Below are 72,089 nucleotides of genomic sequence, written 5' to 3'. Positions count from 1 at the left end.
GATGGGCCAAACTGCACCCACAAGGTTGTAAAAGATTAAATGTTTTAAACACAAACAAAGTGACGTCTTAAGGTTTGGATTTAGGAATGGATTGTGGATTTTGGGGCAACCAGAGCCTTTATTTTAGATTCAGAGATGAAACAAGGAAACAGAGGGGATGACATGCAGCAAATGATCCCAGGCCAATGTACTAGGCCCCTTCTGACCCACATTTATGAGGCTAATAACCACTGATAACGCCCATTCAATCGGTCATCATTCAACCGGTTGAGATGTGTCACTATATAAACATAGATCCCTCTCTGCGTAGGTGTCTCACAGGCACAGCACACACTAGAAAGCAACCATCAATATAAAACTACAGAATGACAATAACATGTCACGCACAACTATGAATCACCTAATGAATGTTAAGTGTATTTGTGGAACACTGAACGCAGAGTGATTAAATTATAATAGGTTCTAGTTTCATTATTCAGATTACATTAAACAGGGCATATCACGATTATTTTCCGGTTCATTTTGTATTTTGAGAAACTCCTTCTGGCGTGGAGTTTGGGATTTTAGAGCGATTGCAGACCATTTTTTACATGCACAAAAACCTCAATAAAAAAAACTACAGAAAAAAGGGAAAACCCAAAAAGCATAATAGGGCCTCTTTAAATAAGATAAATCATCTCCCTCCAACATCCAATCATGGCCATCCTGATGTGACCTTATTTGTTGCTGAGCAGAAGTAGTCCTGCATTGCTACTTAGATTCAATTTGTATGCAAATGAAGAGCTAGCTATGCTCTTGCTGCATACATAAAAGGTGCAAGATAATGTACACTAAATTAGATTTAAAAAGAAAGTGCAATTTAAGACTGGATCAATTCGTTCCAGCAGTTAACAGATGTTTTTTTTACATGCAGTGGTTATGTTTCCCTTGGTAATATCAAAGCCTTTAAATAACATAATGATTGTCATGATGGCAACTTGAGATATACCATGTTTGTTTCTATGAAACACCGGTGTTGGGTATGGATATCCAGACACGTCTATGTCAGCTGATTCCCGAATCCGAACAATCTGAGACAGCTGCACTCGCCCACTTAGAGGTTTTGTGTCTTTACTACCCTAGTTGTCTTGCTTTACACGTACATGTAGATTTACAGCTTGAGGCACAACACTCTGCCAGCAGATGGACCAGATAACCCCGTATCAGTCTTTACAGCTCCACAGTTATCGCATCACACCCTGCAGAAAACAAAGCTTTTGTTTGTGCAGTGAAAACATGCCACATAGAATAAAAGAAGAGGATGATGCAATAAATGAATGGATAATATTCCAATCTGTTTTTAAAAAAAACGTACTGCTTCCTTTTTGTTTCCTCTTACAAATAGATGATTTCTCTCATAAATGAGTAGAAACCTTGAACAGTTCTTCTAAAAAGCAATAAACGCTGGAAATGACCTTTAAATGGTTTTCTGCTTTGATATCAACACAGCTTATCTAAGCCGATGTCCCATTTATTATTATTGGATAGATTTCTGTTGTTTTCCTCGTCTGGTCTCATAGGCTAATCAGATATAAGATCGACATCCGTTTTGTAACATCCTGGATAGACATCTTTAGTATCGCCCAGTGCCAGAAAGTCGGGTTTTACTATCCTCAATAAAAACATTAAAAAGGACGATGAGTCCACTGATTTAACTAACAGACAAATTCCCTCTCATTATTCTGACATTATTTGACGCAACTCAGAAGTAGAGATCAGCAGAATAACACACGGCATCTATTGCATGTCTGTCCGTCCTGGGAGAGGGATCCCTCCTCTGTTGCTCTCCCTGAGGGTTTCTCCCATTTTCCCTTTAAACTGTGGGGTTTTCTCCGGAAGTGTTTCCTTGTACGATGTGAGGGTCTAAGGACAGAGGGTGTCGTATTGTCATACTGATATTCTGTACACACTGTGAAGACCACTGAGACAAGTGTAACATTTGTGATATTGGGCTATATAAATAAACATTGATTGATTGATTGAATAAAAGAGATGACAAGAAAACTAAAGGACTTGAAATTGCCAGATTCATATCAGATCCATTTCACTGCATGACCTGCAGTTGAGAGTTGAGGCAAAAAGCAACACCACAGTATCGATTCATCTGGGCCAAAGATCAGACCACGTTAAAAGGCAAGGTGTTTTCTTTATCACCAGAAGCTTCTTGAGTAGAAAATGATGAGGGAGCAGAATAGCAAAGGTATGGGTTTCTGTTAAAAATACATGAAAGAGTATTTTTGTGCCAACTTTTCAGGCCGTGCAGTCAGAAACATGAAATTGAAGAAAATCCAAGAAACACCAGATGTATTAGTGTCTGAAGCCATGCATAGAATTAAAAAGTTTGATGACATTCACGCTTAGAAAGGGAACGAACACAGAAGGGGGAAATAATCAGATTAGCAGTGTTTATTTCTAAGGTAGGAAATTGAAACACTGAAGCAGCAATACTGTCACGATCTGTCTGTGTTGTGTTTTGTCTTTTTCTGTCTTTGGTTTCCTGTTTTATTTTTGAAAAGTGTTCACCTTCTGTCTTGCCTGTTGCCTTTCTGTCTGTTTCCCTCCTACCTAATTACCCGATTAGGCGCGTTCACAACCGCAGTACTTTTCCCACTTTAGTTTCCGAAATGTTGCGTTCACACCAAAAAGAGCCGGAACTAAAATTAGTTCATGAGAACCTTTTCACCCCCTTTGCCGTCCCTGCTAGAGAGCAGGGACTTTCGTGGGAGAAAAAGGTTCCTATGTCTGATTGCAAACCACGCCATTCTCTGCATCCGGTTTCGCTATGAGTGGTCGCATTTTCGAGAGCTCCCGCTTTGGAGGTTATTCCTCACGATTTTTTACATATTTCATCCTCCTGACAATATGGATTATGGACTCCTACCTCAACTCATCAATGAGGCAACATCACTTAGAGAAGGAGAGTAATGAAAGTGGGGATAAAATTAACCACAATGACTTTTACCTTCTCAACGGCTGGGAAAGGAAACACCTCGCTTTTGGAAGTGCAAGCATTCATGCATTATTAACTGCAAATCCGACGCAAAAGTACTTACCCCCGTCAGGCAAACTAGACCGAAGAAGTATGATCGTCTTGGTCTTATTGTTAGCGGGAGACATCCATCTGAATCCGGGCCCGGTGCAGACAAGAAGCCAGTCCTGCAGGCTCGAGGAGCTAGCATCACAACTAGCATCTCTTCCGCTGCAGCAACAACTACGCGACGACAACAGAGACCGTGGAGACAGCGGAGACCGAGGAATAAACGGAGACTTCGACATTCCCCCAGGGACGCCTCGGCAGACAGACACGCATGAGGCAGTGACGAGAGGAAGAGAACCGAGATCCGAGGGAACAAATATCCGCCATGTTGTTAGCCACCCTGCTAGCATATCAACGGCTAAAGCTACAACGGAGCCTCCCTCCTCCCCCCACCACCCCACCGCTCCAAACACCACGGCAGGCCGCAAGCCGGTTGCTGTAACGGACAAAGACAAATATCTGCAAGCTGACGACATTGTGCATTTAAGCAACAAAAATGGACTACATATTTTTCATCTGAACACTAACAGCCTGAGACACAAACTGGCTGAACTCAGGCAGCTATTCATGAACGGTAAGGCAAGCATATTATGCTTTTCTGAGACCAAATTGGACAATTCCATTACAGATTCAGAGATTGAAATTAAAGATTATCTTGTAGTGAGAAGGGACAGGAACGTGAATGGAGGTGGTGTCTGCATGTACATACATAAAGACACCAATTTCAAAAACCGTACCGACCTGCATCATGAAAATATTGAATCTGTTTGGGTTGAAATGATTTTTGACAATGCTAAATCTGTAATAGTCGGGACAATCTATAGACCACCGGAACAGAGTGACTTTTATGATACATTAGATGGGTGTTTGGCTGATGTGGGGGATGTAGAGACAATTATTATTGGAGACTGGAACACGGATATGCAACGTAAAGACACGTCCGTCTTCAAGTCCTTCAGTAGGATTTGTGATCTGCACGGCTTCAGCCAGCTAATCACCCAACCCACCCGGGTATGTGAAACAACACAAACTACCATTGATCTCATTCTGACCTCTGACAAGTCCAGGATTTCCAGTAAAGGGGTTATAGCATGCGGTTTAAGTGATCATTATATGATATTCTGTACCCGCAAAAAGCTAAAACAAAGGGCCGGCTGTCACAAAACAGTCATATCTAGAGACCTCAAAAACTACTCTAGCGAGGCCTTTAACCTAGAACTGGAGAGCCTGGACTGGTCATATGAGCTCAGTGGTACACAAGTTGAAGAAACATGGCTTGGTTTCAAAAACAAATTCACTGCAATACTCAATGATTTGGCCCCCCTAAGAACAACCAGGGTAAAAAAAAAATCACGCTGAGCCGTGGATGCACTCCGGCATACTGACCGCCATGAAAACCAGAGACAAAACATGCTCTGAGTTTCATAAAAGTCAGTCAATGCTTTCCAAAAGCACGAGCAGTGAACTCCAGGCCCACGTGACTGAACTAAAAATGGAAAGAAACAGACTAAGAAATGGCGTAAGCTCCATGATCAAAACTGCCAAAAAGAATTTCATCAATGTCAAAACTGAGGAAAACAAAAATAAACCCCGTGAACTTTGGAAATTACTCAATAACCAGCTTGGCTGCAGTAAAAAAACTCAAAACGAGATTTTCGAAGACAGATAACAGATAACAGATAACAGGCTCATCACAGACAAACTGGATGTGGCCAAGTACTTGACATTTATTTTCACAAACATAGCCACAACTCTTGTAAATAAATTACCCTCCCACTCAGGGCTTTTTGGAGTAGATCACATCATGACCTACTACAAAAACCTAGGGGTACGCAAAGATGATTTCAGTCTAGCAAGGGTATCAACAGCAGAGGTACTCATTAAACTGAGCGCCCTCCAACCTAACAAGGCCACTGGCCACGACAATATCCCCTCCAAATTCCTCAGAGACACAGCAACCGCCATCTCACCCCAGTCATAGCTCACATAATTAACCTCTCCATAAAACAGGGAAAAGTACCCGAAGACTTCAAAATTGCAAGAGTAACCCCCCTGCACAAAAAGGGCAGCAAATTGGACCCAGGCAACTACCGCCCTGTTTCTATTCTTACCTCCATCTCGAAAGTCATGGAAAAAATAGTATATGAACAGGTCGAAAAGTACCTCGCGGAAAATAAACTAATCTATGAATTTCAATCTGGCTTTAGAACATCCCACTCCACTGACACATGCCTTCTTTATTTGAGCGACCACATCAAACAAGAGGTGGATGAGGGCAAGTACTGCGGCATGGTGATGCTGGACCTACAAAAGGCTTTCGACACTGTCAATCACCCCATTCTGATTGACAAGCTAAAAGCAATTGGTTTTGATAAACTATCGGTGAGCTGGATGCGGTCCTACCTGGAGGGGAGAGAACAGATGGTGGAGGTAAATGGTACTCTGCCCCCCCCCCCCCCCCTCCCAGTGAGCTGTGGTGTTCCACAAGGAAGCATATTAGGTCCGTTACTGTTCCTAATTTATGCAAATGACATGTCATCAGCATGTGACTGCAACTTGTTCCTGTTCGCGGACGACTCAGCCCTGCTGGTCTCTGACAGGAGCAGATTGCAGGTTGAAAAAACCCTCAGGTCCGAGCTCGGCAGAATCTGCACCTGGCTCGCCGATAATAAATTATCATTACACCTGGGTAAAACAGAGTCCATTCTCTTCGGTTCGAAACATAATCTCAGCAAATCCGACGACTTCTCAGTTGCAGTGGGCGACATTATTGTCACAAGTAAGAAGGAAATTACATACCTAGGATCTATTCTTGAGGCAAACCTCTCCTGTGACAAAATGGCATCCAATGTAATAAAAAAAGTCAATCAAAGAACTAGATTCCTATACCGGATCTCCTCTCTGGTAAACAAAAACACCCTGAAAACTCTGGCAGGAGCCCTCATTCAAGGGTACTATGACTATGCTTGCACGTCATGGTACCATAGCACCTCCAAGGCGCTAAAAATAAAAATTCAAACATCGCAAAATAAACTGGTCAGACTACTGCTTGACCTTTCATCTAGAACCCACCTCACCTCTGCCCACTTTGACAACCTAGGATGGCTTAGAGTAGACGACAGAGTACAGCTACTTGCAATGGGCCTGGTCTACAAGATCCACTACACCTCTATGGTACCCATGTACATGTCAAAATTCTTCCCAAAGGTCAAGGAATACCATGATCATAACACCAGAGGGAGCTCCACAAATCATGTGAAACCCAGATTTGGCACAAAAAAGGGGGAATACACGTTTCGCAATTATGCCACATCAAGGTGGAACGCTCTTCCCACAACTGTAAAGGAAAGTAAAACTATACTTACCTTAAAAATCTCTCTTAATAAACTTTTCAATCAATCAATCAATCAACGCCCCGTAAAACTCCCAAAAAGTTTTGTGAAGCCGCCATTTTATTATCCTACATTAGCATTATTAGCATTAGCATTAGCCCAGCGCAGAAACGCAGAGAGACTAACTTATGGCAACACAAAATAAAACATGGGAGCGAGCAGTGGAGATGAGGAGGTGTCGGTGTTCTGGCGATTTACTCGGAAGGCTTCAACTCCGGGGACTTCCGGCCGGGGACTTTGGGCGGCAGTATACGCCGTGAAGTGGTTTGCGGCCTGCCAGTAAACCCAAAGCAGAAGAAGAACAAGTGACGTCAGCGGCTTCATTTGCCTAATCCTCCCCCAGAGATTTATTCCGGTGTGAACACGATCTGTACTTAGTTCATGAGAACTAAAGAGTTCTCATGAACCTTTGTGGGAAAAGTACTGCGGTGTGAACGCGCCTATTGTGTTCACCTGGTGCCCCTGTGTTTTCTCCTCCCTCCTCACCTGTCTCTTGTTTGTTTGATTAGTCCTGTGTGCATTTAGGTTCTGTGTTTTCTGTTAGTCTTTGTGAGTTCCTTGTTGTAGTTTGACGTTCTTCACGGGGAAGAGTTCTGTTTGGTTTCATTTTGCCTTGGAATAAAGGTGTTTTTTCTGTGAAATCTGCATTTAGGTCCTGCCTGCTTCGCTCATCCCTGACAAACACAGTGCACACTCAATCATTCTGGGGCTGAGAATGAGAATAGATATGACAAAATTCATGAAAGACAAACTTATTTGATAAAGGAGACACTTAAGGTAAACAGACTATAATTGTTATTCCCAATAATACTCTGATTAATCATGATGGATCACAAGTTTGAAATGGTAGGAGATAAAACAATAGACGTTTGATGTTGTAATAAAGAAATGCATGACAAACTGATGAGAGAAATCAGAAGGTTTTTTAACATCTCAGCTTAGTTTTGATGATTTCTGAAGTATCAGTATGAAGCAATTTTCCGACAACAAGACATAGACAAAGCCAATGTAACATATTCATATTGTGATGACCCTCCAAACCTTGTAATGTGAGTAATTGCCTACGTTTTTTAAAAGTTTCCAGAGAAGCTTTAACGCTTAACACTGACAGGCCTTATATTTCGTAAGGATTGCTACATGAATGCTTAACCCATTTTTCTTCATGCCTAACACCAAATGTGAAGCATCTATCTGCTTAAGAGCCACAAAGACTTCCATTACTTCTGACTTTAATGGCAACTTGCTTTTGAGGCTCTAGATTTTGATGAGTGGAAGCTGAATAAACAAATGCAGCTTGTATGACTCAGCATATATTATGTAGTGGGGTCAGCACTGTGTCAGTCTTAAAGATGCAAAGTAACAGTAATTTCTCTAATACACTGTTTTTGTTCAAAAATAAAAAAGCTGATTTCAGGTGCTTGCACAAACGATAAAAAATATCTACAAAAATTCAGCAACCGGCACATTGTTACGAATAATAACATGGTCAACTGCTTTAACAGTTTGTTTACAGAAAAAATACCTAAATATATCTCGAGCTGTGGTCCTGAGGGGGAAATACAAGGTGCTAATAGACAGCAACTCACATATGCTGCAGAAAAATACTCATAACAACTCATTAGACAATGGAGGAAATTCATAGGACACTTTAAGCCAGATGTATTACACTAATAAGCTGTCTATTGTACATTAACTACAGCTATAAGTCGCATAATGATAGTCTAATGACTATGCAAATTAAACCGATTCTCTATGTAATGTTAATTGCATTATATAATTGAAGTGCAATAAACTGTGCTTTATATAAGCATGTTTAAACAAGCAGGAGCATTTTTGTTGTCGTAGTATTATTGTTTGGTGTAGTTGGATTTTCATTTTGCATCTGGGTATTGGAAGTGTCACACTGAGGCTAACTGAATTGTCGTGCTGAATATTTTAAAATTAGATGTTTTCAAGAAGTTGCACAAAAATGGAAACCTTTGCTCACCCCCGAGAGCGGAGTTACCATGGTGACGAGGACTCTGTGCAGAGATAACTCGGTTGACACACAAAAGCTCCCCACTGTATGAATGAAGAAGACTAATAATAAGTTGCACGAAATAAAAAAGGCACTTTTAGTCTTCGGTAAATAAAGTCTGGTACATTGATGTCATGTCTAAGTCAAAGAAGTGGGAACTCATTTCCACTGGGGTTCAAGGTTTCAAAAGATAAAACGGACTATATAAAAAAGAAACCAAACATAACAACCAATTCACACATAAGATCCTTAATAACATACGGTACCATTCATTGTAAGATTTGTAGCTTCACATGCAGTTTTCCTTACTGCACTGCCTGTAACAGGGTTTTCCATACTGTACTTTTTACATAAGATCAGATCCCGATTTGTCTGAATCTTACTTTTGGCGTAAGCCCTCATACCAAAATGCTGATTTTCCCTGTAACATTTTAAAGTGATACCAGAGAACAATATTTCTGTCCGTCAAAAACAGTATAGTTACTCCACAAATATGAAAATGGTTTCAAATAGACCATCAGACGGCTTTGTTTTTACGCAGCTCCGATGCAACATTGTTGTTTACGTGTGCCACGCCATCTTGTTTAGGGGCGTGATGTTCTCGAGACGATTGATATATCAGGAGGCGTGTGATGCAGTGGGTTGTGCGTTGGTGTTCGGATCAGGGGGTTCAAACCCCACTGCAGTCAGCATGTCGTTGTGTCCCTGGGCAAGACACTTCACCCCAAATTGCTCCTGTTGGGATTGCCCACAGTATTGAGTATGTACGTCGCTTTGGATAAAAGCGTCTAACAAGTGACATGCAATGTAATGTAATCTTATAAAGATCAGCTGACTCCTTTTTTTTTGATCAAATGTTTTTATTCACATATATTTAGTAAATTACAATTTACAATCACAACACAAATGACAAAAAATACAGAAAAAACAAACAACAAAAATCAGACAAGAGGACAAAACAAAGGAAAAAATATATAAAATTAAAATAAATAAACCCTCCCACCCCAATCCCAGGACCTCTCAGGACCAATGACTGCAAACAAATATATCAGTTAAGATTGCTATATCCGCTCCTTCAATTTTTCAGCGGTCGACACCCATAAACCGATATTGGACTCCTTAACTCCAATCACGCGTGCAATGGACAGTTCCATGTAGACTACGTCAAGAAACGTTAGTAACCAGCAGGTCACTGAGAGTTTGTCGGGTTGTTTCCTCCTCATAGCAACCAATTTCTTGGCAGCCGTAAGGCCAGCATAGAGAGGTTTTTTCTGGTACCCAGTAGCCGGCAGCTGAGAGAAGTCATTTAAAAGAAAAACAGACACAGGTTCAGTCAAATAAAATATGTCGGACAACTTAGAGGAGACCCCGTTCCAAAAGCGAGCAACAGGCGGGCATTCCCAGAACATATGGAGAAATGTACCAGGAGCCCCCATGGAGCACAGGGTACACCGAGCATCTGCCAGAAGACCCATCATATGCAGCCGTCTGGGTGTCAGGTAAGTTCTATGCGCATAGTCCAGGGGGGTATACTACGAATCTAGTTCAACCTATCCTGGATATGTTTTGAGTTATCCGGTTGACTTAATCCAAAACGAAGCCGCTCTCGCTAAACTGTCCTACAACGCTGGCTATCAACTCGTTCGCTCAAGCCAGCCGTGTCCTATCTAGTTAGGTGCGCGTTCACATGAAAGGGGTGGTATCTGGAGCATTCGACTAATCACAAACATGGAGAAGCGTACTGACAGCGCAGCGTCATACTTCCTGAATGAAAAGTGAAATGAAACTATAATATTAGACATAATGAAGAAGTTAAACTTTAAACATCCATGACTTAAACACTTTATCCAGGATCAAAGCCACATAGTCTGCACCTGCAAGGTGAATACAGCTGGTAAAAGAAAAAGTGTTTGAATGCGTACATTAACAGGTTTATGATATCACTGCCCCGTCCAAGACACGAGTGGATCTGACTTTAAATTACATTTGACTCGAGTGTTTCGTCAACTTAATGTGTTGCTTAAAATAATACTTATGCATACAGTAGCCTTTGTGACACTGTGAGTGTTGCACAGCCAGATACGGCTCAGCTGACTCAGATAAGGAAATATATGATACATTATGATGTGATATGAATGATAATGGGACATATCGACGTCTGCACTCACAGTGCCGCGGACTGTACGTAATGTTACTTTGATCCGGTTACTTATGTTGTGGCAGATATTTAATTAAGCTTTCTTAACATAATAGTATAATAGTTATAATAGTCAGACTGCTCTGAAGATGGGAGGTGATGTTCTATTCATTTTCACGTTCACACAGTCAGTGATTTTGGCCGGCCGTTTTTCCTGCAACGGCAGTTACACTGAGCTCTGATTGGTCAGCAGGCGTGGTGCTTTCGCTGACTTGATCTCTCATCCTGGAACCTATCCGGCTTCGGAGCACAGGCTAGGTTCCAGGATAAGTCACCATGGAGATCTAGCCCGCTAAAAAGTGAACCAGCTTCGTAGTACCGGAAATCCCAGAAGTTATCTTGCTAAACGAAAATCCTGCTTCGTAGTATACCCCCCTGGTGGATTTGTTGGTGGTCGGGATCGCGAGACGCCTGCCGAATGTTAGCCCAGACTAAATCCCAGTTAAAATCAGGTCTCAATTCTGGGACATCCTTCCTCCACAATCTATCTAAGTGAAGGTCAAAGATCAGCTGACTCCTATAACCTTTCACCAGCCAGCGCAGGAGCTTTGACAGTTGATTTTGTTGGAATGTTTTACTATCTACATTTGCTGTCTCACCTTTTAAGAACAATACAAAAAGAAACAATTCATTTCCCCCTCAGCCTCAGAAAGCCTCCATTTACATCAAATAATTCCCCTTTTCGCCCCATACTGTTACTATTTCCCTCATACTATATTTTTCTAGAATAACCCCTGTATAGCGCTTAATTTATAAAGATGAACATGAAAGGAGCATAAAGCCCCTTGAAATCTTCTTTACGTGGCATCATATAGGCACACAGATCTATCTTCATCCCTCATTATGTCAGATATTACATCTAAACTGTTCCAATCCAAAGTGTTAGACTTTGTATCTGGCGTATACAGAGAGGTTGAAACAAGGTTTATTCGATCGCACATCCAATTGATTAGCATTTCCCAGACTAATACGCAAACCAAGGAGCAAATATGTGTTGTCTTATGCATAAATCAACAAGGATAATCACATTATGAAAATCAGGTTGATGAGGTGCTTCTCCCTCACTGCTTCAGTCAGGAGAATATGCTCCGTGACAAAATAAAAAAAGCTCTGCTAATATGCTATTTCAGGTGCCAGGGAACGTCGCCGGCGGAATATAATGAAGCGAATCATAAGTCTCTGCTGTCACGTTGCCTCATTCACTCAGTCATGAGATGTTAACCACATCCAACCAGCGCTCCTCTCAGCCAGTCAATGAGTCGCTATGACAACGGCTCTTGGCAAGGAAAATCAGGTTTGATGTCTTGAAAAAAAAAACACATCGTGGATCAAAAGAGAAGCTGGAAAAGACGCCCGTCCACTCGAATGACGGAGCTTGTAGATGTGATTCGGATCATCTGCTTCCGTTTTGTCAAGAGCTGATGAATAACTTGTGTATTCAGAGACGATGAGCATCAGTGTCAATGTGGGACGAGTTTCCCTTCATCTATTAACCTCTGGACGGGTGGCCGTGAACTCTGACCCCCGCAAGTCATTATCGATGCTTTCTAATTAGTCTTGTGCTTCCCTTTGATGCCTTATCTTGTTATTCACCTCTGTGGCTTGCGTGCCCTTTGGAAATAGCAAAATCATTTCTTCCCATGCCGTGATTTACAGTTATTGCGAGCCGAGGCCAGTCTAGGTAATTTGGAGATGAAAATGAGCTGGGACAGGAGGAGAGTTCAAGTCTGTAACTCATTTCCACCTGCACTTCCTCCTCCTCCCACCAATGAGAGCAATAACTCAAGTCTCTGTGTCCTCAGCTGACTACGCAGCCCTTCGTTAGAGCCTCACATCTCCGGGCATGTTGGTCTCAAGGTTGTCCCTCTACAGAAAGAATATGAACCTCTGGAAATAAATTGATCCGCGCATATCTCAGCCGAAGACAGTAGAGCTCTCGAGGATGCCGAGCGGAGAAATGTACACATCAAAAATACATGCTCAGGTGGAATTACACAGCGCTGTGTTCGCAAGTACATTTCAGTCGCACTGCAGGCGCCTCTCAGAAGCTTTGAAAATGTCTAGGAAAGATATGGAAAGTAACCCCCAGTGAAGATCAAACAGAATTGAGCCAGGTAATGTGCCCGTTTCCCAGCATGCCAGCAAATCGTGCAGAATGTCCAAACGGATATTTTTGTTTAATTCAGCAGAATCACTGTGATTAAAGAAGGTGTAGGAGGTGTTTTTCTAGGCATTTCTTTGCACCATAAATATTCAGTGTATAGTAGCACATCCACGTCCTATCCTATAATGCACGGCTTCTCCTTCTCTTATAATGATCTTGAAAAATAAATCTACAGCTACCTCCCGGTGGTGGACATCAGGCTGTAAGTAAAGCCTCACACCTGGCGCAGGGGGCCAGTAAACATCGATGATTTGTTCCCAAACGCCTTGAAACCACCAACCTTTTCCCCGAGGCTACAGAGGAGTGAGTGTGAGTGTGTGTGTTGCCAGGGAAGTGGTCTTAATCAAATAGTGAAGAGAGAAAAACACCTGATCCTCTGCAATTGCATTAACTTCCAACTGGGCTCCACACACACACTAATATACACCAGGTGAGCAATCAAATCTCCGTCATTCTATCCACTTTATCTAACTATTGCCTTTTTTGTTACTTTCCAAACACACTCGCAGCACAGATGAATTCATCACTCTTCTTTTCTCCTCAACATACCCAAAAACAATTTTTTTAAATGTCCCTCTGCAGCCAACAACTATCTCTACCCTGTTTTGCTCACCTCTTCTTCTATCTACTAGTCCATGTACTGCTTTCTATGAGGGGCCGTACAGGCCATAATTCATACTGGTCCTCTCACGCACATACATTCTCCTTTTACATACATATATTTTCACTCTTACATACATACATTCTCCTTTTACATACATATATTTTCACTCTTACATACATACATTCTCCTTTTACATACATATATTTTCACTCTTACATACATACATTCTCCTTTTACATACATATATTTTATAATATGCATGTCTGAAGGGAATATATGTATGCAAGAGAAGAATGTATGTATGTGTGAAGACAATATATGTATGCAAGTGAAGAATGTATGTATGTGTGAAGACAATATATGTATGTGAGAGAAGAATGTATGTATGTATGTGAGAGAGAAAGTATAGTGGAAACGGAAGGAGTATGGTTGAAACGGAAGGCAGGTCATTCTTGCGCTGTGATTGGCTCAGAAGGTCGAGCGGGGCGGGCTCATGTTCAGAACTTCTGATTTCAAATCAACATAACATGATGGAGGGAGATGAATCGCGTAGATTGCAGCAAGCATTAGGGGTTTTAAGGAACATTTAGTCAACCCCTGAAACTGTCCTTGCGGGTGCGTTCGCTTTACTTATCAGAGCGTGCCGTAAGGGCGGTTACTCTTTGGTTTATAAACTCCCTCCTGGGACGGACTGATGCATTAGATTATGTGCTATATGGAGGGGACTTTGACAGAGTATTTCTCACAAAGTACACAGTAAAAGTACTTCAATGTATTGTTAGTAGCAGTCAAACTAGTACCGAGTCCAACAGTGTCAGTTTTATGAAGAACTTGTGGTAAAATATATTTGTAAAAAGAAAATGAAGAGCTACTGATTTGAAAAAACGGCTCTCTGTATAGTTTAAATCTCCTAACAATGTTGTCCATGTATTCTTCTCCCCTCGAGTCCAACAGTGTCAGTTTTATTAAGAACTTTCAGTAAAAAATATTTGTAAAAAGAAAATGAAGAGCTACTGATTTGAAAAAACGGCTCTCTGTATAGTTTAAATCTCCTAACAATGTTGTCCATTTATTCTTCTCCCCTCGAGTCCAACAGTGTCAGTTTTATTAAGAACTTTCAGTAAAAAATATTTGTAAAATATAAAGAGCAGCTGATTTGAAAAGACAAACGCGAGAGACGGCTGAGTGACCGCAGTGCAGAATCGCTGTATAGTTTAAATCTCCTAACAACGTTGTCCATTTTAGACACATGCTTATTATATTTACAGCCTTAATAACATTCATTTTCTGGGCTCAATGTGTGTCTTGGCCGTTTTCGTTGTGATCGCTAAATTCACCTTGTTTCCCCTTGTTTATAATTATGTTCAACGTTCCAAGCAAACGAGTGCTTTTGTTTTGAAATCACTTCCGCGAGTATCGCGCCCCCCCCCCTCGCTACAATGACCATTAGACCATTTAGTAAGGTAAAAAGCAAAAACGCCTCGCAGACACTCTTCAGTTTACTTGTTTAATAAAGAAAAACAAGTGGTCCGTAGATACACGGAGTCATCTAACCCTAACCCTCTCCCTCCATTATGTTGATTTGAATCAGAAGTTCTGAACATGAGCCCGCCCCGCTCGACCTTCTGAGCCAATCACAGCGCAAGAATGACCTGCCTTCCGTTTCAACCATACTCCTTCCGTTTCCACTATACTTTCTCTCTCACATACATACATTCTTCTCTCACATACATATATTGTCTTCACACATACATACATTCTTCTCTTGCATACATATATTCTCTTCAGACATGCATATATTATAAAATATATGTATGTAAAAGGAGAATATATGTATGTAAGAGTGAAAATATATGTATGTAAAAGGAGAATGTATGTATGTAAGAGTGAAAATGTATGTATGTAAAAGGAGAATGTATGTATGTAAGAATGAAAATATATGTATGTAAAAGGAGAATGTATGTATTTAAGAGTGAAAATATATGTATGTAAAAGGAGAATGTATGTATGTAAGAATGAAAATATATGTATGTAAAAGGAGAATGTATGTGCTTGAGAGGACCAGTATGAATTATGGCCTGTACGGCCCCTCATATTTAGCTCAACATTTTCCAGGTACGTGTTCACTTCTCTGCTCGTTCCTTCCCATGCACTCATTTGCAACACGTCGTGTTCAAGTGTTACAGCAGACCAAGTGGTTATAAAAACACAAATGAGTTGTGCTTCTCTACAATCTGTACAAGTACCTAATGGAAAGTGCAGAAGTGCATTCAGGATATTGCGTACCATGCTGCGAATGGATCTGGCCCTTCCATCCAGGACATGGTTAAACTGTACACCCCAGCACGTGCACTCCGCACTTACTAACACAGCACTTATATACTAACAAAGGGCTGGCTTATCTAAAGCCAGTTGAGTAGCACTTGAAATGCTTTGGCTCTATGAAACCTGATGTACTTATATGATTCTGTTTTCTTCAAGTTTGTATCTTGTTGGTCGAATGCACTTATTGTAAGTCGCTTTGGAAAAAAGCGTCAGCTAAATGTAATATTAGTACCCCTGATTGGGTATTACAGATCTACGTGTCCATGTAACGACTAAAAAGGCTCATATATTATAATAAATTAGGGCTCAAAGGAAAGAGAAGTCCAATGAGGGATGGAAGAAGCCTTTTATGAGCCAGCAATAATCTGAGAATAATCTAAGAGACAGCCTTCTCTGCACCTGGCAGGGTCCAGGACAGTGGTAATGTCCTTATAAAAACACTGATCCATCTACGGTGGAATTACAGCCTTTGCTGTCAAACCAGATCTGGCCAGTGTGTGTGTGTGTGTGTGTGTGTATTGGAGAGGAGCAGTCTGCCAATACTGCCATCAATATATGTTCATCTAATAAATGCACAATCTTGCAAAAATAAAAATTGAGTTTCATTCAGTCGCCAGCGGGGCCATATTGAAACATATTGATTGCCTGTGCTTACGTTTGCCTGCGGCGGCCAAGGACCCGTTGGTTTGAGATGAGATGTGATCAGTGCCGCTGCCAAATGAGAGCGGGCGACAGCGGCGACACCGGGCGCAACTCAGCAGAGTTTTCGGTAGCACACTCGCTGGCACTTAACCTTGAAGCTGTGTTCAACTCACTATGAATTACGCCCTTGGGAGGGGGGCGAAGGGGAAGTGTGGGAGTGTAGGATGAGAGGTGTGGTGGAAGGGGAGGCAAGGTGAGATAGAAATACGAGAGAGGCACTGGCAGGGCGTGCATTTAAAGAGCTGCAGAGGAAGGTTGTATAGGAGGAGAGTGTGTGTATGGAGGAGGAGGAGGAGGAGGAGGAGGAGGAGGAGGAGGAGGAGGAGGAGGAGGAGGAGGAGGAGGAGGAGGAGGGGATGCCAGAAAGGTCACTAGGCAAAAATGATGAAGTCATCTGTATTAGATTTTCTGTGGCTGCGGTCTGGATGAAAGTTGGCTGCTGGCCAGAGAGGCGAGCTGCTGTACCTGCCGCCAGAACGCGATTCGACTCCACCTTGGCTAATAAAACAAGAAAAACAATTATAATCGTTTTAAACATAGCACTTAGAAAGTTCCGTCTTATTTGTTACCGATGCATTCGTACCTTCAATGGTATTGTAGTAATTTATTTGAAGGATTTCTTTCTGTTCTGAACTTGTATCTCCAGTTGATTGCACTTATTGTAAATCAATTTGGCGAAAATGTCAGCTAAATTAAATATATGGTATGGTACTGTACTTGAATGAGATTTGGGAACTTTCTGTATGGACCGAAACAAAATCACACAATTTGAAGGAGCGGCAAGAGAATCTGTTGATTATGTTTACGAACAAGTTATGCTTCATGTACCGCCACCAGCAGCTCTGACACAATTTCCTGTGTGGACACCAGATATTATACATTAAAAATTAGTAATGATCTTTTCTGCCTATCTATTGTGATTAGTGGAAGAGCCTTTCTTAAGCTAGACTCAGGTTGCTAAATCTCAGCACAAGGGATTCACAGAAACCCCCCTTCCGCCTGGCTGTCTGTTTGTCTCCATGTCTGCCTCACATGTCCTCAGAGCCACTTTGTAAAAATCCAATAATGGTTCCCAAAAAGTTTGGAGACTGTAGCACTTCTCCAGGGCCCTGCATCCACTCCCCGTTCCATACTCAGCCACTGCTAAACCACTGATGCAACAAATAGGCAATCCACTCCCCGTGGCCCAGGACAGCTCAGAGTCTGTGCAGTGAAGTCCTCCCCCTGCTAACAGAGGCTTCTTCTGTCATAGGAGATATAAACAGGACTCAAACATGCAACAGCATCTGGTTTCCTTTTTAAAATCATGTTTATGTTCATTTTGAGGGTAACTGTTGAGTTCAGGGTTAACACAATGGATCGGGACTATTTCCTTAAGGAACAATGCTAGGCTTTGAAGCCATTTTGACAAGGTGAAACCATGGAATTCCGGTCCTTCGTTTCCTTTAAAAAATACTTTAACCCGCTGACTGACATTAGGGGTTGAGGGTAATCAACTACCATTGAACACTTAAAATAACCCTTTTTTTATGATTAGGTCCTCAAACTTTCAAAATGTACTAATAGTCGAACCCAGAGTTATCCCAAGTTCTAGGAGAGTGGGAAAGACCCAAAACTTTATAAAATACTACTGTCCTGTATTTTTTTGTATTTCTGAGTTTAGGTTAAAAGATGTGTGTATTTATTTCCTACAAAAAAGAACAGTACAAGAGTTGTACCATACTGCATGTTCCAATTCTAAGTCTAAGTGCTTATTGTTGATCTTAAATGTCAACGAGTGGAAATTAGGACTTGTTTCAAAGAGTACAAAATGTTCTGGTGCAGAATACAACAGGGTTTCTGTAAGATCCTCTTTGGGTAAAATAATACATTGTCTGCTGTGTTGTGCTGGTTTGCCCTTATTGGTAAAGGCATAACATAATAATTTAACCGGTTTGTATTGATAGCCGTATTTGGTCAATTTTGTAATGATTGATAAAAAGAACATTTTCATTTGAAATCACATTTAGTTTGAAGAAAATCTAAGCTGTTGTTGCACATTTTCATGTTTTGTGAATTGTAAGAGCATTTTGGAAAAATGTGTTATTATTAGCAGTTATTTGCAGAAAATTGAAAATGTCATCTGTGAACGAAAAATTGCAGTCAAGCAAATGAGAATAACTAGTGTTTTGAATTCTGTATAAAATACCTTTAAAGTCATGAGCCTAGTTTGTTCGGTTGAGTAATTTCTTATTTCACAAGCCAAATGGGGAGAAAATAACAAAGTCAAAGTAACTCCTGTTGAAATGCAATGAGGGTTTTAAAGGTAGAAACTTCCTCCAAGACCTCAAATGGCAATCTTAGATTTGGTCTTGAACAATTGAAATGAAATGCAACAATCAGACGGGGGGTAATTCATTTTTTAAAAGGAACAAATGTCCTCTCCATCTAACAAACGCTTCAATGCAACAGAACGGACTGGGTTGGCTTGTCTTGAGGAGTATATATATATTTATATATATGAACTGTGGCTGGCTGGTGATTAATGGGGAGCAGGTGTGCAGCCAGGTGACAGAGCAGGAGATGGAAACACCCACTGAGACCAGTCTGTGGGCAGGTGAAAAATAGCAAAGTCAAGTCTGGAGAAGTGTTAGTGATGCACTGTGGATGGATAGAGATGTGGTGGTAGAGAAGGATGAATCACATGACCGAGCTTTTTGGTGGATTTTTCTTCAGTCAAGAATTCCAACACAGGTGTTTCCACTCACTTTGCCTGATTTGACCCCCTTCAGGACGCTGTGCATGCTGATTGGCACCTACTGCTGATTTTGTGCACCTGTGAGGGGAAAGTCACACCAGTCTGTCGATATTCTCCGTGTCCTTATTTCACCTCAACACGAGCCTGTGTGTGACTGATATATTTGAGAATAAGTGCGAGCTCAGCAGTCTTGTCAACCTTTGTTCAATTTTGATCTGCCAACTTAGCCGATAAAACAGTCTTTAATGCATATTGTGTGTGGGAAATGGAGTCTGTTAAATAGATAATAAATAGTTCACAAAAAAATGAAACAGTCTGGCCCCATAAAGCTCATTTTGTGGGTTTTACACTTTTTTTAATTAACAAAAGGGATTTAAGGTATTAATTATTGAGCATTAGACATGCCAGAAGGTGGATTTTTGTTGTTGTTTACCTTAGGAGACAGCAAGGCTGGCGGTTTTCCCAACCCAGTCCTGGGCAGGCGGAATATTAAATATACTCTCAGAATGTTGGAAAAGTAATGACTCTGTATTGATGCTTTAGTTATCCAGAAGTAGGCGTTGTCAAATCTAAACTGGATTGAAAAAAACGATAGTTTAGCCAGACTAGCTTATCCAGACTAGCTTATCCCCTTGTTTCGAGTATTTATGCTAAGCTAAATTGGTTAAGCCAACTGTCTACTGGCTTTATATTAATATTTAGCAATAATATTTAATCTACAGATCTTTCAGCAATAAAAAGAACACATTTCCCAAATCTATTCCTTTAAAACAAAAAGCATTTGGTATATGAGCAGTGGCCTGTCATTAACACTGAAGTTGGCAGAGTAAGGGCGGTTCTCTCCCAATAGTGAAACAGATGTCGATGACAATGCTGTTATTGGAGCTGATACAGCATATAGCTTCTCTTTACATATTTCAAAAATGGAGAGGACAATCAGCTCCTGCTTAATCACCCATTTTAACACTCGCCCTTAGCGGTGATCAAAATGCACCATGAGTGTGAGAACAAACTCTAAGTGTACTGCTTCCATCAGTGAGCTCTTTTGGAAAAATCAATGCAGTCAGGCCTCGAGTGTAAACTCTGAGGGAGAATATTTCAAAGTTTTCACAATTGGGATTCAACTGATTCCCGAGCTGCTTCCCCTACAGTTTCAGCTCTTCACATTTCTAAGAGCTCTCTGCATAACTCGGCATGATTGGTTGCGATTTCTCGAGCAGAACCCAGACAAGCCGATGCGACATCGCCGAAAATGTCACGGGGGGTCAATCAGCACGCTGTCAAAGGAAAGCTACCAATTATGTTGCGACCAATCACACTGCATGCAGGTTTTGCATGCAAATTAGCCACAGTGGACTTTTTGCCCAACTAAATGTTTTGTCTGTTTTTTTCAAATCATGGCTGCCATAGAAACTGAATCACTTCTTGTTTCTCGCAGCAAGCACAGGGTTCACTTTCCTCCCTTCCATATCTAAGCACAACTGTTTGGCTACCCAGATAGAAAGAGAGAAATCGAGTTCGCTATTTCATGCTGTTGCTCATGAAAAGCACCCCAATGGAAAATATATATATGCGTCAGAGTGAATTATCACATCACAGGGCTGCTGATAAAGTCAATGCTTGGCAAAGTATCAGAAAAAAAGAAACGCAGTCCACCAGGAGGCCACTCTATCATTCTGTCGTAAACCTCTATTACAACCACTGCCTGGGATATCCAACACGTATAAATCACCTCACTAATATGACCACAAGCCCCGGTTGCTAACCACCTCGAAAAGAAGAAGCGGGAAACACTTACACAGAAACAACACCCTCCCCCATCCCTCAGTCCAGTCGTACTGACCCGAAAGGCAATTTCAGCCGGGAGTACAAGCATTATTATAGGTCTTGATGGAAATGAATGGAGGGGTGGAGAGCTCGACAGGGTACTGCCTCGCAGTCCATGTACTGCTTTCTGGGTCAGGCGTTTTCTTAGATTACCTGCCGCGTGTGTGACACACACACACACACACACACACTTTTGTATTCTGTGTGAGTGAGGCCGTTCAGTCAGCACCACATGGGTCGTCTAAAATCATTATTGAATGATGATAAGGCTGCTGGCAAGGACGACTTGTTGGCAACACCATTCCTCCTGACCATTTTATCCAGGAATATGATATACCCTCTGAATTCATTAACTACCACTGTGAGCAATATGTTTACAGGCCTTTAAAGAATGTCAACGAAGATGGCTGTGAGAGATATTTCATATTTCCTGCTTTTGAGTTAAGGAAATCTGTTCATCAGTCATTAGCAAGCACATTTCTTTGAGCAAAAGGACGATAAACAGTGAGCCTGCAGTGCCATTAAATGACTTGGAAATGAATTTATGTTCTGCTCAACATTTATTAATCCCTTTTAAGAATGGTACCTTTAGCGAAACACCGGATGTTTTGACATTGGTAGTCCTCAGAACATCCTCGTGTCCATTTAGAAATTAATTACCGCCCTGCGATCACTGCGAGAGCAAGCTGTTTTAATTAGCTCAGCGAGAGCTTGACTTATTCAGTCCGTTAATTCTCCGTAATGCACCACAAGCCAATAAATGTGCACACAGTTCACTTCAGTGAAGTGTATAGAAAAGGTGAGCTTGTGCATGTGTGCAAAAATATAACTACTGCCTATGCGTGCACACACGGAAACATACCCACAGAGCTTGGTGTGCACAGCTGGAATTTCACAGCCAGACACACAAAGGAGTGCGATGCCAAGAACAAAAGAGGAAGAAGACGTTGGTCATTTAGGTCGTTGTTAACACCCAGTTTAGAGGTTGATGCATCCCACAGAGAAAACTAACACAGCCGTGTCTTTTCAGAGCCGGTGCATGTTTCCAATTCCCCTACCTGCTATGAGACAATCAATGGAAAGCTTTTTCGCAGTGGACAGCCAGGAATGCAAAAGGACCCCCGGGTAATAAAAGTCAGTCCCTGATGTAGCAACTTCAATCTCTTACAGTAGCTGCTGGTAAACATCATTGATGAGTAAATAAAGAAAACATTGAGCGGCCCGAGCAGCCATTTCTCTCCACAGGTCAGGACCGGACTTTCATCGATCTTCTGCGGATTGGAAACAACAATACAAAAATATGTCTGCCTTATCTCGGTAGACATTAAAAGCCAAGCCATACAAATCGAGACAAGTTGAGCAGGGTGGGGAAAAATGCAACCATATTGGAAACATAAATTCTGGATTTGTGTCAAGCGAGGTACACTTTATTGTCATTTTTCTGTCAGCCAAGCATCTTGCCCTTCACATTAAAAAGAAATACAGACTACTGTACATTCAGAAAACAACTGCTCAGAGACATTTGTTGCCCTCGGGAGATGTAACTCTTTGTTTTCCATTCTGTGGTGCAAGAAGCTAAGACATATCTGAATCACTCAACTGGTGGCCTATCGCAGTGGTTCCCAACCTTTTTTCCCAAGAGCCCCCCAAATGACTCCTGTTGGAAGTTGCGCGCCCCCCCCCCCACACACCCAAGTCTCAAAAATGCTACAACTACTGTCACAAACTAGATGAATGTGAAGTATTTTGTTAAAGGAGGATGAAAGCGTGATTAAGGAGCACTATTGGAGTGACTTTGATGGTTATTGGACTCAGGATTCATTCATTTGGATTCCCGCTGTATGAAGAAATTAAAGGACGGCGCAGAAGTGGAAACAATTCACAAAGGGATTAAACTGTTTAAAACACATGCTCAAAGTAAGCCGGATTTTGCCGATGTGTTTATGTGGATTCAAAAGTCGTAAATAATCATGTATTGCTTTACAATTATATGTAAAAAAAAATAAATAAATAAAAAAGTCTAAATATGATATTTGGCCTCAAATCATCTGAGGCCTGAGGCACCCTCCCTGCGATCTTTGGCACCCCCCAGGTTGGGAACCACTGGTCTATCGGATCCTGTAATGTTTCCTTTGTTTCCTGTTTTGCATTATTCTAGAACATATGTCATTCCAGGGTTGGTTAAAAAAAGCAGGGACGTGCATGAAACATGACTTTCCAGGACTTCTTTGAGATTATAAGTGGTATTAAAAATGTAAAAGCTACTGTATATAGCTCTAGCAGAGATTTTAATTATTCATAGTTTCTTTAAGGACAAGTATATGAAGCAGCCATCAGCATGCACAAGGCTTTCTTCAGCTAATATCAATAAGATTGCTGTTTTCTGTTACCTCCAATTGAGAAAGATGAGATTGGAAGGTCATTCTTGCACAAATTCACAGATGATCAGGCATTATATTCCATTTTCTGTTTCATTCAATTTATTGAATGTGCATCAGGTCATAACTTCGAATACTCCTCCGGTACACGCAGAAGTAATTAAACTGAATATGATCAACGGCCGGATGTTAAAACAGCTCAACCTGAAAATGCAGCTTAGCAACTGGAGGTGATGCAGTATTATACGGGGAGGAGGACAGGAAGGCCAGCAGCAGATTAACGGTCAAGGAAGAAGGTAATCAAAGAGACCTGTCAAGAAAATAATAAAAAATAAACTGTTCGCTTAACAGTTTGGACCTGACGGTGTCCTTGAAGGCGTCATTACAGCGCTGCCACAAGGGCTGCTTCAGAGAGGTTTTAATCTTCCCTGGTGTTTTGAATAAGAAATGATTCAATTATTCAGACAAAGTTACATTTGTAAAGCACATTTCGTACATTAAAATGCAATGAGCCCTTCAGGTGACGAGACAGGTTGACTGGGCTCATGCTTCATTCATGATGATCAGGTTGGCAATTAATGCGGGAGCTTTGGTTAATTTCCCTTTCCACATGTGACATCAAGACATGCCTATTATTCTGAGACGGTTATTCAAGCACACTTCAATTCTCAAGCAGTCACAATATAAGGTCCGTCATTTGGAGGTAATTCTAAGGTCAGTAGTGACTATTCAAATGCAAAGAGGTTATTCATCTGATGTGGAAGAAGGTGAAGATCAGGGTTAAATAAGTCTTATGTTATAGTTGGAAGTTTGATACCAGTTTAATTTTGTCATTTGGATGTTGTGCTCGTAGCGGCTTATGTTGCCTTAAGCTGCTAGCTTCAAGCTAAGATGAACAACTGTTTACAGAAGTCTGGTTAGCTCATTTCTTTCCAAATGTAGCATTCAAACTGTATGTTACAGCAAGTCTGGACTGGACTCGCTCTTTTTTGGTTTTCCCTTTAGCAAGTGTTGTGGATAGTACCTGTCAATGTTTCTGATAAAAGGATTGTGTCCTGAGGAGATGATATCACAACAGTATAACACAATGACGATTAGCTGAGAAGACCGTCTACAGTGAGGGGGTAGCAGAGAAGACCGTCTACAGTGAGGGGGTAGCAGTGTTTATCGAAACAAAAAAGCACCTGCTAACAAAAGTGAGTCAAATCGGGCAGAACCCCAAGACAACTTCACACCCAACAATTACATTTTCAATATTTTTGTACTAATCACAACCTATATAATCAGTATAAATGTATACAGTTGATATATTAAGTTAGAGTAATGAAATGTTTGGCTAGCTAGCTAAAGATTGGAAGCACAGAGAAACAGCTAGCGTCCCTGAGATAAAACCTGAGATCCTTCAATGCCAAAAGTTAATATCCGATTATCTGCTAGAATAACACACGAAGGCAAAAATGTCACAAAACTAAATATGCGTCTCATTTTAAGAATTGACGCGCAAATATACCACGTTATTATTAAAGATCCTTTTCCGATTTAAATAAACGTGCAGAATCTGGCACAGGTTCAAGTTTGCATGTAACAATGTACGTATACAAATGCATGTGCAAGAAAGCCTTTTTCGTCCAAATTGAACAGCAGGATGTGAAATGTTAGCAACAGGTTGTTCTTCGCCCCCTAACAATCACCTGACAGCCAGGGAACACAGTCTGCTTTTCTCCCCGTTTCCCCTCTCATCTGTCTTTGTCTTGCTTCCTCTTCCTCACCGCCGGCTCCTCTCTCTTGCCGCTCCGCCTCTTCAAACCCCCTAGTCTCTAAGTCTCATTTTTCTCTGTGAATGTCTCTCTCCGAGTAGTCGCACTCCAGCCAAAACAGTCTGGAATGTTCCCACACTGCATGCCACGGAAGATGACATCAGTCCTCAATGGGATTGTTTGTTTACTTGCGTCTATATCAGAGAATTTCCTCATCAGCAATTCATTGTTTATACCAACACTACAAATTCTCATTGTCTCCACCGTGTCTTCCAGCCTCTCTGTCTCCATTTCCCTCTGGTGTGGACATCCAGTCATCTGCTTCAGAATTAGGCTATTCCATGCCATTGCCCAATTGCCCAACAGCACGATGCTCCGACCACAGCAGTCAGACTGAGCGAGGGCCTCAGCCTGCCTTTAAACCCCACAGTAAAACCCAGGAAATACCATCTGTGTGGACACTATAGTTGTTCTCGCAGCATATACTGTATCTGTACTAATGTGTTGAGTGTGTGCAGGAATATATCTGAGAGTCCCTGAGTGCCAGAGTGTTGGAGAGTGTGTTTGATCACTGAAGGACAGGTGTACTCTTTCCTCCCCCCCTGCTTCACTCTGATACAGCACACCTGCCCGCCTCCATCTATCTTTATCCATCATTCCTCATCTCTGTTCTAACCTCCTAATGTTCTCGCATGTCTCTCTTTGTTAGGGGTTTACAATAAAAGTTGTCCCTTTCCTCCACTATTTATCAGGTCACCTTTCCTCTCCCTTCCTCAATTCCCCCCTCACTTTCTCTCCCTTTCTTCATTTCACTGGGAGCCGGCTGCCTTACATCGTGAGCCAGCTGTGAGGCTGCAATCAAACGAGCTTCTGCTGGACCCCCTGGGGTTCTGCTGACACTACGCACAAAGCAAAAGAGAGGGAAACACGTGCACGTCCTTGCACGCACATACTCCGACACAATCACAACCAGAGGGTTACGGACACATAATGAAGCCTTAGTCAAAATGGGCCATACTTATGGTTCTGATTGGCTTTGGCTCTTTAAAAAAAAAAAAGCTTTCCTTATTATTCATAGTATACATTCCATTTGAATGTCCTGTAGGATTTTCTCCATCTCTAAGGGACCGTCATGATGTACATTTTCAGGCTTGCAGTGAATGGATATGAGGCGGAACACTCACAAGAACACATGTACAAGACAAACAATTGCTACAGATGTAAACACAACCCCTGATAAACATGCAGGAGAGAAAAATACCTCTTGTAAATCTATCATCTTGTGAGGCAGCCATCCCTTAATCCCCATTCAAGCCAACCTTTTGCGATGCCTGAGCCACACTTAAGACAGCTGACTGTTTGCTACACGCAGCTATGTCTCCAGTCAGTGCCTGAGTGCGTTGTTATGTCATAGTTGAGAAGAGACCCCCAGTGCGACTCCATAACCCACTTACCGGTAGTCAGAGGGGCTGAAGTTGCAGGAGCAGGCTAAGGTGAGTCATGCATCAGCACTGCATAAGTTGAAAAGAGAATTTCATGGCAGGATGGGAGTCCATATGGAGACAGCGCAGGGAGCTGGGCTAGCTTTCTGTCTGACTTCAAATTCTGCTCAATGAAGGGTTTCATAAGGACATTCAAACATTGCACAGAACTAAAAAATCCACTGCAGTATAAAAAAAAAAAATCCAGCTATATGCTTCATAACGCACAGGATGTAGACTTTATTTTATCATTACACATGTTTATCTACAATCATTAGCAATTAGAATTCATTCTACGCTTTAAATCCTAAGAAAATAATTAGTTAAGAAGATCTGCTCAGTGGATGTGTAGCTGCAGGTTAAAGCTAGTTAGCCTAGCCTAGCATATACACTGAAAATAGTGCTTTAGCTTGTTAGCTTGCACACTTCCTAAAACAAAAAGGAAACTATTGTGTTTTAGTCATAACATGCTAATGAGTTAATTTCATATTGAAGGGGGCTCTTATGCACATTTCTAGGTTCATATTTGTATTGTGTGCCTCGACTGTGACACATGTCTCCATGCTTTAATGTTCAAAAAGCTCTTTATTTTTCTCATACTGCCTGTGCTGCAGCATCTCCTTTCACCCTCCGTCTGAAACCAGACAACCTGCTCTAACGGCCCGTACACACAGCAGCTTTTGGCGATTTGTCCACCGCGTCTCCACCCATTGACTTTGAATGGGGATGACGTCACTTTCCCTCGCTTGTCGCCGAACTGCATTGTGGGGGGGCGAGGCGAAGATTTCCAGGATTTTCAGGATGTTCAGGATTCCAAAGTTGAACAATGTTCAACTTTTGAGGCTGAGCTGGAAGCGACAGCCAATCAGATCCGTTTATGCAAATCTGACAGTTCAAGCGCTAGCCAATCAAACCGCGTGCAAGCTGGGAGAACCAGACCCGCAGTTCATTTCTATATTCCACAAAAATGGAGGAGAACTTAGTTATTGCGGTAGCAAATCACCCGGTTCTTTATGACCAGTCCCTATTTACTTACCGGGATACAAACCGGAGGAACCAGGCATGGAGGGAGGTGGCAGAAACAGTGGGTGAAACTGGTAGGTTTTCGCTTGTTTGGGGATTTTATATCCAGTTTACATCGTTGCTAGTGTACTTCGTTGCTAGCAAGCATAGACAGTATCATTAGCCAGCATGAAATGTAGCATAAAATAGCACCATAGACATTAATCTCATAAATGTTCAAAATGTTAAAAAAATAAATGTTCATCATAGCCCTTCCTATTTGACAATAGTGTAGAAGAACCGGGTTGTTTTGCTTTGTATGTCGGGGGCGGGATATTCATGTGATATTCATGTGATTGGTTGTTGGTCGCGAAATCCCCAAGCTGTCAGACACGCCCAGCTCCAGGATTTTCAAGATTTGGTCAAAGCTGCTATGTGGACACACCGTGATTGGTTAGCTGGTCGGCTCTGTTGTGATTATACAACCGCTTAAAGATGTCCCGCCCCTTACGGCCCGTCCACACAGCGGCGTGCGTTGACGCTTGGAGGTGGGCGTATCTGAAGCTTGGGGATTTTTTGCGAGCAACGCGACCATCAACATGAATCTCCCACCCCCGACATACAAAGCAATAGCAATGTTAAAACGAAGTAAACTGGATATAAAATCCCGAAACAGGCGAAAACCTACCAGTTTCATCCACTGTCTCTGCCACCTCCCTCCATGCCTCGCTCCTCCGGTTTGTATCCCGGTAGATGAACAGAGACTGATCATACAGCACCGGGTGATTCACTACCGCTATAATGAATTTTCCCTCCATTTTTTGGAATATGAGGAAATGACCTGCGTAGTCTCTCCCAGCATACACGCGGTTTGATTGGCTAGCACTTGTACTGGCAGATTTGCATAAACGGGATTTCATTGGCTGACGCCTGCATCGAGGCGTCAAAAGTTGAACATTGCTCAACTTTTGAAGCGAGCAACGCCAGCAACGCCAGCAACGCTCCACGTCGCTTCCCAAAATGCAGTTCGGCTAAAAGTGACGTCACCCCATTCAAAGTGAATGGGCAGAAGCGTTGGAAGCTTCAACGCACGCCGCTGTGTGGACGGGCCGTTAGCCTACCATGACAATGGGTTTGAGCACTAGCCAATAAAAGCACAAGTGTTAAATAGTGATGTCACTATGTTGCGGTAGAGAAACTCCCGGTGACATAAACCTATAACACTCCAAATGCATATTAGGCCCCTTTAATTTAGAATTTGTTGGATTTTAATAGATAATGATTAAACTACTCCCAAGCATTTATTGTTAAAAATATTTTTAGAAGAAATCTTCCCAGTAAGATTTAAATAACTTGGTTCCACAGTGTTACGTAATTAAACTGTTATCAGTGCTCCATTTCAGCCGTCCAAATCCAACTCCCAGGTGACAAAACCGACATGTCCCTCGAGCATGTGAAGCCAGATTTGGCTGACTTTCTGAGGTGTGGGGCGGTCAGAAAATGAAACTCATCTGTTTCACTAGCCTAGCTCAGCCCTGTCTCATCTCAACCTAACTGTGACAACAAAGCTAATAACCGAACTTCCGATCGCACAGAGCTGACAATCATTTCCACTTTTAATTCAATCAAGCGTATCTGAATTATCTGGCTCATACTAAGTATATTTGGCTGCTCACAAGAGCCAAGATCCAGGGAAATACAGTTTGATTAAGGATGAGTTTAACATGAGCAATCCATACCGTGTGACACACCTTGACAGATAGCATTCTCACCTTATATTATACGATTAGATGTCCCTGTTCAACCCAGTCTCACGGCATTTCGTGTTCACCAACACGATTTTTAATCTATTGATTAGTGTTCACCAACACGATTTGCCCCTTTTTTTTCGTGTTGCACAGCACGATTTTAAAAGAAATGTATTTCTACTGCCTGCAGCACGTATTTTTCTCCGGTCGGGTCGAGGAAGACCGGAAGCTGTGTGGTTCATAAAAACATGTTCTTACTCAATATCAAGCCACAGTTATTGCTTTTATTTGAAATCGTATAATTTCGGACTTTTGTTGCCGTCAGTGAGGAAAATAAATGGGGCTCAGAGCCTCAGAATACTGAAATCTGTATTTTTTAAATCTTTTTTTCCTTCTAATTTGTTATTCTTTTCAAAATAACACACTGTTATTTACTCACCAATAACACACAATTATCCTTGCTTTTATTTATTGGTTTAATTCCATAATCTCGGTCTTTTTTGGCGTCCGTCAGGAACTGAATTTCAAAATAAAAATAACCGGAAACAGACGTAGGCATTTCGAGCGATTACCCAAGATCCTCAGCTATGGTTTTAAACTCGCGGATGTTTTAGCCGCAATGCATGCTGGGATTTGGTGTTTATATGATATGAAATCCGGAAAACATTTAAAAAGAATAAAATAATACTTAATTCCGAGCGCTCTTGCTTTTCTCTTTGAAAGTCATCACATAACGGCATTGTAATACACGGTTCGGCTGCATTGTATATTACAGATCTGCCGTAGTTCTTTATTTATAGAGCCCTGATGAGAAGACCTTTGGAAAAACTGAGAAAATGCTGCCGAAACTGAATACTTGACGTGGATCATAAATATATTCAACAATTAAACAACATCTTCCATTTCTCTTCACACAATACGTCTCCTTGCAGTATCAACACTAATTCGGCTGACTTGTACATTTGATCTAATTCACAGATAGGTTATATTTACACCATAACGGTGCACAGCTGATATAAAAGGACTGTAGTTTTTAAAGATATTATTGATTTTCTTTGAATGTAAGAATGTAAATACTGAGTCTGAAATAGTATAGCAATATGCTGTAAAATTATGTGAAAGCATGCATAAAACTACACATCTTCAGATGTTGTACGAAAACATAAGTGTCCTACACTAATAATACAAAGTTATTATGGCTGTGTGTACCTTGTGTGCACCTCCTAGTGGTTAAAGCACGTTATTGAATTATTGTGTTTTATTTGATTAAAAAAATATTAAGAGTACATACTTTCATAGGGGGAAAGTATAAATATAGAATGTAAAAAATCAAGAAGATACTCTAAGTGATCTCTACAATAAAACAGTTTAGTGCAGAATGTACAAAGATATTAATAGGAGGAGGTGCAAAACAGAAAAACGAATTAACCTTTATTTAAACATTAAATAACAGATTAAGGTCTTCTTTTAAATAAGAAAAAAAACTTTGGGGGTATCTATCTACAGCAGTGGCGAGCCGTGACTTTTATACCTAGGCCTTCTGACCCCCCTTCCCTCGAAACAAAAGAAGATCACGTCACAGCGTATACTTCTGCGGAATATCAAAACAGCGGCCCAGGGTGCAAAACACATCAATGACAGCGACCCTCTACCACACAAAACAACACCATTTATATAAACACCTATCATGACAGGGCACCCACAGCCAAGTAACAATTACAAATGAATTAAGTCGGCACGGCGGCCCACATTGAAAATGACTTAGGCCTACCTTTGATGATCAAATCACTTAAACACAAAGTCCATCCTCCTGTCCTTTTGGATGAAGCACTTCATGGCGGGTCATGCAGCTGATCCTTTGCCACTCCAGTTTATCATTGTAACTCAATCTTGAAAATGACTCGGTTAATAATTTCGCAACGATGTCATCACTATCACTGAAGTGAACAATCATTAACGAACTTATGCTAATTATAAATCTATCGATCATAAATCTATCCATCATAAATCTATCGATTATATTTATGATTCGAAAATAATAAAAGTAGGGTAGACATGTGGATATTATCCGGCTGAACAAAACATGCATTTATCTAACAGGTTCGTTTTCCACAGACCTTATTTCGAGCTATTTTCCAAAATCCTATGGAGAAATGCCATTGTTTTCTGTCGAGGGAATCCGAGCGTAGCTTACTTCCGGGTTTTAGGACGCGTCACTGCACCACTTGCATAGACGTCACAGCGGGCGGAACTTGTCATAAAGTCCGCAAAAATAATGCCCGCCCATTTAGAGGGAAGATGTGATTGGTCAATTGTACTGTCATTTGACATTACTCTCTCATTGAGTTACTATAGCGGGCCCTCAGTGAATGTAGAGAGGGACCAACAAGCCCTCCGGTCTTCACATAACTCGCAGAGACGGCATTTAACCCTTCACATTCTAACAGAAACTGAACAGGCAGATTCGAAGGATTTATTTCTTTGGAAATATTATTTTAAATACAACTAAATCAAGTTATTTTGGTAAAACTAATGAAAAATGTAACAACAAAAAAATATAAAAAATTATATTTAAAAAAAAATGTTTTTTTTTTAATGTTTTCAAATATTATTTTTTAGAATATCTTAGGCCCTCACAGAGGGCCTAGAGGGCCCTGACGGCTCGCCACTGATCTACAGATAAATATTAAGCCTGACAAAGTACTTAACGTCTAATATATTGCTTTCCTGCAATGTTAACTATGTTTCTTGAAAATGAGACCTTGTGTCTCAATGAGATCTACACCTGTATAAATAAAGGCTAAATAATGTTGAAGCACTTATTTTAACTGATATTATACATATGAATTATACTCTTATGTATGTAGATAGAATAAGAAATGTGCAGAATATGACAGTTTAATGGTGGAGGTACACACATATTGATAGATGTCTTGTAATGCACTGCTGAGGAACCTGTGACCCAAGTGTTTCATTCATTGCATAACTACACCGTAGTTGGGTATATGATATGTCAATAAACCTTTGAAAATCTTGAAAGGGATGTGCAAAATAGCCATAATCTACAGGCTTTAATTAACTATTAGTAGAGAATAACGAGTAATGAATATACTTTATTACTCGTTTCCATTCATGTCAATTCCAGATACATGTTTAGTCTTCTCTAGCACCAACTATCAAATATCTCTCCTGATTGTTGGCACTTGACAATCACCTTACCTGAATTTGACTCAGGTGTAACTAAAGTCTGATTTAAGGGTTGTTTATATTTCACATAATTAATCAGAATCTGCAAAGTAACTCAAATAAATGCAGTGGAGTAAAAATACCAGGTTAACCTCTGAATTGTAGTGGAGTAGAATTACAAAGTAACAATGAGCTGTCATGTGGGTATTAATGCTGTGCATTATGGACACAAGCGATTTTCACCCATTTATTAATTATATGTTTTACATGTGATAACACCAATGTGTTTAATACTTGCAACTTCTAATTGTGGGGAAAACGAAAACGTTCAGTAGAGACGTCCCATAGAACATTTTGCGAAACACAATAGCCAGCATCTGTAGTTCTGGGGGGGCGTTCGATTCCAGTTTTGGATAGTCTGGCGTGGTTTCGTTCCATTTCACACAGCTGTTTGACGCTCTGCGTAACTTTACGGGGACTGTAGTCCTAAACGATAGCTGGGGATTATGGGTAGTGTAGTGTCTTCGGCCATCCTAAACTCAGAAATGTTGACAATCGCAATGATGCTCGAAATGTCCCTTATAGGCCTACGTCTGTTTCCGGTTATTTTTATTTTGAAATTCAGTTCCTGACGGACGCCAAAAAAGCCCGATATTATGGAATTAAACCAATAAATAAAAGCAAGGATAATTGTGTGTTATTGGTGAGTAAATAACTGTGTTATTTTGAAAAGAATAACGAATTAGAAGGAAAAAAATATTTAAAAATACAGATTTCCGTATTCTGAGGCTCTGAGCCCCATTTATTTTCCTCACAGACGGCAACAAAATGAAAATGAACACGAAATGCCGTGAGACTGGGTTGCCCTGTTACATGCATCTATACTAACCAGTGTTTTTTATCATCGAGTTAAGACCGTAAAGTGGTTTTACGTGTTCATGGGGCTAAAATGACAATAGGACAAGGCGGCTGAGATGTCTGTCCACACAATGCACTTAATTCCTTGATCCTGCCATAATCTTGACCTTCACTTTACAAGACGGCATGAGTGTAATAATAACTGAGACACACTCCTCTTCTCCCTACCCCTCCTTCTGTATCTACTCGTAAAGCCTTGCCCAGAGTAAATCCAATCATTGTGCCATGAATAATCTCTTCACATCTCTGCTTTGAATTTAAATCTATACGTTTCAGCTCATCCTGACTGTGAATGTTGGGGGGGATCAACACTTTTGCCCTCCAGTTAAAGCCGTTCTTGATTCCTGCTGGAAAAGCCTGATCACGCTCACGTGCACCAGCAATGTTACAAAATGATTTTTGGAGAACATGCTAATTGGCTTTCTTGCCAATAGATAGTTAGTTAGAGATTAGATTAATAGAGTTAATTAGCATTCAGACGCTAATGTGTTTATGTGTGTAGCAGCAGCTAGTTAGCGTGGCACAAATTGGAAAAAATAAGCATGTACATGGTCCGGGTCTAATGCAAACTATGTGATATGAATGCGAGACCATATGGGTTTCAGAGAAAGTGCTATGTTGAAGCAGAAGCCTTAGAGCAGGCAGAGTTTTGGCAGCCTCCACCTAATGTTTGCCTATTAGGGAGCGTGGCACGGGTAAACAGCCACTAAACACATCCTCAGCCCTTGTAATTTTAAGATAATGGCTTTGACATTTCAATGTCGAACCCACTGCGAGCCACAGCAAGCAGGCCTCCTGAAAAGCAGGGCACGATGGTGGGAACCGGGATGCTACTGAATGTTTTATCTCTCATCCCATTACTCCTTCTGTTCCAGGAGAGGAAAGGGGACATTCAGCATTTATGTATACATCTGGTTCTGGTACATTTAGCTTAAATAGGATGCATGCTATTTGTCACTGGGTTGTAGAAGTGATGAAAGATGACTTGGTTGGGAAAAGGCCAGCACACTAAACTCACTTAACTGGAGCTTTAAAAATCATAGAAAGCTAAATAGCTCTTCTTAAACTATATACCCTTAATGATAATAATGAATAGACAAATGACTAAAAACCTCTGGCTTTAAACATGGTTTAAGGAAGTTAAAATTGCATTTTGAAAAGTGCACAAAATTTCCAAAACTGTGCCTTCAGGTTGATTTGAATAAACAACAAAAAGAGGGACAGATCATGGATTTGCTGCTGCAATCCCTCTGCTAAGAAGCAACTTGGGCTATAAAAGCACATTTATTTTTCCCAAATAAATTGCAGGCAAGCGTCAGGCACATCACTTTGCCTGCATTAGAAGGTAATGCCCCATGACAGGCTGTAATTACCCACAGACGAGAGACTCAGCTGGAGAGAAGTGGGGGGTGGGGAGAGGAAGGCGGAAGATAATTGGTGTGTGCGGCCATAGATATATATATATATGTGTGCGGCTCTATCTATGCATGTATCCGAGTTGATGTGTGTGTGTGAGTGGGTGCGGCGGGCTCTGACTCAGCACATCCTCACGGGCCTCAGAGGCGGCTGACTCTTTTATTACCTAAAGATGAATCCGTCCCATAATCTAATATTCCCGCCATATACGAATGCCTGACTTTAGCTATAACCACAGCGTGCAGGCTATGCAGAAAAGACGTGACGCAGAGGGCATGTCATTTTTTATGGGCGGGCCAACAAAACCGGCACAAATTAAATACCATTACAACAGCATGGCCAACAGCATTGCGTAAAGACGCACGTCGCACCAAATTACGCATAAATAAACAGCAACATACAAGCAACCAAGTATTGTGTGCGTGGTGGCACAAACACCAGTAAATCAAATCAAGGAACTTTGCTTGGGCCCTACACTTGGCCAATACAGCAGCAAACAAATGTACGCATTACACAGCGACACCACATTACGCACTGAGCAGCAGGTTTCATTACTATGGAAATAGTCTACTCACTGTTTGATGTCAATAATATCCCGCTGTCCAATTTGTGTGTAAAACAGAAAAGGCAGGCTTCAGAATCCAAATGTAGAAGAACTCCAGAATAGGCTACAGTGTTACGCACACAAACTTGCTTGGGTACAGTGTTCTAAATAGCGATTGGTCCAAATGTGGGCTAATTACAAGCCTGTCCCTACCTGGCCCTCCCACAACACCGGGACTGCTAATTGCCACTCATCTAATATAGCTCAAACAAGCCATATGGTGTTAATATTTGGATCATTCCAATAATGGAGGACTGTTTCTGTCCCACCGATGACATTTCAAATAATCCATTCCAAGAAAATGCTAATATACAGATAAAATGTTGCTAATATACAGTTAAAATTGTATGTATTTCAGCATAATCTACATGTTTATATGTATTACTGTGTTTTCCCAGAATATAAATTTACTTTTTTTAAGGTAACCTAAGCATATCAAGGTTGCAACAATTACATAAATTATATGTAAATAAATAAATAATGTTTAAATTATAGAGGTTAATATTGTGAAAGGTTACTCGTATTCCACTGCTTTCCTCGTTACGTGTTATGGTTGAAAGATTTCTTTAGATGTCATCTTTCCAAAACTCTTCCAAATCCTTGCTTTGTGCCAAACAGTGCCTTTCAGATAACGAACCAGGCATGCTTCCTGCAACCAGTAAAATACCCAGCAGCCCCTCGGACACATGTCCAGCCCGGCACCGGGACTAACTGGGGTGAAAGCTCAGAGAACAAATCCCCCTTCAGAGATACTGTGACATCCATCGTTTCATTTTCCCTGTACGCTCTCATTTCTCTCCAGCTCACACTCCTAATATTTGCCAGGCACTGCTAGCAGTCTGTGTTTGTTCAGTGTCTTAAAACCAGCCATGATAAATGAGCCTGGCTGATTGTCTTTCTCCTTTTTATACTTGGTTTTTATTCTATTACATCCATGTAATCTATCTCCTATGTATCCTTTTATTCCTTCCATACATTTGTCACACAACAACAGCACACAGCAAAGTTTACTCCGTTTATTTTCCCATTTTTATTTTGACATTGTCAGGTATAACTCAAGCGAGGCACAAGGGGAATTAACGTGTGGAAAAGGCAACTTGACCTCAGAGAAACACAAACTTTAAGGCAGCAATAGTTTAAGGTTTTTCACAGCGTAGAAAGGACAATAGCTAGAAAAGTTAGTAGTGCGTGTTTGTACAGCAAGAAACTTGAAGACATTTGTTTAAATAAACCGGACAACACCCCATACAGGGTCAGTGTCTCTAGGTATTATATACAGTCTCATAGCCGATGCATCTGTCGCTTTGCAATTCAGGAATAAATACATTTCTGGAATATTTGAAAGCAGCTTGTAAAATGGCTTGAAAATTAAACTAGCAGCCACTTTAATACATGTATCTGGTGGATGGTGCTAATTGTGTACCCTGTGTGAAAGTGAAGATTGGCAAGTTGGCCTTGTGGTTCGATGTTGCCGTAACCAGAGTTCAGCCGCACAGTTTTTGATCCATCCAGCTGAAACGCTTTAAGACACCGAGACCCTCCCTCCCTGCTCACACAGTTTAAGTTAAGATTGTGAGCTCCATATATAAAAAGGTGAAGGATTATATACATACATTTTAAACATTACATTTTGGCATTAACGATGATCCCAAACCATCTCCTGTGCGTTTTCAAGGCACTAAATACAAAAAAAGGCAACCAGTAACTTTTCCAAAGCAATAGTAAGGCATTAATGGCAGAAAAAACGTTCAAAAGCATGATATCACATAGTCCAAAAAATATAAACCTTTAACAAAAACACCCAATTTGGTCTTTTACCAAATACCATATATTAAGAAACCATAGTAACGCGTTTCACTTGATTTTATCCACTATAATTGCGACATATCTTACCAAAAAAATTACATTACAGCAATTAAGCATGATACATAATATATACTATCTCCTGTTATATACAATAAAAGGAGATTATTTTGTTTATATACACCTCGTACCCAGCTGTCAACATGTAAATGTCACTTTCCTTCATTATTAAGAGTGCACCAGTTTGATGCCCTGCCCAGTGTCCAGAACAGCAGGAGGGAACCAGGCTAGTTTACACCTCCTGAAGCAGCGCAGACAAACGCTACACAACCAGAACAGGTTCAGGCCACAGCACCAGTTGGAGAGGTGCACCATGGGATATGTAACCTTGGGAAAGTGCGTCTTCCAATGCTTGGCCACGTCACTTCCTGTGGGAAGGTGAAGCGTGTAGTCGCTCCAGCGTTTGGACACGCCGTACGCCGCCATCACGGTCCTCCCCTTGTCCGACCACTGGGTGTCGCTGTCTGGGTTGCAGTTGAACTCCACCCACTCGGAGGTGAAGTCTCCCAGGAGGGGGATGTCTCCACCCTCGGGGTCCACCCTGGTGACGGACAGCTCGGCACCTTGTGCGGCCACGTAGACGCCCTCCATCCTGCGTATCTCCTTCACCCAGGGGAGGGAGTTCTCAGTGTCCAAGACGATGATGAGGCGGGAGCAGTGGCCGGCGTTCTTCTCCTTCCACAACTCCAGCAGCTGGCCCAGATGGAAGCTCTCAACTCCTGCAGGAGAGGAGGTTAGAGAGTGAGATGGAGAGGAGGTTAGAGAGTGAGATGGAGAGGAGGTTAGAGAGTGAGATGGAGAGGAGGTTAGAGAGTGAGATTTAGAGAGTGAGATGGAGAGGAGGTTAGAGAGTGAGATTTAGAGAGTGAGATGGAGAGGAGGTTAGAGAGTGAGATGGAGAGGAGGTCAGATAGTGAGATGGAGAGAAGGTCAGATAGTGAGATGGAGAGGAGGTTAGAGAGTGAGATGGAGAGGAGGTTAGAAAGTGAGATGGAGAGGAGGTTAGAGAGTGAGATGGAGAGGTTAGAGAGTGAGATGGAGAGGAGGTCAGATAGTGAGATGGAGAGGTTAGAGAGTGAGATGGAGAGGAGGTCAGATAGTGAGATGGAGAGGAGGTTAGAGAGTGAGATGGAGAGGAGGTTAGAGAGTGAGATGGAGAGGAGGTTAGAGAGTGAGATGGAGAGGAGGTCAGATAGTGAGATGGAGAGGTTAGAGAGTGAGATGGAGAGGAGGTTAGAGAGTGAGATGGAGAGGAGGTCAGATAGTGAGATGGAGAGGAGGTTAGAGAGTGAGATGGAGAGGAGGTTAGAGAGTGAGATGGAGAGGAGGTCAGATAGTGAGATGGAGAGGAGGTCAGATAGTGAGATGGAGAGGAGGTCAGAGAGTGAGATGGAGAGGAGGTTAGAGAGTGAGATGGAGAGGAGGTTAGAGAGTGAGATGGAGAGGAGGTTAGAGAGTGAGATGGAGAGGAGGTTAGAGAGTGAGATGGAGAGGAGGTTAGAGAGTGAGATGGAGAGGAGGTCAGATAGTGAGATGGAGAGGAGGTTAGAGAGTGAGATGGAGAGGAGGTTAGAGAGTGAGATGGAGAAGAGGTTAGAGAGTGAGATGGAGAGGAGGTTAGAGAGTGAGATGGAGAGGAGGTCAGATAGTGAGATGGAGAGGAGGTTAGAGAGTGAGATGGAGAGGAGGTTAGAGAGTGAGATGGAGAGGAGGTCAGATAGTGAGATGGAGAGGAGGTTAGAGAGTGAGATGGAGAGGAGGTTAGAGAGTGAGATGGAGAGGAGGTTAGAGAGTGAGATGGAGAGGAGGTCAGATAGTGAGATGGAGAGGAGGTTAGAGAGTGAGATGGATAAGAGGTTAGAGAGTGAGATGGAGAGGAGGTCAGATAGTGAGATGGAGAGGAGGTTAGAGAGTGAGATGGAGAGGAGGTTAGAGAGTGAGATGGTGAGGAGGTTAGAGAGTGAGATGGAGAGGAGGTTAGAGAGTGAGATGGAGAGGAGGTCAGATAGTGAGATGGAGAGGAGGTTAGAGAGTGAGATGGAGAGGAGGTTAGAGAGTGAGATGGAGAGGAGGTTAGAGAGTGAGATGGAGAGGAGGTCAGATAGTGAGATGGAGAGGAGGTTAGAGAGTGAGATGGAGAGGAGGTCAGATAGTGAGATGGAGAGGAGGTTAGAGAGTGAGATGGAGAGGAGGTCAGATAGTGAGATGGAGAGGAGGTTAGAGAGTGAGAAGGAGAAGAGGGTAGAGAGTGAGATGGAGAGGAGGTTAGAGAGTGAGATGGAGAGGAGGTTAGAGAGTGAGATGGATAAGAGGTTAGAGAGTGAGATGGAGAGGAGGTCAGATAGTGAGATGGAGAGGAGGTTAGAGAGTGAGATGGAGAGGAGGTCAGATAGTGAGATGGAGAGGAGGTTAGAGAGTGAGATGGAGAAGAGGTTAGAGAGTGAGATGGAGAGGAGGTTAGAGAGTGAGATGGAGAGGAGGTTAGCGAGTGAGATGGAGAGGAGGTTAGAGAGTGAGATGGATAAGAGGTTAGAGAGTGAGATGGAGAGGAGGTCAGATAGTGAGATGGAGAGGAGGTTAGAGAGTGAGATGGAGAAGAGGTTAGAGAGTGAGATGGAGAGGAGGTTAGAGAGTGAGATGGAGAGGAGGTTAAAGAGTGAGATGGAGAGGAGGTCAGATAGTGAGATGGAGAGGAGGTTAGAGAGTGAGATGGAGAGGAGGTTAGAGAGTGAGATGGATAAGAGGTTAGAGAGTGAGATGGAGAGGAGGTCAGATAGTGAGAAGGAGAAGAGGTTAGAGAGTGAGATGGAGAGGAGGTTAGAGAGTGAGATGGAGAGGAGGTTAGAGAGTGAGAAGGAGAAGAGGTTAGAGAGTGAGATGGAGAGGAGGTTTAGGAGAGTGAGATGGAGAGGAGGGTTAGAGAGTGAGATGGATAAGAGGTTAGAGAGTGAGATGGAGAGGAGGTCAGATAGTGAGATGGAGAGGAGGTTAGAGAGTGAGATGGAGAGGAGGTCAGATAGTGAGATGGAGAGGAGGTTAGAGAGTGAGATGGAGAAGAGGTTAGAGAGTGAGATGGAGAGGAGGTTAGAGAGTGAGATGGAGAGGAGGTTAGCGAGTGAGATGGAGGGAGGTTAGAGAGTGAGATGGATAAGAGGTTAGAGAGTGAGATGGAGAGGAGGTCAGATAGGAGATGGAGAGGAGGTTAGAGAGTGAGATGGAGAAGAGGTTAGAGAGAGTGAGATGGAGAGGAGGTTAGAGAGTGAGATGGAGAGGAGGTTAAAGAGTGAGATGGAGAGGAGGTCAGATAGTGAGATGGAGAGGAGGTTAGAGAGTGAGATGGAGAGGAGGTTGGAGAGTGAGATGGATAAGAGGTTAGAGAGTGAGATGGGAGAGGAGGTCAGATAGTGAGATGGAGAGGAGGTTAGAGAGTGAGATGGAGAGGAGGTCAGATAGTGAGATGGAGAGGAGGTTAGAGAGTGAGATGGAGAAGAGGTTAGAGAGTGAGATGGAGAGGAGGTTAGAGAGTGAGATGGAGAGGAGGTTAGAGAGTGAGATGGATAAGAGGTTAGAGAGTGAGATGGAGAGGAGGTCAGATAGTGAGATGGAGAAGAGGTTAGAGAGTGAGATGGAGAGGAGGTTAGAGAGTGAGATGGAGAGGAGGTTAGAGAGTGAGATGGAGAGGAGGTTAGAGAGTGAGATGGAGAAGAGGTTAGAGAGTGAGATGGAGAGGAGGTTAGAGAGTGAGATGGAGAGGAGGTTAAAGAGTGAGATGGAGAGGAGGTCAGATAGTGAGATGGAGAGGAGGTTAGAGAGTGAGATGGAGAGGAGGTTGGAGAGTGAGATGGAGAGGAGGTCAGATAGTGAGATGGAGAGGAGGTTAGAGAGTGAGATGGAGAGGAGGTTGGAGAGTGAGATGGATAAGAGGTTAGAGAGTGAGATGGAGAGGAGGTCAGATAGTGAGATGGAGAGGAGGTTAGAGAGTGAGATGGAGAGGAGGTCAGATAGTGAGATGGAGAGGAGGTTAGAGAGTGAGATGGAGAGGAGGTTGGAGAGTGAGATGGATAAGAGGTTAGAGAGTGAGATGGAGAGGAGGTCAGATAGTGAGATGGAGAGGAGGTTTAGAGAGTGAGATGGAGAGGAGAGGTCAGATAGTGAGATGGAGAGGAGGTTAGAGAGTGAGATGGAGAAGAGGTTAGAGAGTGAGATGGAGAGGAGGTTAGAGAGTGAGATGGAGAGGAGGTTAGAGAGTGAGATGGATAAGAGGTTAGAGAGTGAGATGGAGAGGAGGTCAGATAGTGAGATGGAGAAGAGGTTAGAGAGTGAGATGGAGAGGAGGTTAGAGAGTGAGATGGAGAGGAGGTTAGAGAGTGAGATGGAGAGGAGGTTAGAGAGTGAGATGGAGAAGAGGTTAGAGAGTGAGATGGAGAGGAGGTTAGAGAGTGAGATGGAGAGGAGGTTAGAGAGTGAGATGGAGAGGCAAGAAACACCCAGAAGCATAGAAGGAGGAAATGTAGGATGCAAAGACAGTGGAAGGAATCATAAATACTTCTTTAAAGTACATAGCCCTATATGTTTTATATTAAAAAGGGCTTTTTCAAATGACATACCTTGTGGCATGTATCAGGTTAATTTGCATGTATGTGTTATATGTGTTCCAAAGCTAAAAGTAAGGCTTCATGATTTGGAAAAAATAACTTATTGCGATTGTTTTGATTGATATTGCGATATTTTTCCGATATTATTGTTTTTGAAGTTTTCTCTTTCCTGTAGCGTGTTATAAAGGTTTTTGTGCAGGAATGGTCTGCAAAGGCTAAAATCTCCCCCCCCCCCCCGAAACACCTCATAGGTAGGTTTGCAAGTTGAACAAACTCCGAACCAAAAGGACTTGATCTTGACTCAATTTAGTTGAAAAAGGGGGAAACAGAAATATACAGGTGGCTATACAGTAGAGTCACTTTTGGTTGAGTGTCCTGTTCAAGGACATTTCTACAGGACACATGGCTGTTGATGGACACAGTGGCCTAGCAGGGATCAAACCTGTCAGCTGTCACCTGCAGGAGTGTCTATATGTCTGTCTAACTGCTGTCATCTCAAACACACAGACTGCACAGACATCCACCTGGCAGATCTAAAGTACAAAGATCAGAGCCGAGGTACCAAATTATTTCCTTTTCACCTCAAATAATCATTTAGTAAATAAAAGCAGAGGGAAACAAATCATTCCTACTGCAAGCCACAATACTTGGATATGGAATTGGGCTCCTTTCACTTGCCTAAAAACAAGCTGATTTAGACACACTGTTGTTGCAGTATTAAAACAGGCATGTATTATATTGAAAAACACAATAAAGACAAACTACCTCTTTTTCTAATCACTGCATGATTTAGGACTAGACTTTTCCACACTAAGTCTTTATAACTGTAGTGGAAATATGACTATGACTGTTGGCAATTTTAATTCAGGTAAAAACTAGCCCACTTTTCAAAATGTGTACAATTACCCACCAATGGAAAACATCCCTTCATGGTGACACAGTAATCTTCCTTGTTTGCAGCGGCACGCAGAGATAATGCGTTAAGTAATTTCTGAACCGAGGCGCTGGAGCTGACACGGTGTTAACCTGCTGTGATTCTCATTTCTATTGAAGGCATGCTCGTGTCACAGCAGAGCGTCTGAAACTCTCACAGAATCTTCCTTATAGCAACTTAACTTCTGAGGCAAGTCCTTCAAAGTAACTCTTTTGGCTTACTTTGTCTGATCTGCGCAAATCAGACTCTGATTGAAGGGGAGCAGAGGAAATGGAAATCAGACTGTAATGACAATTCAGTTTGGAGGGAGAAAACAATATCCACCTAATGCTACCCGACAGCAGGAGAAGCTGTAAATACAGCTTTTGTGTTTTCTTTTTGTTGTGTTCAACTCCAAGTCAAGTCTTCAGTAATTTTCAATTATTATTTATGTGGAGAGATAAAACTGATATCCAAGTCACTGTCAATTGTAATGATTGACAGTGGCACATTTTCATTTGAGGCAACTGAGTGACTCCTGTGGGACGCTGTCATAGATGAACCTGCTGAAAAATAACGCAACAGCTGTTATCATTTAATAAAGTCATCTGAATGGGTGTTTAAAATGGTTATGTAATACTTTTCACTAAACAAAAGTAGATTTGTTGCAATGATTTTATTCTATTGACTATATTTATTGTATTTGTATGTATTATAAATTCTATCTTGACAATTTATATATATTTTTTTACATTGTCATTCATGTTTGTTGATCTGTAAAGACTTCTGATACAAATGTGTTTTGGGATTTTCGGCTATATAAATAAAATTGTAATCAAATTTCTTGAACTGTCAATGTTTAAGGCAGTTTATGAGATGTAGTTTGCCAACATCTTTTGGATGGCGGGTGTTTATAAACTCATGAAACCTGTGGCTGTAAGCACTCTAATCTAATACACATTCAAAAGGAAATGTTCTACTCATTTTAAAGTTTAGATTTGTATTTTGTGTCTCTACTGTGACATGTCTCCATGCTTTAATGTTCAAAAAGCTCTTTATTTGTCTCATTCTGCCTGTGCTGCAGCACCTCTTTTCACCCTCTGTCTGAAACCAGAGCCCAATCTGCTCTGATTGGTTAGCTGGCCGGCTCAGTTGGGATTAGTCAACTGCTTAGAGATGTCCCGCCCCTTAGCCTATCACTTACATTGTGTTGGAGCGCTAGCCAATAGAAGCGTGAGTTATGTTCAGGAAGTAAACAGCAGGATTTTAAATATTGCTTTTTATACATCCACAGAAATAAATGAATAAAAGAGGGGCTTTAACTGTTAAGACAAGTCTTTTCCCATTGATCAAATTAAGGGGTTCTTACCAGCCAGAGCCCAAGACCCAGTGCCTTTGTGCGTGTGCCCACTGTAGAAAATCAGATAGGTGTCATGGCGGGGTCCGTCTTCCGTCCGGAGCTCCAGGAAGCTGCGCAGCTTGGTCAGCACGGCCTCCAGCGTGACCCCGCCGGTGGAGTAGTCACAACCGAACGTCTGGATCATGTGGTGGGAGAAGAGGCGCTGCACGTTGTTCAGCATCCCCGTGGAGCGCTCGTTGAGCTGCTGCACCTGCTCAGGGGGCAGGAGGGTGGGCTGCCCATCAGCGCTGGAGAGAGGAGGGAGATGAGAGAAAACATTTGGATTTTATTCTGCTTTTTCATCTACTGAGACTCAAGTGAGGTGGCTTTTGAGGAGCAGAGAGTACAAGTATGAGAGTATGAGGTTGATCACTGCAAAAGGAAATAGCTTGAGAGGTGTAAAAGAAGCCAAATAATGAAAGAAAATCAAGAATATGGAAAAAAAGAGGGGCAAAATTGAGCAGGGTGACATAAATTAAGGTTAAAGATGGTGTAAAGGAAAGTGTGTGTGACAGGTAATAACAAGGGGATGATAACGTAGAGGGGGCACACACACAAAGTCAAGGCTAGCAGCTGCTCAGTGCGGCCATACATTTCATTTCTATCTCCGGACTTGATGTTAGTCATGGCCAAACGGATGGTAATGCCATATTTCACTCTCATAGACATCTACATAACGTATCGCATCACATTATGCTCTGTGACCCCATAATCACCTTCAACCTCACCTTGAGGAGATCGGGTGAAAGTAAAAGCTAGCTTTCCGTTGTGTATCCTTTTGGAAACATTGTATTTTTGAAAGTAAAGATGTGAATACTTCTGTTAATGACCACTGAAAAAGATCTACTCCGGGTCATGTTGCAACCTTTGCATGGTTTCTAAAGCTCCCCTAAATCCATCTTATCTGTTCAGATCTCACGGCGCCCAGGGGAGGGAAGGCGAATAGTTTGAGAATTCTGACCACATCTTCCCCGTTACACTTTCATCCTTTAAAAAAATTGATCCTGTCCTTTTCTCCACTGCTCTCCCTGCTCCACCCCTCCCTTGCCACGTCTGTACCTTTTTTATTTTTTACCACCACCCTTACTATTTACAACCTCAGCCCTGGCCTTGTGCTTTCTCCCCGTCGTCTCACCCTCCCCGTTTTACCCCGAGTATCTCCCCTTCTCACCCCTATCCCTCTAATCTCCCGGTGGGGCTCTTGTCATCGTGAAAACATGATCTGCGCCCATCAAACGGCCCATTATACACTGCTGCATTCTCATCATGCTCACACTCCTCCCTATGGACCATGCACACTCGGCCTCGCATACAGAGCGTCTACATCTCCAATAGGAGAGTTAAACATTAAGGAAGGCATCCCCCCCTGAATGCTAATGTGAGTGATTATATATATATGTATGTACCAGTCGAAAATCATGGAATGGACACATTTCAATTCATTTGACAACGAAGACAGTCGTATAACTGATGGTTAGGATTAGGAGACATATCTGCAGCATCAAAACAACTAGGGCTATTTGTATGTTAAAGGGGGGAATCTGTCAACCTTAATGTGTAAAAAAATGTACACACATTGATGACATTAACAAGTTTGACCCTAACTTCCTCCTATAATTCCAGCGCCAATTGTAACAATGGCCGACAGGTGTTTCAGATATTATTTCAGCTCTACTGTAAAGTAGCTAGTTAACGTAGCAAACCTAGTCATTTCAAATATACTGACACAGCACTTAATGAAACAGTCTTTAAAACAAGTTTAACTTTTAAATCCCTGAACGTCAACAAGCACTCCGGTCCAAGCTGTGTGCATCACTTTTTAGTGTCCCCGTGTTTCCGTTTGGTTTATTCAGCAACCCTGCCCATGTTTCTTCAAGATGGTGATGATGTTTCTTCATTTGCATGTGTTTTGGCACATTTGTGTTTATATATTTGCATAGTTTTTGAAGGTGCAGTGGGTTTCTCCTCATTGAAGTGTTTTGAGCACGTTTGCACTTGTCGGTCACCGTAAATTGTTACCACGAATTGCATGGCAGTGAAAAGGTAGCGATAGCATAGGAATTAGCACAAGCTACAATGTACTGTATCGCTGCCTTGTCGAAGTTTTAGCAAAGTATAGGAACCTATGCCAAAAACAGATATCATGCTATAATAAAGTAAAAAAAACCTCTGATTTCTCATACAAGTTGATCATGCATTAATGATGATTAAACACAGAATATTACTGCGATTAACTCGATTACATATTTCGATCGATTGATACCACTACAAATCGCCAGGCAGCCTGAGAGGGCACCGTCCGTTACAGGCAGCAGCAGCAGCTAATGGCTAACTGCTCCAGCTGAACAACTTTGTATGCTGCGGAGGGAGCACTGCAATGATCCCTTAAGGGCCCGAACATTAGCGGCATGTTTATGCATAGTTATTGGCCTATTTATCCAGTTGGTTTTGTGTTAACCGAGGAGGGAGTTGGAATGAGTGATCATATTTATCAGCGCCTGTGATGCCAAGAAAGGCTTCGTTGTGGGGCAAAGTGTGCATGCTTTTTTTTTTTGTGTAAATATGTTTTGCTGCTGCAGAGTCTGTGTTGTGATTAGCTGAGCTGCAGCAACAGGGCATACAGTTGAGATAAAGACCTAAAACAAATGTGAAGCATTCAAGTACACCTGATACAATTGGTTATTTAGTCATTTGACTGAAAAATTAATGAATGAATTGATACGTTGATTGACAGAAAATTATTTTTGATCCAGTAAAAGCAATATATTTCTTCGCATCATCTGTATAAATATGTGTTGTCTTGTTTATGAAGATCTATTTTGTCTGATGTAATAGTTACCTGTATTTTTCGGGGGTTTTGGACTTGAAGTATTTACATTTCCAAAAGGTTTTTTTCCAATTTTTTAGAGACTAGAGTGACAAAAATGCATCTTACAAAATTATAAATAAACAGTGGATTACTTTACAATAACAATCATTGTTTGTTACAGCCTTAATCTACCGAAAATAACTTAAAACATGCTTTTATAATTGAACTTTTATTTCATTTATCCAGCAAACATTTCAGAATTGTACTTTTATAATCATTTTTCTTCTTTTATTGTCATTGGTTTTTAATAGTTTTTCAGGTTTTTGGTTGGAATTTTAGCCATCCATCCATCCATCCATCTTCTCCCGCTTATCCGTGGTCGGGTCGCGGGGGTAGCAGTTCCAGCAGAGAGCCCCAAACTTTCTTTTCCCTGGCGACATCAACCAGCTCTGACTGGGGGATCCCAAGGCGCTCCCAGGCCAGCGAAGAGATATAATCCCTCCACCTGGTCCTAGGTCTACCCCTTGGTCTCTTCCCAGCTGGACGTGCCTGGAACACCTCCCTAGGGAGGCGCCCAGGTGGCATCCTAACTAGGTGCCCGAACCACCTCAACTGGCTCCTTTCGACGCGAAGGAGGAGCGGCTCAACTCCGAGCGGCTCAACTCCGAGTCCCTCCCTGATGACCGAACTTCTCACCTTATCCCTAAGGGAGACACCAGCCACCCTGCGGAGAAAACCCATCTCGGCCGCTTGTATCCGCGATCTCGTTCTTTCGGTCATGACCCATCCTTCATGACCATAGGTGAGGGTAGGAACGAAAATGGCCCGGTAGACAGAGAGCTTTGCCTTCTGGCTCAGCTCCCTTTTCGTCACAACGGTGCGGTAAAGCGACTGCAGTACCGCTACCGCTGCTCCGATTCTCCGGCCCATCTCACGCTCCATTGTTCCCTCACTCGAGAACAAGACCCCGAGATACTTGAACTCCTTCACTTGGGGGTAAGGACTCATTCCCTACTTGGAGTGGACAGTCCATCGGTTTCCTGCTGAGAACCATGGCCTCAGATTTGGAGGTGCTGATCCTCATCCCAGCCGCTTCACACTCGGTTGCGAACCGATCCAGTGAGTGCAAAAGGTCGCAGACCGATGAAGCCATTATAACCACATCATCTGCAAAAAGCAGTGGTGCAATCCTTAGTCCACCGAACTGAAGACCCCCTCCCCCATGACTACGCCTCGAAATCCGATCCATGTATATTACAAATAGGATTGGTGACAAAGCGCAGCCCTGGCGGAGGACAACCCTCACCGGAAATGGGTCCGACTTACTGCCGAGGACCCGGACACAGCTCTCGCTTTGGGAGTACAGAGATTGGATGGCCCTGAGTAGAGACCCCCTCACCCCATACTCCCGCAGCACCTCCCACAGTAACTCCCTGGGAACTCGGTCATACGCCTTCTCCAAGTCTACAAAACACATGTAGACCGGATAAGCGTACTCCCAGGCCCCCTCCAGGATCCTTGCGAGAGTAAAAAGCTGATCCGTCGTTCCGCGACCAGGACGGAATCCGTATTGTTCCTCCTCAATCTGAAGTTCGACAATCGGCCTGACCCTCCTTTCGAGTACCTTAGAGTAAACTTTCCCGGGGAGGCTGAGTAGTGTGATGCCTCTGTAATTGGCACACACCCTCTGATCTCCCTTTTTAAAAAGGGGAACCACCACCCCGGTCTGCCACTCCTTCGGTACTGTTTCCGACTTCCACGCAACGTTGATGAGACGTGTCAACCATGACAGTCCCTCAACACCCAGAGCCTTCAGCATTTCCGGGCGGATCTCATCCACCCCCGGGGCTTTGCCACTGTGGAGTTGTTTGACGACCTCAGTGACCTCCCCCCGGGAGATTGGTGTTGATCCCCCGTCATACTCCAGCTCTGCCTCTAACATAGAGGGCGGAGTTGTCGGGTTCAGGAGTTCCTCAAAGTGTTCCTTCCAACGCCCTAACACTCCATCAGTTGAGGTCAACAACGTCCCATCCTTACTGTACACAGCTTGGATGGTTCCCTGCTTCCCCCTCCTGAGGTGTCGGACAGTTTTCCAAAACAACTTTGGTGCCGCCCGAAAGTCCTTCTCCATGTCTTCTCCGAACTTCTCCCACACCCGCTGCTTTGCCTCGGCCACGGATGAGGCTGCTGCCCTTCGGGCCTGTCGGTACCTTGCAACTGTCTCGGGAGTCCCCCGGGATAACAAATCCCTGAAGGCCTCCTTCTTCAGTCGGACGGCTTCCCTGACCACCGGTGTCCACCAGGAGGTTCGAGGGTTACCGCCCCTTGAGGCACCTAGGACCTTGAGAACACAGCTCCCCGCCGCGGCTTTGGCAATAGAGGCTTTGAACACCGACCACTCTGGTTCAATGTCCCCAACCTCCACAGGAATGCCCGAAAAGCTCCGCCGGAGGTTTGAGTTGAAGGCCTCCTGAACTTGGGCCTCCTCCAGACGTTCCCAGTTCACCCTAACTACACGTTTGGGCTTACCAGGTCTATCCAGAGGCTTCCCCCGCCACTCGACCCAACTCACCACCAGATGGTGATCAGTTGACAACTCCGCCCCTCTCTTTACCCGAGTGTCCAAAACATACGGCCTCAGGTCCGATGATACGATAACGAAATCGATCATGGACCTTCTGCCTAGGGTGCTCTGGTACCAAGTACACTTATGAGCATCCTTATGTTCGAACATGGTGTTTGTTATGGCCAATCCATGACTATCACAGAAGTCCAGTAACAAACCACCACTCCGGTTCAGATTAGGGGGGCCATTCGTGCAGCGCACCCGACCCCATTGCTGTTTCCCGTAGGTGGTGGGCCCGCGGGACGGAGAAGCGGAGGTGTTGCCCACGTTGCCTTTTCGGGCTGGGCCCGGCCGGGCTCCGTGGCAAGCCCGGCCACCAGACGCTCGCCGACGAGTCCTCCTTCTGGGCCTGGCTCCCCCCCCCCCGGGCTTCCTCCGGGCCGGGTATCCTCACTTCTTGTGTCGTCTTTCATGAGGTCTTTTGAACCAATCTTAGTCTGGCCCCTTGCCTGAGACCAATTTGCCATGGGAGACCCTACCAGGAACACAAGGTTCCAGACAACACAGCCCCCAGGTTCATCAGCTAGAATTTTAGCCTTTTTGTATAAAGTTAAGAGATAATGGATTGCATTTAGCAAGCAAATTTGATAAGTAAATTAAGTTTTAAGTGTATACGTCTGCATGCTTCTATATATTCCTGTGTCTCCTCTCTCTTATTACCTGCAGTAGGCGGTCGGTATGACCAGAGCGTAGCCAACACAGGTTCCCCCGAGGCAGCTGCCCAGCTCGTGGAACAAGCCGTGGGTCAGAGACTCCAGAGGAAGCACCACCAGCAGAGCGCTGAGGAACAGGGCATTGGAAGTCTGCGAAAAACAGAATCAGAGTTACTGTCATTCATCACTTACAGTTTGTCCCCAAGCATTCAGACCCAACTAATTGCCCGTGACACTTTTGCAAGACAGTTATGCAATACGGGAATGACAGTGTTATTATTGTGGGAGAAAACATGATGGGAATGGAGAGACAATGCAGTTTATGACCACAGATCAAAAGTAAAACACAAGGATCCATTTTTTTTAAAAGCCAGTTTATTAGCCTGCACTTTCTGGGTTGCCATGAATAAACAATACCAATTATTTCATCTTGTCATCTTCTTTTAAGTTTATTTTCACTAGATTTGAATGCTTAAAAATCAACTAGCCATACAAAACACAGCACAATTCCTGCACATATACAAACTGCATATTACCATGTAGAAAAGTAAAGTAGGTCTTGTGCAATAAAACACTGTCGGGCTTTGACCGCAATCAATTCCTTGAGTCACTCAGTGTGATGGCATGCATTGCAATTTAGAATCCTCAAAAAGCTACTCTGATTGAATAGCATGGCGATGTATCTTAGAGAGTAAAAAGTCAAAAAAAATCAATACCTGCATGGTTAAGTGGAGCCACACATGAGTTTGCAGAATAAATTGAACTGCCTACAGTACGCCCGAAGAATGTGTTTTACAGTCATTTATTCAACTTTTATGAAGTTGTGTCCCCTTAGATGTTCTCCTGCAAACAGATGCAGTATAGTAAGCAGAGAAAGCACAAAAAGGAGGAACTAACAATATAATGCAAACAGGAAGTGGTGGAGAATTGGTTTGCCGTAGTAGATCCTATGAGAGTAGATGAGTGGATTCCTAAATAATTGCACAAAGGCTGTCTTCTGCATTTAGTCGATCATCACTTGTAAATGCATTGTAGCCTTTGCAGACCATTGACATGCACAAAAACCTACATAACACACCAGAGAAGAGGGGATACCCAGCATAAGGTGTTTTTAATATTATCCAGACGCAGCTCTCTGAGCTTAAGCTTATTTTAAATGTTGATTAAACTAAGGTAATGCTTTTTTCAAAAAACACCGGAGACCACTTTGGATATTGTTACTACTCAAGGACAGGTACTTGAAGCTATAAATACCTAGGTATCTGGCTTGATGATTGCTTCTCTTTTAACCTTCAGGTCAATAATCTGCTTAGAAAGCTGAGGGTGAAGCTCAGTTTCTTTTTCAGAAACAAGTCCTGTTTCTCACTCGAGGCCAAGAAAAGTCTCTGTGACCGTTTTACCTGTGCTGGACTATGGTGATCTTATCTATATGAATGCACCTGCCCATAATGACCTGATCAAGTTAGATACCGCGTATCACAGTGCTCTGAGATTTGTGACAAACCGTAAAGTATTAACTCATCACTGTACCCTGTATGCCAGGGCAGGTTTGCCTTCACTAACTGTACGGAGGCTCAGTCATTGGTACTGTGGCAGCGGGGTGTGTTGGTTAGGGCGCCGGCTGCTGGAGTGAAGGGAGTGGCTCGGCCGGAGTCCAGACAGCTGATCGGAATCAGGTAATCAGTGCCGGAATAAAAGCATGTCGATACCTGGTTCTGGTCTGTTTTTGCAGTAGGCGGGATCCTGGAAGGTCGCCAAAGGACATGAGAAGGTTCCCACACGTGCAACGTTGGAGACCGGTGTATACTTTGTTTGGAGCTAATACACGTCTGTGATAAACCAGCTCTTTCCGTCCCTATTTGAACACTGTGTGAGCGGAGAGGCTCACAGTGGCACCTGAACAGGGACATCATGTCGGAAGGAGAAACCCCGCTGGGTCAGGCCCTCCAACGTCTCGCTCACATGCAGGAGACCACCACAGCATTACAGCGACAGCAGAGCGAGGCTCTGCTCGGGATCGCCTCGAGCCAGCACGAGGACCGGGCTCTCCTACGGGAGCTGCTGCAGCGTCCGGCCGCTCGGGAGGCCGATCCCGCTACCAACCCGGCCCGACCGCCTTCAATTGCCCTCCAGAAATTGACGGCAGAGGATGATCCGGAGGCATACCTGGACATCTTTGAGGGCACAGCGGCGGCGTGCGAGTGGCCGGAGGAGGAGTGGGCAGCGCGGCTATTGCCTCTGCTATCTGGGGGTGCGCAGCTAGCCGCCCACAGCCTGCCAGCAGCCTCTCGGCATCTGAGGAAGGCCATCCTAGACCGGCTTGGCAGCATGCCAGAGGGACATTGCCGCCGGTTCCGGGCCATCCCCTTCGAGGACGCTGACCGGCCCTTCTCCTACGCGCAGCGGCTCCTGGATGCAGCGAGCCGCTGACTCCAGCCGGGGGTACGCTCCGCTGAGGAAGTCGTCGGGCAGGTGGCACTGGAGCAGTTAATCGCCAGCCTGCCATCTTCGACTGGTTCGGGTTGCGGGACCGCCAGTTGCCTCCCCCGATTTGGAAGGGACGTACCGTATACCGATATGTATACAGGGGGGTACACACCAGGCTCTGATGGACACGGGCTGTAATCAGACGATGATCCATCAGCGCTTGGTTCGGCCTGGGGCAGTGATTGAAGCATCGTGGGTGAAGGTGAGGTGTGTGCATGGGGATATTCACCAGTACCCGGAGGTGACGCTGGAAATGTCTTATAAAGGGGAAAAAGCATAGAGTCAGGGCTGGAGTTATCACTCGCCTTACGCACCCCGTGATTTTGGGAACGAATTGGCCGGGGTTTGCTAAGCTAGCGGGGGCTATGGGGTGCGTTCACGGACGGCAGGGAAATGTGAGTTGCGTGCTGTGTTTAGTGGAGAGTCGGAGGCGGCTGACGACGTCGAGGGGGAAACTGATACGGAGGGGGCCGCGGAGGTCCCTCTGGTTTTTCTGGTTCCTCTGTTTCCCGTGGAGGATTTCCCCCTCGAACAATCGAGGGACGAGACCCTTCAGCACGCCTTCGGCCAGGTGGTGAGTATTGATGGCTCCCAGCTACACCCAAACGCAGCACTCACTCACCCACACTTTACGGTGGTTAGGGACAGGCTGTATCGTGTAAGCCGTGACACACAGACACAGTGGCGGCGCCAGGGTATGGCTGGGGTAGGCTATAGCCATACCAAGAAATGGCTTAGCCCGACCATGAAAAATTATGTTAAAGTAAGCATGTTGAGAACACGGATTGCGAAAATCTACCGGTCGTATCCACAACACACAAACTGATCCTGCTGTAACAACAAGTGCACGTTACTGACGCAATATGGTTGAGACCATTCGGGCTTATGCTAGAGGGGTGCAAGGAATAGTCTAAGTAGTAGGGGAGTTTTATACACTAAAGGTGTGAAAATTCTCTTGCGTTATAATGGTTATAATATCAGCGCGGCCGCGGTCAGATCAAAATGCCTCCGAATGCAATTTGAATAGACCTACAGCCAATCAGAGCAACAAAACGTTGCTGCGTAATGCATTACTGATAGGCCTACGTCACGTTCACAGTGAAAAGTCCCCAAACTCGCGCCGAGAAAATTGCAGACAGACAGCAGAACTTCTATGCTTCATTGTATATTTCGGATCAGATGGATAGATTTCTTCTTAAACGCCCTCGCATTGAGGTCGAACAAGTCGAACAGGTGCCAGTCACACGACCCACCTGAAGAGGATGCCAGCCAGCGGGGACCCGATGGGATTGGAGAGGCCAGAGGTGGCGAAGATGAGGAAAATGTGGAGCAGGAAGCCGCTAACGTGAGCGACATCAGCCAAGGAACTGAGGCTGCTAGCGACATTAGCCAAGGACCCGGAGATGGACCAAAACGTCCAATTAGAAAAAATTATCCGTCAAGACAGATTGGAAGCCAGCAACGGTCTTTTAATGGGGCCTGGTTTGACACATACAGCTGGGTCGAATATTCAGTTGAAACTGACTCAGTGTTTTGCTTTGCCTGTCGTCATTTTTTGGGTGCCGGGAAGCAATTCCATTCCGAGCCTGACTTTACCAATGGATTTAAAAACTGGAAAAATGCAACAGGAGCTTTCAAAAAACACAACGGGAGTGCAGCACACAGGTTTGCCATGGAGGCATGGGCTGAATTTAAACAGACAACGAAAGATGGCTCAAGACTGGGAAACATGATTGATGCAGGTCATTTAAAACTTGTGAAAGAAAACCGTGAGTACATGAAGGCCGTGGTGATGGCCTTACGTTATACTGCATGTCAAGGCATTGCACAGCGAGGTCACCGGGAGCAGGAGGGTGAGGAGAACTCGGTTAATAGGGGAAACTTCCGAGAGCTACTACACTTAATTGGTGAATTTAACGTGACTGTAGCAATGAAACTGAACGACAATCCTCAAAATGCTAAATACACACATCAAGACATCCAAAACGAGATTTTCCAGATAATGGCAGATATGGTCCGAAGTGAAATAAGTGCAGAAATTAGGGAAGCTGAATGTTTCGCCCTAATGGTTGACGAAACCAAAGATGTCAGTAAAAGCGAGCAACTGTCCATCGTTGTACGTTATCTAAAAGGAGAACAAGTGCGTGAAGAATTCCTGCACTTCAGACGCACAGAGGGCCTGGACGCCGACTCGCTCCTCAGTACCATCAAACAGACGCTCAGCCAATGCAACATCGACCCACACATGTGTGTTGGACAGTGTTACGATGGGGCTGCTGTCATGTCGGGATGCAAGAACGGAGTACAGCAGAAGTTTAAAAAGGAGGTGCCAAATGCTTTGTATATCCGCTGCCATGCACACAGATTAAACCTTGTGTTGGTTGATGTGGTCCGCAATGTTGAAGCAGCAGCCTACTTTTTTGAAACTGTACAAATGCTGTACAACTTCTTCGCCAACTCAGTCGCCCATGATATTTTCATAAAGAAACAGAGAGAAATGGAGCCAACTTCACAACCAGTTGAACTTAAGAACCTATCGGAAACACGCTGGTCATGTCAATATACAGCGCTGGTGGCTATCCGCAAATCACTGCCTGCAGTAAAGGCAACATTTACAGAGATCATGTCTCAGCCCAATGCGCGGAGGAAAACGGAGGCCAGAGCAGTGAGTGGACTAATTGATGAGCAGTTTGTCTTGCTTCTTACGCTTTTCGAGGATATTTTCCGTGTCACAAAATTAATGTCTGACCAGCTCCAATCTCCCAGCCTTGAGCTGTCCTCCGCAATGGACTTGGCTGATTCGGTCATAGCGACACTGACAGGCAGACGCGCAGAGGAGTCATGGAGGGAAATTCGGGACAGAGCAAGCGACCTGTGCACCAAAGCCAATGTAAGTCACAATGAGACACCCGAAAGGAGACAGGCACAGCCTCCTCGACATCTACAGGAGTTTGTTGTGGAAGCCCAAATCGAACGCACACCAGTTACATCCCTAGATGCGCTGTGCACAGAGTGTTTCTACCCAGTAATCGACAGACTTGTGGTTGAAATGAGAAGACGTTTCTCAACCGAGGCCGGTGGTGTCCTATCCGGAGTGTCGGCACTCAGCCCCAAACATGCATCCTTCTTAGACAAAAAATGTCTGCAACCCATGGCCAAGTTCTATGGAGTGACGGAAGAGAACCTGACCCCAGAGCTACACCAGGTTAAGCGCCTACTGGAAAGAAAGAAACAACAGGGACATGAACTGAAGGACACAGCGGAATTTCTGGCTTTAATGCGACCCTACAAGGATGCCTTTACGGATTTACACAGACTAATATGCATTTCCCTGACTCTGCCTGTGACCTCTGCTGGCTGCGAACGCAGCTTCTCCTGTCTCCGTCGCATCAAAAATTATTTAAGAAACAGCAGTGGTGATGCACGGAACAGCAACCTGGGCCTGCTGGCTATCAATAAGCAGAGGAGTAAGGCACTGGATGTCCAGCAGCGTGTCATTGACATTTTCGCTTCCAACCACAACAACCGGCGGATCGTGCTGCTTTGAGAACGTCAATCGTGAGTTTTGAATATATTTTTGTAATAATGGGTCATTTGAAAAAGTGTTTTGTATGACAATAGAGACACAGCACACAGGCCATCTGTTGTGTGCTGTGTCTGTCTCTCTCTGTTTACCTGTGTCTCTCTCTCTGTCTCTCTCCCTCACTCTCTCCCTCTCCGTGTCAATTCTATATGCCAACTTTTCTTGTTTCTGCCGCTGCGTAGCATGTTGTAACAACGTGGAATTAGCAGAATAGGCTATTGTATTGTTTAATTCACACCTGTTGCTCTCGATGTAATTTAGCTGATAAAAGGAGACTAATAAAAGCCTCACGCGTGGCGTTTCAGTGTCAAGGGGTGCGATATAGCGTGTATGTAATTACATTACAAATACTGACTCGAGCCCTACCACTGTATGGGTTAGCCCTACCATAAACTACCCAACAAAAATACTCTGGCGCCGCCACTGCACAGACAGGAGAGATAAATACTAGGGATGCACGATAATTATCGGCCCGATAATTATCGGTCCGATATTAGGAATTATGACGTCATCCCGATAAACCCGATACCAGTATTAATAGCCCCGATAATATACAATATATTTTTAGGGTAAAAAAAAGAAAAAAATACCGCGGTGTGGGTGGATTGGGATGAGGGGCGCTTGTTTTTCACTCGGCTCCTCCCGTTTTGGCAGTACTGTGGTATTAGTGGTTTAGGAAGAGGGGAGTTCTTCACAAATCCAGTGCTCCCTAACTCATGCCTGGCTGTGACGTAAATGGTGTGCGGCCGTGAAGCCAGGACAGTAAACAAACATGTCGTCGGTGGTATGGGCGTTGGAGCTATGTGCAACTCAAGGCATATGCTCGAACCGGAGCTGCCTGGACGCTGCAATCATGTTGCGCACTATCCGTGCTGAGTGTGCTGACTTTTCGTACAATGTCCCACTGTCTGGCTTCCTGCATAAAGTCAAGTGCTCGGCGCAGTTGTGGCGAAATATCGCTCCTCTGTTTTCATTTAAACAGCTCCTTATATCCGTTAGCACAGCTAGCTAGCACCAGATGCTAACAACAACAATGCACGTAAGGTCTCTCGCTCGCTCGGGCCACACATACACACACCCTCCCGGTCCTCCAGATGGCCAGTCGGTGCCTGCCGGTGAGCGTGGAAGTGTGGTCTGCCACAAGCGGGCGGCAGGAGCGGGGCTGTCAGCATCAGCTTGTAGATGGTATTTTAAACTCGATGCGCTCTGAAACTACGGGGCGGCCGAGGAAAAAAAATGCACATGCGTTAAAATAATTAGTGGCGTACATTTTTTTTTGGTATCGGTCTTGAGAAGCAGGAAGTTATCGGTATGGGTTTCAAAAAACCAATATCGTGCATCCCTAATAAATACCCAGTTGTTGGTGCCAAAAAGCCGTCGGGAAATGGTTTACCAGGCGGCTCATTATAACCCCATGTCAGGTCACCTAGGGTACGACAAATCACTACACCGGATAATGGCCCGATTTTATTGGTCGGGCATTCGCGCAGATGTGAAGCGTTGGTGTGCATCTTGCCGTGAATGTCAGCTGGTTAACCCGCCGGTCATCCCCAGAGCGCCTTTGCGCCCGTTACCATTGATTGAGGTGCCTTTTGAGAGAGTTGGTATGGACCTCATCGGGCCATTAGACCGGAGTGCACGGGTATATCGCTTTGTACTAGTCCTAGTGGATTATGCAACGTGATATCCCGAAGCAGTGCCGCTGTGTAATATCTCTGCAAAGAGCGTCGCGCAGGCACTGTTTCACATTATCTCCCGAGTCGGGATCCCGAAAGAGATCCTGACTGACCAGGGCACACAGTTTATGTCACGCACACTACGCGAGCTGTATGAACTACTGGGCGTCCATTCAATACGGACTAGTGTTTACCATCCGCAGACCGACGGCCTGGTGGAACGGTTTAACAAAACACTAAAGAACATGGTTCGTAAGTTTGTTCACGAAGATAGTCGTAATTGGGATAAATGGCTAGATCCTCTGTTGTTTGCAGTGCGGGAGGTGCCCCAGTCCTCCACGGGATTTTCTCCCTTTGAGCTGTTATTTGGTAGGAAGCCCCGGGGTGTTTTGGTCCTAGTTAAGGAAAACTGGGAGGAGGGTCCAAGCACCAGTAAAAACGAAATAGAGTACGTTATGGACCTGCAAGCAAAACTCCACTCACTGGGGCAGATATCACGGGAGAATTTGCTCCAGGCCCAGGAACGTCAGCAGCGCCTGTACAACAGAGGGTCGAAACTGAGACAATTTTCACCGGGAGATAAAGTGCTTGTATTACTCCCATCCTCTAGCTCTAAACTACTCGCCAAGTGGCAAGGACCCTTCGTGGTCACACGACGAGTGGGGGACGTAGATTATGAGGTGGTGCGTTCTGACAGGGGGGGAGCAACACAGATTTAACACCTTAACCTCCTGAAAGCATGGAGGGAGGTGGCGTCTGTTTCTCTGGCCACCACGGTGATTGAGAGAGATGAGTTGGGACCAGAGGTCATTAAAAGCAACAAATTAGCCCCGGTCTGTTGTGGCGACAATCTCTCACCGGGCCAGAGAGCAGACGTTGCTTCGTTGCAAAGGCAGTTTGCCGACGTGTTCTCTCCGCTGCCAGGGCGCACCTCTCTCATACACCACCGCATAGAAACGCCCCGGGCGTGCCCATTCGTTCACGGCCCTATCGGCTGCCTGAACACAAGAGGAAAATTGTCTGATGTTGCCCCGTCGTGCTGGTACGTAAGTCCGACGGGTCAATCCGGTTCTGTGTGGACTACCGCAGGGTGAACGAGGTGTCCAAATTCGATGCTTATCCAATGCCCCGGGTCGACGAACTCCTGGATCGGCTAGGCACTGCTCGCTTTTACACGACACTGGATTTAACCAAGGGCTATTGGCAGATTCCCCTTTCTCCAGAGTCTAAGGAAAAAACGGCCTTCTCCACTCCATATGGTTTATACCAATTAATCACACTTCCTTTCGGGTTGTTCGGAGCTCCAGCCACCTTCCAGCGGCTCATGGACCGGGTGCTGCGTCCCCACTCTTCATATGCTGCTGCTTACTTGGATGATGTCATCATTCACAGTGAGACATGGGAGCAGCATGTGCAGCAGGTGGGGGCAGTGCTCGAGTCGGCGGGGCTCACGGCCAACCCGAAGAAGTGTGCGGTTGGACGGAGGGAGGTACGGTATCTGGGGTACCACTTGGGCGGCGGGCAGGTACGGCCACAGGTAGAGAAAACAAACGCCATTTCAGCCTGTCTGGCGCCCAAGACGAAAAAAGAGGTCAGGAGGTTCATGGGGCTGGCCGGCTACTACAGGCGGTTCATCCCATCCTTTTCGGAGCTGACCAGTCCCCTGACCGACCTGACCCGAAAGGGTGCTTCAGATCCGGTCCAGTGGACGGAGCGGTGTCAGCTGGCGTTTGAGAGGGTTAAAAAAGCCCTCTGTGGTAAGCCGCTTCTGTATTCTCCTGACTTCTCTCTCCCTTTTGTGTTGCAGACCGACGGCTCGAACAGTGGGGTGGGGGCCGTTTTGTACCAGCAAGTAGAGGGGGTCGACCGCCCCGTACTGTACATTAGCCGTAAGCTCGCCCAGAGCGAGGTGAACTACAGTACGGTGGAAAAGGAGTGCCTCGCCATACCACCGTATGGCGAGGCACTCCTTTTCCACCGTACTGGTCGGCGCCCTGCCGTACTACCTCCTGGGGCGCCCTTTCACCCTCTGGTCGGACCATTCCCCGCTCCAGTGGCTCCACCGCATGAAGGATGCCAACGCTCGGATCACTCGCTGGTATCTGGCGTTACAGCCTTTCAACTTCAAGGTGATCCACAGGCCGGGTAACCGGATGGTCGTGGCTGATTTCCTCTCTCGCTCAGCGGAGGTGGGGGGGGAGTCAGCTTGCGGCTGGCGGGATCCCGGCCTGAGTCGGGCGGTGGAGGTATGTGGTTAGGGGTGTGGTTAGGGCGCCGGCTGCTGGAGAGAAGGGCGTGGCTCGGCCGGAGGCCAGACAGCTGATCGGAATCAGGTAATCAGTGCAGGAATAAAAGCATGTCGTAACCTGGTTCTGGTCTGTTTTTGCAGTAGGTGGGATCCTGGAAGGTCGCCAAAGGACCTGAGAAGGTTCCCACACGGGCAACGTTGGAGACCGGTGTATACTTTGTTTGGAGCTAATAAACGCCTGTGATAAACCAACCTGCTCTTTCCGTCCCTATTTGAACACTGTGTGAGCGGAGAGGCTCACAGGTACATTTTCATATACAAAGCCACGTTAGGTAAACTACCATCTTCCATCTGCTCCCTGATCTCACGGCGAACTGAAAGTAGCTATTGCCTGAGATCGCATGCTGTGGTTTTATTAAATGTGCCAAGTGCTAGGACTGTCTTAGGGAAGAAAGCTTTTAGATGTGCAGCTCCACTAACTTGGAACAGTCTGCAAAAGGAATGGAAACTGAGCAATCTGGTTCCACTAAATGTGTTTAAAGCTCGGTTGGATGCTATACAATCGGATGCTGTTGGTACCTGTACATGTCGATAGGTATGTCAATTGTAATCCCTGTAACTTTGCTGTACGATGTCCTTTTTGTTGTTCTGTTGTTTTATGTTTTTATGTCTTCATGTGGAACCTACTTGCAGCAAGTCTCTCTTGAAAAATTAAATGAAAATAATAGGGCCCATTTAATAAAAATGTTCAGTGCACTCTGTAATACAATTACCTTTTTCGATCTCAGCAATTCATTTTTGAGTGCGTCAAAACAAAGCCCGACCTCAGCCTCTAAGCAACTTTTGTTTGTTTCCTGAAGTCGCCACATATACAATGTCAATCCTAATGTTTATATAATAATAATTATTATTATGTAAGGCAAATCTGTTTTTAGGTGGGTATTCTATTTAAAACTCAATTGAATGCAGCAAAACCAATGTACCACACATTAGCATAGAGATGAATCAACACCTCTTTGAAAGTAGTTTTAGCAGGCTCTATTTATTGTTGAGACAGTATTACATTTTACCCACATTGCTTTTACTTGTGTTTATTTTAACATCAAAGGCAAAAGAAATCTGTAAAATCACACAAAACAAAACACCACCTTTCTCATTTGCGAGGGAAGACAGCATTTATAACTGACATCAACAATGTGCACTTCTCAAATTAGGAGTCAGGCCCATGAGACTCCTACAAGGTAAACGTCTAATAAGGCTAAATAAGTTATTGCTGCTCTTTATGCAAGTAGATAGGGATATTAAAGTGCTAATTAAATTGGCTGCGCATGATAGCAGAAGTGCCTCTGCTCGGGGAGCAACTACAGACTACAAACTGCCAGTAGCATCCTCCTCGAGACTTTATAAAAATGGGTGTGTGAAATGTTTAAAGGGGCCTTGTCATTGAACTCTATGTTTTATAGCTGTAAGACGGAACATTAGAGGACACTCGCCGTGACCAATGACATTTTAATAAAATTCTGATTTGCACCGTAGAGGTTTCTGGGCTTCTAATAAGCACTATTATACTCATGCTTGAGTAACACAAACATATTTGAAATATTTTTGGACTATTTATTTCTTGTGTCTTAATTTCTCTTATGTACATTGCCTTGTGTTGTTTATGCTGCTGCAACGCAAACATTTCCCAATTTGGGATTCAATAAAGTATCTATCTCTCTATCTATCTATCTATCCATCTAACTTTTTTGTATCTTTAGATGCTTTGAGGTAGTTTGTGGTTCCTACCTGCCAGGACACAGCTCCCAGTGTGACTGTTGACAGAATACTGAAGAACACCAGCCGCTCTGAAATGAGGCAGAAGTGTCGGATGCCCCTGGAGGCCATGACTTGGTCGAGGCTCCGGGTACTGGATCGCTGTGCCCGCCAGGCCTTCTGACACTCGCTCAGCTTGGTGTGGAAGCCCCATAGTGTCATCAGCAATATTATGTGGCAGATTAACCAGAAAAGACCAAAGAGGCAGAACCCAGGGATCACCAAATACCAGAGCTCCAAGTCGCCAAGCTATGCAAGCCAAGAGAAAAATGCCATTAAACACAGCCTTGCAATTTGTTACAAAAAAGGGTCACCATTCAGGAAAACAGCTACATAAGTACGGTGGCTGAGAAGGGCAAACGAGAATTACAAAGTGTGAAACACTGTAACAAAGCTTGAGACAAATTTACATTTTATAAAACAAAATGACATTACACTTTTACCAAGGACAAAACAATATAACATTAACAAGATACGAAACACTTTTACAAGAACTGAGACAAATGTACAAGTAACACTTTTACAAACTAGAGAATCAAACCGGAAAGGGAATGTCCATCAAAGCGGAAGTGATATGAAGTGATTGACTCAAACTTAAGTTTGTTTTGGCGGAAAAAACACCGGTACCTAAGCTGCTTATCACTTTTCTTAAATTCCATTTGTTTTATCAAATATAATTTTGTTTTATAAAATGTAAACTTGTCTCTAGCTTTGTAAAAGTGTAAATTTGTTTTTGTTAATGCTAAATAGTTTTTTCCTTAGCAAAAGTGTTTTGCTAATGTAATTTTGTTTTATCAAATGTAAATGTGTCTCAAGCTCTGTTAAAGTGTTTCAAACTTTGTAATTCTCGTTTGCCCTTCCCAGCCACCGTACGTAAGGGTTACAATTGTAAGAAAAGATTCAGTGTGAGAAGCCCTAAAGACTCACATCATTGAAATGTCATTTTTTTCCACAATTCTGAGTGTACCTTTAGGGCAGCCAGGACGAGGAAGGCCAGCTCAGTCACACTGAGAGGCAGCAGGGACAACCTCCTCCAGACCCTCCCCAGGGAGAGCACCGGTCTCCAGCGGTCACTGGGCCCCAGCCCGCTGAAGTACACGTCCAGCACGGGCTCACACAGCTGCCTGCCCAGGTAGCAGCCTAGAGCGTAAGGGTTGGCAGTGATGTCTAAAGCTTTGAAAAACACCAGAGACGTAACCAAGGCAAAACTGACCAAGTTAGGCAAAGCCAGGAGAGATTTCATCCTTAGGTCCACTATGAGAGCCCCCAGGGCCACCACCATGCCTATTATAGCCACTGACTTGTGTAGAAGCATAGCAGTGCTGGCAATGCCAAATCCCAGGAGCTCCAGGAACTCACTTGATGTAAGCAAGGTGGGTTTGTACCGGATAGAGCTGCATATCCTCTCAGTTAAAGCCCATATCATCTTCATGGTTACACTGGCTAAAAGGAGATAGTTGGCGACCAGTTCCTTGACATTTGAATCCAAGGCGGTGCTGTTGAAGAAACACAGAAGGCCGAGCAAAAAGCCAAACCACAAATGGAACAAGCTGAGACTGGCTTTCTCCATGGCAAAGTAGTAATGGAGGATGCTGGCTATCCCCAGGACGACGAGGCCCAGGATGAAGATGACCATGATCATCACTTCTTCTGTCACCTCCCAGCGGACGTACATGCCAACGCACACCGCCACCAGGAGGGTGAAGCTGGACAGGTAACCCAGGCAACGCACCGATGTAAACATGTCCACCTCCTTGGGTGCATCGACCGTCAGCTCCTCTTCGTCTTCGTCACGAGCCATGTTGGCTAATTAAAAAAAAAACGTAACTTAAAAATCTGTCAATTCCTAACAGTCACCTTCTCTAGACATGCACGGGTGTGCAAGGCTAGAGAACAAGTCTAGCCTCTTGATGACATCTTTCAAAATCAGCCCCTGTGAACAAATCCAAAAGCAGTGTTACTCAACTTCATAAGTATCAAATTGACAAGCCATCCAAACTTGTATACGTCACATTTGTTGGTGACTCATGTCGAGATGAATTACTAAAAAAGCTACAGTGAGCTTCATTCCTCTTCTATAGTCAACTTGTAAATCTCAACTTAATAGGAGGATATACCACTTATAGTGTGATTAGCTAGAGTTTAGAATACAACTACAAAAAGGCATTTATAAATAATAATATGGTTAGCAGCAAACATTTTATTTGTAGTGGTGTGAAGTAAATAAGTACATGTACTCAAGTACTGCAGTTGCAAAGTAACTAAAGGTAATAAATAAATGCATTTGAGTAAAAGTACACGATCACCCTCTGAATTGTAGTGGAGTAGAAGTACAACATAGCAGAACAAGTTCAAACTCAAGTACTGTACTTACTGCAAGTACAATTTTGAGGTACTTGTATGCTACCTTATACTTCTACTCCACTACATTTTAAAGGGAAATAATGTAATTTTACATAGTGGGGTAGAAGTACAAAGCAGCAACATATAGAGATACTCAAGTAAAGTACAAGTCTCTCACAATTGTACTACAGTAAATCTACTTAGTTACTTTACACAACTGACTACTACAAGCAGTACTAGGCAATTATGAATCATATTAATATGGTTAATGCAATGATAAGCAGCAGTAACAGCGGATATAAAATGTTTATAAAGTATCCACCAAAGGACCAGCGGCCCTGCTGTTTGTGGCGATGTGGCAGTCAGAAGTTTGCTAACTCTCATAGCCTTCCTGCTCACTTTTCGCTTTAGGTTAGCAAACTCGCGTCTTCACATTTTAATGCTGTGTCTCTGATTTTCAAAAAACAAGCAGCAAGCCCTTGAACAAACTTTACAGAGAGTACTTTTAAAAATAATGCTTTAAACGTCAAAATATTGCTTACATGTTGTTTGTTTAGAGGACAGCAGCTCTGCTTCCGGATTCCAGAGTACGGCATCTCGTGAGGGACAAAACACTCGGGTGTTCGCTTTTCTGGCTAGGAACATTGTACAGTATACACTACATCTGAAGTATAGACATCTCCTTAAACGTAACTGTACATCAGGCAAGAGAAATTCAAAAAACATTACCTTCGTGAATCACTAAATCAGTGCAGGAAAACTGTAATATCTTATTTCTTTTTATGAGGTAGTTTGCAGTTTCCTGCTTTGTTTATGTCATGTGATCAGAAAGTAATCTAGAGGCGGCATGTCTTTTCAGTATACATAAACCTACATTTTAATAGTTCATCAGATTAAAAAACCCTAATGCATATAGATTACATATATATTTACAATCATGGCAATGTTTTATATGGGTCTACCTTTTTTAAATATAGGCTATACACAAGGAAATAGTCTATAATGTAAGATATAGACAGCACAGCAAAAATGCAGTAATGCCACACAATAAAAACAGCCGTAGTTTCTTGTGATTGCAGGAAAAACAAATGGGAAATAATAACCAGGATGAGCCAGCATACAACTCTCCTATTAAGCACAAATTAACAAATAATTACACCGGAGTGTTTTCTGCTTTACGACATAAGCCGATTGGTATTTGTTGGCTAATTAAACCAATATTGTTGTTTATTTGTGTTGTAGCATTATTGAAAAACAAGAAAAACTCAGACTTTATACCAGCTTTAATTAGGATAATTTCTGTTAATGAAACCGTACAAAGCTACATGATGCATGCCAGTTGTTCGGTTTTATTGGGAGGTAGATTTTACAACACTGCAATAGTTTTTTATGTACATAATTGCCTGAGATATATTGTTGAAATATTCAAGCTTAACTGTTATGTCCACAATAGTGAAAATCCTGTTTGTGACAGTATAATTATAAGTATTCAAACTTATGAAAAACCTTTTACTTGCTCCAATCCTGCAACTTGCAACACAAAAGTCTCTATCATGGGCTTTGTATAGCAGGATAAACCTATTGGCCTGTAGGATAAGATGCTTTTTTTTTACTACATTACTGAGGAGAAGCCTGTTAAGATTTATTTAGGATTTTGCACTGATGCAATGTGATAAATGCAACGATCAGGGGGAACATCAAGAAGCAGGCTTACTCAATACCCTGAGGGTATAAGCAACACAATCCATGCATGTGTTTGCATTTTTCATGCTTGTGATTTTCTGTGTATTTTTGAGTAAGTGTGTGTGTGTGTGTGTGTGTGTGTGTGTGTGTGTGTGTGTGTGTGTGTGTGTGTGTGTGTGTGTGTGTGTGTGTCTAACTGCATAGTGCTTTGATCAGATGTTTGCATAAGGCACATCTAGAAACACCAAGTGCTTAGCCCTCTCCACTGCTCAAGCTTTATGGCTGAGAGCAAGATGCAAACACTGAAATGCGTAATAATCGCAACGTTTTAATACACCAGATACATTTAATCAAATCTGAATGGACGATGCTCTCTGCATAACCCTAACCAAGCTAAAATCTTTTTGTCCAACAGAAAATATTTCTCCACGGTGTCATTAAAGTGTTGTATAAAATCAACAGTGGGGATGTTTTACAAGAAGGGCAGCAATTTCCTCGTGTAAAATCACATTTATTTGCAGGCCTGTGCTTGTTTATAAAATAATAAGGTTTTTACACAGAAATGGAATGGAACAGATGACAATGAAGTCAGATGTTGTTTTGTAAAATTGCACTTATATGTTCCTAAAACAAATCTTGCCACAATTTAGTGTTGTTGTATCATATCCTAATAGAGAGCCACAGTGACGCGTCCTAAAACCCAAGTAAGTTTGCATTTTACCCTACTTTTATAATTTTCGAATCATAAATCTAATCGATAGATTTATGATTCGAAAATTATAAAAGTAGGGTAGACATGTGGATATTATCCGGCTGAACAAAACATGATCTGTCTCTTCAATTTGTGTCAACCACAGACCTTATTTCGAGCTATTTTCCAAAATCCATGGAGAAATTGCATTGGTTTTTGTCGAAGGCAAGGCAAGTTTATTTATATAGCACTTTTCAACACAAGGCAATTCAAAGTGCTTTACAAAAAATGAAAGACATTAAGAAAATGGCATTTAAAATCAGTCATTAAAAAGAAAAGCTAATAAAATAAACATTAAAAGAAAAAATACATGGATAAAAGTTACAGTGCAGTTTAAGATGTAAATAGTTCAATTAAACATTAAAAGAAAAAGTACATGGATAAAAGTTACAGTGCAGTCTAAGATATGAATAGTTCAATTAAAAGCAGCGACAAAAAGAACAGTCTTCAGCCTGGATTTAAAAGTAGTCAGAGTTGCAGCGGACCTGCAGGTTTCTGGGAGTTTGTTCCAGATATTTGGAGCATAATAACTGAACGCTGCTTCTCCATGTTTAGTTCTGACTCTGGGGACAGAAAGCTGACCAGTCCCTGAAGACCTGAGAGATCTGGATGGTTCATAATTTAGTAGGAGGTCAGAAATGTATTTTGGGCCTAAACCATTCAGTGCTTTATAAACCAGCAGCAGTATTTTTGAAATCTATTCTTTGACACACAGGAAGCCAGTGTAAAGACTTCAGAACAGGAGTGATGTGATCCACTTTCTTGGTTCGAAGGAACCGGAAGGAGTTTACTTCCGGGTTTTAGGACACTGTGGCACTCTAGAGTGGTGCAGTATAGAGTGGCGAAGTCACGCCCATCTACTTCCGCCCCATGGGACCTTATTTCGGAAAAATTATGTATCGTAGTCAATGGGGAGAGAAAGATTATCTTTCGATCCCGTTTGAATTGTGCCACGAATTACACATATGATGTTTGTCAATCTTAAAAAACCATTTCCATGTTAAAAAAGTCACAGTTTGTCGTAAAACTTTTGAAATATAAGACTATGAAAAATATGCAACTAGAAAGACTACAAATCCCAGAGTAAGTGATGTCATTAACGTTGCACACTTACACTCGTGTTACTCACCAAAACCTTGTAAAGCCGGTCCCGCATGCTGGAACCGACTAACTCCCCTTGTGTGTATGTATAGCTCTCAACATGCCCAGACTTGTAGTGATTTTCACCTGTTTTAATACTTTTCACTTCATTCTGAAAGAAAGAGGTGAAATGTGCCAACGTGACGGCCATCTTGGTGTTGGTGACGTATGTAAGACCAGAGATGTAGTTAATTGAGATTTTCACACAAAACAAATGTGTTACTTCACAGTTTTACGGTACATTTTTATTTTTTTGACTCGCAAAATTATCTTTTAAATTGACTCTTTTAGGAAATGCATTTATGTATGATAGACAGCGCATGGCTGTTTCATGGATGTTTCAACCAACTGCATAGGCTGCTTTAGTGTAATACTATGAGTAGAAAACGTTTAGAAATGCTGCAATGCAGAACGTCTCTGCTATAAATTATGCACCTTTTAGACAATAACTTTATTTTCCTCTCGGAGAGGCTGGCAGCAACAGGAATGCTTCTAAAGAGACTAGAGTTGAGCTCATTGATCGATCTTCATCCAATTCCTTTTACAACTATAGAATAATTACAGTACTGTGCCTGTTGGTAACCGGAAAATGTAGTCCCTTTGGTTTCAAGTTTACCAAAAGATCTATTGATCATTTACATATACGTACACCAGTGCTGTGAACACGCATCAGCATTTGCAACCTAAAGCATAAAAGAAACACTTGAATGTATGTATGTACTGTATATGTATGAATACATCACACCAAAAATAAAAGACAGCTAGTAAGAAAAACGTTTTACTTGATGACATCCTTTCAACATCCATTTTCTTTCTCTTTAAAGAACAAGATAAGTAATACAATGAAGAAGTCACCATATTTATTTTTAAATGTGTTGACTAAATGTTGCATTCATGCGTAATTGACAAATTCGGTGTTCAAATCATTTCCCCAAACTGTGGTGTATGTGTGCAGTTCCCGGGTTTAATGAGCTATCACTAAAAAGAAGAGAACACAACCTGATCAGAGCTCATGAATGGTGCAGTAGATATAATCTGGTGAAGGTTAAAGTGCTGAAAGGTCTTAAAAATGAAAAATACACACCCACTGAGAGGGAGGCGGAGAGGAAGAGAGAGTTACATTTAAAATCATGAGGGTTACATGAGGACAGGAGTGAGAGAAAGGAGAGGGAAATGGGAGACTAAAGGAGACAGGTTCATCTGAATTATGCAGAGGCTATAGCTTCATTCTAATGTCAGACACACCTCCACACCACCTGTATACAGGGTTAGAAGGATTACTTTTAAAATGTATTCCATTACAATTACTAGTTAGCTGTAAACAAAATGTAATCAGTAACTAATCTGAGCCTCAAAATATAAAAATAACGCACCAGAGTTAGCCTGTTTCAGTGTTTGTCAGTATATTTGAAATGACTATAGGTTAGCTACGTTAGCTATAGCCTACAGCAGATCTGCAATAATATTGGAAGGAAACATGCGATTACATTGATAAAATAAGTCAATAAACCTTACATTTTAGGTAGGTTTCCAGTGATTGTTGGCCAACTTTAAAATCCCCGAAAGTCAACATGTCCCAGCTGTGTGCATCACTTTTTAGTGCCCCCATTTTCGTTGTGTTTTTAGCTTTTTGCAGATTGAAGTGATGAGGATGATCATTTCCCGCAGTCTGCTGACAGAATCATGATAAACCCTTATCCGTGGATATTTGTGTGATTTGAATAGTGACCATATTGTTTGGTCTTTCTTCCTGTTACTGTGTGACTGGTTTCCAAAAGTGTAAAAGGTCATTTTAGGACATGTGGTAAGCCAGTCAGTAAGGCATAGGCTTTTCTAGTATATTATCGGTTATTGCGCATGTTCGTCAAGATGGTGAATGTTATCGAAATGCCATGCATGTGTCAAGATCTGTCTTTATTGTATTTTGTCTTGTCTTTTTCTGTCTTTTGTTTCATGTTTTATTTTGAAAGGTTTTCACCTCCTGTCTTGCCTGTTTCTGTCTGTGTTGTGTTTTGTCTTGTCTAGATCTGTTTTTGGTTTTCTGTCTGCGTTGTGTCTTGTCTAGATCTGTCTTTGGTTTTCTGTCTGCGTTGTGTTTTGTCTTTGTCTTTGGTTTTCTGTCTGCGTTGTGTTTTGTCTTTAGATCTGTCTGTGGTTCCCTGTCGTTAGTTTCCCTGGTGTGTCTTATTACCCAATTGTGTGCACCTGGTGTCCCTGTGTTTTCTCCTCCCTCGTCTGTGTCTTGTTTGTATAATTAGTCTTGTGTGTATTTAAGTTCTGGTTTTTCTGTCTGTCTTTGTCGGTTCGTCTTGTGTTATGACTTGGTCTTCGGTGAGTGTTCTGTTCTGTCTTCGTTTATATTATAGCCTTGAAATAAAGGAAATATTTTTGACACTTTAATCTGCATTTGGGTCCTGCTTCCTGCACACACCGTAACAGCATGTGTTAAAAGATATTTCTTTATATGCATGTAAATGTTTTGGGCCTTGGTAGCGCTTTTACCCCTGTGGGCCACCATACCAAAGACTGACAAACACACATGCACTATATCATATACACACTTATTGTATCTTAAATCAGAAATTACATTTGCATTCTTATGTCTAATCAGTATTCAGATTTTGTTTGCTACTGTTTGGAAATGATAAAGTAAAGGTTAAGGGAAGTTAAAAAATGTTTGGTCTAAGATAAAACATGAATCCGGGGCTCTGCCGTGAAGGTTGAACACACGACACATATCCCCCTCCCTGTTCTGGACACCCTTAGTTTTTGCTTCATTACATAGAGGGCACACTGTTTCCTGCATTGGCACTGAATGTTGGCACGGGAGGATAATCATGTGCTGAGGAATCATCGTCCAAGAACAAAGAGTCCTTATCAAAAAACAAGAGCTGTAATTTGAAAAGATTTCAAAGAGTTTAGGACAAAACAAAATTCCATTTCTACTCTCTACTTCGGATACAATCTATCAGACTTTATAGGCATCAATGAACAAATGGTGGATTTAGCCATTTTGTTACACACTACTTCATCTTGAGTTTGGATGAGAGATGGATCTCATTTTACATAAAAGAGTCATCTCTGAATATACGTAATAAAGTATAAGGTGCACCGGTTCGTTGGCATCATTCATTCATGTGCTGTAACAGTGCAGGACACAGGCGGGGGGGCACGGCCGGCAGGAGAGGTCTGTTCAATCACAGTTTCATCTTCAGAGAAATCAATGTGATGGAGCGCTGCGCCCAAAGTGGATGTTAGGAGAGGCAGACAGCATCAGAAGCCTAAATCAAAAGCCGCCGGTGCTTAGTATATCTATCAAGGCTGAAATGAAATTCAGAAATAAGGGTTTGATGAATGGAAAGAGAGGTTGATGAGGGAGAGAAAGCCGCAATAGAAGGATATAAGCAGATAATGCCACAAGAGTAGTTGACTTTTCGATGGTGGCGTCAAATGAGAGAGACAAGAAGAGAATAAGAAGTTGACAAACGATAAAGCAGACAGAGAGTGTTAGAGGTATGTTTCTCAATCTTACCCAAAAGCAGTATTCATAAGAGCCTGGGACTTTTTTTATACCCTGGAAAGACACGAGGAACACTGTAACACTCCGAGAGGATGTAAAAATAAATCCCCCTCTGCTGATTAATGCTGAAAGGAAGTGAAATCCACAGCTCACAGTCACTTCCTGCTCAAAGGCAAACCATCTTCATGGGACAAGGACAATGCTTCATCTGCCAAGAAGTGGGACCCTTTCAGAACTGCTATTACGCCGCTTTATCCCCTGTCAACAGCACAGACATGATGCCAGCATTGAAGATGAGACACAGAGACAAGACGTCCTGCGTATTATTTGAAACGGGCACTATTCAGCTTTTTGGGGGGTTTTCCCTTCCCTGTAGGTTGTTATGAAGGTTTGTCTGCATGTAAGAGGTATGCAAGGGATACAATCTGCAAAGGCTAAAATCACATTAATTGGA

The 72,089-nt window shown here is 43.0% G+C and overlaps 1 protein-coding gene across 1 annotated transcript; it reads right to left on the bottom strand.

Annotated features, from left to right (window-relative positions):
• Positions 1-36,533: 36,533 nt before the first annotated feature.
• On the bottom strand, positions 36,534-65,173 carry tmem168a (transmembrane protein 168a). Its single transcript, XM_034234292.1, has 6 exons — positions 65,084-65,173; positions 63,166-64,131; positions 62,172-62,447; positions 50,397-50,539; positions 44,272-44,549; positions 36,534-38,113 (listed from the first exon to the last, which is right to left on the bottom strand). Exons 2-6 carry the CDS (start codon positions 63,997-63,999, stop codon positions 37,563-37,565), a joined length of 2,082 nt encoding a protein of 693 aa, XP_034090183.1. The 5' UTR covers positions 64,000-64,131; positions 65,084-65,173; the 3' UTR covers positions 36,534-37,562.
• Positions 65,174-72,089: the final 6,916 nt, after the last annotated feature.

The sequence above is a fragment of the Gymnodraco acuticeps genome, unplaced genomic scaffold, assembly GCF_902827175.1.
Source record: "Gymnodraco acuticeps unplaced genomic scaffold, fGymAcu1.1, whole genome shotgun sequence".
Lineage (NCBI taxonomy): Eukaryota > Metazoa > Chordata > Actinopteri > Perciformes > Bathydraconidae > Gymnodraco > Gymnodraco acuticeps.
Note: the sequence above shows the minus strand (reverse complement) of the source record. Positions and strands in the feature narration are given on the sequence as shown.

What these genes read in the sequence shown, in the direction of transcription:
- tmem168a (XM_034234292.1), bottom strand. Translation starts at nt 63,999, where the DNA reads ATGGCTCGTGACGAAGACGAAGAGGAGCTGACGGTCGATGCACCCAAG. An exon ending in TGGGAGCTGTGTCCTGGCAG is followed by an intron (nt 50,540 to 62,171) that starts GTAGGAACCACA and finishes TGTTTTTCGCAG; the next exon opens with ACTTCCAATGCCCTGTTCCT. An exon ending in TGGGTCTTGGGCTCTGGCTG is followed by an intron (nt 38,114 to 44,271) that starts GTAAGAACCCCT and finishes CCTCTCCTGCAG; the next exon opens with GAGTTGAGAGCTTCCATCTG.